This window comes from Emys orbicularis, chromosome 22, assembly GCF_028017835.1.
Source record: "Emys orbicularis isolate rEmyOrb1 chromosome 22, rEmyOrb1.hap1, whole genome shotgun sequence".
Taxonomy (NCBI): domain Eukaryota; kingdom Metazoa; phylum Chordata; order Testudines; family Emydidae; genus Emys; species Emys orbicularis.
In genome coordinates this window covers 2,886,539-2,956,112 of record NC_088704.1, presented here as the reverse complement: position 1 = coordinate 2,956,112, position 69,574 = coordinate 2,886,539, and the positions used below count along the sequence as shown (strand labels likewise).

Here is a 69,574-nt window from a genome sequence, read left to right as displayed (position 1 = left end):
CTATCCCAGCCCCAGGCTCCCCACACACATCTCTGCCAGTGTCCCTCAATCCCAGCTTGCAGCCCCCCATCCCAGCGCTGGGCTCCCCACATAGCGCTGCCAATACCTCTCAGTCCGGACCTACAGCCCCCTGCTATCTCAGCTCTGGGCTTTCCCTGCCGTTCTGCCTGTGCCCCCACTCCCGACCTGCAGTCCCCAGTATTCCAGCCCTGGTTCTCTCTTGTCCCCCGGGTGATGCATTGGTGACATGGAAATCAGACTGGAGGAACCCAGGAGCTGCCATTGCAGTCAGTCTGGTGAGAGCTGGTTCTGGAACACCAACCAAACCTGCTCTGTTTTGCCCAGGCCATGGGTGGAACCTGTGTGCCAGGCAGGCTGCGGCACCTAGGCCAGGTTGCCCCAGAGAAAGCTGGTCTGGGAGATCACAGCCAGCACTTAACCACTCTTGGCTGTGATTAAATAAAATGAGAACAGATGCCCTAGCCCCTGGCATGAAGGAGGGATGGGTGGGGGGTCCTTCCAGGGCGGGAGCCTTTTATCCAGGGCTGCTCGCCAGGTGCTGCCCGTCCGACCCGAAGCCTCTTGTTCTGACATTCCCGGGCAGTAAGAAATGCAAATGTTATTGCTGCTCGCCCCATCCTGGCGGGCGTGTTTCCTGGCCAGGTCCCCCAGCCGGCCAGGCCCCCCTCCCCCTGCCCCATCCCCACCAGGAAACGGGACCCAGACCCCGGCTGCCTTTGAAGTGTGTTTGTGTAAGGAAGGCAGCAGGCCTGTGCCCCTTGTTCGGGGGAGGAGCCGGGCCGTGGCTGGGGAGGTGTGAGGAGAAGGGTCGGAGATGGGGAGAGACGGAGCCGGGTGGGCGCTGGCGGCAGGGATCAGGGCTCCGGTGAGTGTCGTCCCGCGCGGTTTGCACGGTGCTCAGGGAGATGTCCTGGGGTCTCGGAGCAGAGCTGGAGCCAGGGGACCGTGAGAAGGACAGACCGAAGAGAGGGGACTGTGGGGGACCAGGCCTGGGAAGGTCTGCAATAACGTGGGGAGAAGGGGGCTGGGATGTTAGAAGGCGGCGGGGGGAGAGCTTGCAACAACTGCGTGGATTCTGGGAGGAGGGGGCAGGGAGCTTGTCCCAGTCACCCGCGACTATGGGGAAAGGCACACTTCGAGGCAGCTACTAGACAGGCCTGGTTTTCACATGTGGGGGCCATAGTGCGGCTCCTGGATCCACACTGGGGCACCCACATCACTGCGTGGCATGTACGCCAGCTGCTTGCGCCCCCAAGGATCGAGGTGGGCATCCAAACGCAGGGTTAGAACAGGCCTGAGCAGGGACGCTGGAACAATGTGTGTAGTGGGGGTGCTGAGAGTCATTCAACCAAACTGTAAACCCTGGATATGATGGAAACCACTTCAAGCCAGGGGGTGTGTCAGCCCCCCCAACATCCCTCGTTCCAGCACCTGTGGCCCTGAGAGGTGCCCACTTGTGAAAGGACGAGGGGGGGGCAGGGCTGGCTTTAGGCCGATTCCCCCGATTCCCCGGAATCAGGCCCCGCGGGTAAGAGGGCCCCGCACCTTAGGCTTACCCGGCGGCGGTCCGCTCTGGCGGTATTTCGGCGGTGGGGGGGGAGTCCACTCCGGGGTCCTCGGCGGCATTTCGGCGGCGGGGGGGGGGGGGGTCCGCTCCAGGGTCCTCGGCAGCATTTTGGCGGTGGGGGGTCCTTCAGTGCCGCGGAAGACGTGGAGCGGACCCCGTGCCACCGAAGACCCGGACCGCCGCCGGGTATTGGAATTGGGCCCCACAGGTCCTAAAGCCGGCCCCGGGGTGGGGGGGGGGATTTGAGCAAGTGTGTTTCTGTATATTTGTCTGTGTGTGGACGTGTTGTGCACATCCTTTGAATAGAGATGAGCCTCTCAGAACCTGGAGAAAGTCTGGAGAACCGGCCTGGCTCTGACACTGAACTGGGACCCAGGGAATCTCGGAGCTGCCCTGTGAGACTAGAGCCCTGTGGCAAGACAAACCCATACAAACCGCACAGCACGCTCATCCCCAAACACAACGCATGCCCACACACTCACAAACACACACACACACATGCACGCAAATACTCACCCCAAACACAAACCACACACACACACAGCTGCACTCACCCCCCAAAACAACATGTGCACACACACTCACAAACACACACACATGCACGCAAATACTCACCCCAAATACAAATCACACAGACACACCCTCACACACACACATGCTCACGTATCAGCACGCACAAACCACACACGCACACATGCCCATTTGCTTGGGGTCCTTGCTCCAATGTTGCTGGCTGCAGGTACACTCTCAGGGAGTGAGTATTTACCTGCCCAGCTCCTCACCTGGAAAGGGTGGGAAGGGGCACTGGAGAGAGCAGGCCATGCAATGGGATGGGAACACATGGAGACGGTGAGAGGGATTGGTTTTCCAATGGACGTGAGGCTTGTTATTGCATTAGAGACACTCGCGAACACACCAGCACCTTCCCAGGGGACTGCCAGGTCAGCCATGGGCACAACAGGTAAATGGGGGCAAGGGGAGGGGGCTGGGTGATGGGGAGCAGGTGGGGCTGTGCAATGGGGAGCTGGAGAGGACGTGTCTCTCACTAGGCCAAGACTAGATCCCTGTGTCAGACACTGCTGCCTGGCCGGGTCCAGATTGGCCCATCACGGGACTGTTTCTTTTCCCGCCATCAGGCAGTGTCAGCTGCAGTGAGCCCTGTCCCAGCTCCCAGCCACAGAGCCCCTGGAGTGAAGGGAGCCCTGCCCTTGTGCACTGGTGAATTCACAGCGCGGCAAAGATGTTTCACAGGACAGCAATCAATGAGGGGTGGTGGTGGTCAGTTGGCACCAGGCTGGGAGCTCTGCCGGGCTGCAGTAAGAGAGGGATGGAGGCGCCATCCGGGCTGGGCCAGCAGAACCCTCGTGAGAGGCAGATCCACGGTACACAATGATCCACTGCCCCCCATGAAGCTCCCATGGCAGATCTGCGGGACCTTCGTGGGGGCCAGGAACAGAAATCCACACTCAGGAGCCAGCCTCCCTCCCTGCCAGGAAGGGGTTAATGCTGGGGCTGGTGCGCCCTGGCAGGCGCTGGTAACCCTACACTAATTCCACTCCCCTGAAGAGAGTCCGGCAAGGTGTCTCTGAAGGGAGCAAAGGTCATGTGTCAAGAGGGCTCCAGCAGAAGTTTCCTTTACCCTCCTCCATGGCCCTCTTCCTAGCCCCCAGTCTGTCTATGGGACAGCGCCCACCTGCTGATCTAACTGCTCCCACCTTGCTGGAGTGCTGGGGGGCCACACTTCGGGTACCCCTGGAAGGAAAGGGTTAATGGAATGAACTCCTCTTCCTCCTTCTGCTTTCCCCTCTTCTCCCCAGTGGGGCAGTGTCTGCCGCCTTCGCTCAACCCCCCACTGGTGGGAGCTGGGCTCAGCCCCCAGGTTGTGGGGTGGGGAAGTGTTGGAATGAAGTGGGGCACGGGGCTTGTGCAGGGGCCCCTCTCCCCGGATGAATGCCAGGGCTGTGCGTGCTGCAGGTCCGTTGGAGGTGTGCCCATCCAGTCACAGGCGGGGTGTTCCCTGGGCTGATGCCGGGGCTGTGCGCGCTGTAGGTCCTGGGGGGGGGGGGGGTGTTCCGGTCCAGTCACAGGCGGGGTGTAAATCAGTGTCGCGCCGTTGGATTAATGGGCCAGATCCCCAGTGGGTGTGTAAATCAGCACAGCTCCAGTGAAGCCAATGGAATTAAACTGGTTCACACCAGCTGGGTCTGGCCTGATGACACTGAACTCAAAGGCCATCTGGATTTCGGGAGAGAGAACCCTCGTGCTGGTCGTGGTGAATTGTTTGGGCTATTGCACATCTCCCATTGCCAGGGTGTGTGGATCAACCCTCCTTCCTGCTGTGCCTGCCCTTCTTTGGGGGGCTGGGAGGGGACCAGAGCAGGTTGGGGGTTGGGAGGGGACCAGAGCATTCACCCCACTTTGGAGTTAGCAGCAGAGCAGCCAAACCATTCGAGCCCGTGCGGATACAAAAATATGGATCCGCATCCTCCAGGATCAACGTCTGATCTGGCCCGCGATCCGCTAGCTGTCTTTTACCTGTACCTGCACGCGCAGCAGCAAGCCCTCTCACAAGGGCTAAGCGGGGTGTGGGGGAGTCTTGCAGGGAAAAGGCAGCGTGAGGGTGGGGACTGGGGGTAAGGGGCAGTGCGGGGGCGTGGTCTTGAGGAGAAGGGGCAGCACGGGGGGGGGGCAGCTGTGGTGGAAGGGGCATCCCATCGCATGCTGCTCCTGGCCTCGCCAGCTACAGCACACGGCAGCGGCAGTGCGTGTTGCATCACAGTGGGGCAGAGGGGTGGGGCGCTGGGGCCCCACCCACTCCCAATCCCTGTGGCCGGGGGTGGGCCCTGCTGCCCAGGAGCTGGCGGGCTGGGCCAGGCCATGGTGGGGATGCTGGCGCTGCCCAAGGGGCCCGAGCTGCTGGATAGGAAGTGGCGCGGCGAGCGGGTTCTAGATAGTCCCAACTCCAACCTGCTGCCCAGCCCCAGCCACTGGCTGCTGCCACCGGCCCTGAGTGTGCTGCACCCCCGGGCTGCCCTAGCTGGACACTGCGGGCCAGGCACCGCCGGTGAATAGAGCCCTCCGCGTTGTAGCCACATCTGATCCACTATCTGCAAAAATGGTCCACGGATGTCTGCGGATTTGCAGGGCTCTACAAACCGTTGCTCTGGAAGTCTCTCAGCTGGGTTTAGTCACTTCCTCTGTTTGATATTTATGAGTGCCTGGGTATTTGTAGCTGGGTGCTGGCACTCATGGAACTGTTCAGTCTGTACTATCTGAGGTGTGTGATTGGTTGCCCAAGTCACATGACAGTTTCTGCTCCATCATTGGATGGCTGAAACTTTTTAAGTAGGAGCGTGAGGCTGGCGGATGAAAATTGGGTGCTAGCACGGAGGGCAGAGCCATTGTCAACTTGCCAGTGCGAGAGCAGTGAATGAGGAGAGGCAGGCACACGAGGGGAACAGCTGATCAACAGCCGCACGGACACAAGTGCCGACTTTGTCATTTCCAGGGGGGTGTTGGACCCCACTCCTCCCCTTCCCCCAAGGCCCCAGCGCGCCCTGCTCTCGCTCTGCCCCACCCCCTCAGCGCCTCCTGCACGCCATGGAACAGCTGATCGTGGCGGGTGGAAGACGCTGGGAGGAAGGGGAGGAGCTGATCGGCAGGGCCGCCAGTGGGTGCTGAGCACCCACTATTTTTTTCTCGTGGTTGCTCCAGCCCCAGAGCCTTTGCAGGATTGGCCCAGATTTGGCACTGATTGTGTTTGAGTTGAGATGGACAAAGAGGGAGGTGGAAAAGGGCAAGTGGGGAGGCCTCTGCTGGGTCGGTTAATTCACTTTGGCCCCTGCTCTGGTGCAGACAGTGTGATTCTGCAGCAGCGAGCATGGTGTGAGATCCCTGCCTGGGCTGCCAGACCCGCAAAGAGAGCAGCAAGGTGGGGGCCTCTTGCACTTCTCCTGAGGGGTCAGGAGATACCCAGGTACAGAGTCAGTACGGGTCCAAGATCACATATCCCAGCACATTTGAGGTGCACAGGCAGGAGAAGAAAGAGCAGGTTAATGCATCTCTCCAGCTGCTCCTGCAGCCCATGTCCCCATGGTGTCTGAGCACCTTGCAGTCCCCAGGGGGTCAATTCTTGCTGCGCCCTACATGTGGGAAAGGATTGTCCCTATTGCACAGTTGGGGAATTGAGGCCCAGAAAGGCTAAGTGAGTTGCCCAAGAGCCCACAGCTCCATGGCAGATCTGAACCCAGAGCCCCTGGGTCCAAGCCCACTGCCTTTACCGTGGGGGCCCCTGGGATGAGAAAGGCCCATTAAGTCATCATGTCCACCCCCTCCACCGAGGCTAGCTCATCCCCAGGGCTGTCTCCAGCCTAGCTTTATATGTCCTAATTAGGGGGGCTCCCAGCCCTCCCCTTGGAGGCAATCCTGCTGGATCTATCTGGAAGTCCTCCCTGAGATTCAGCCTCGAACATTCTCTCCCTCCCTTTCCAGGGCTTATAGCAAGTCCCATGTATCTGGGGTGCCCCCTGCAGAGACTTCAGGACTCAGTGCTCCATGTTCCAACACAATCCACTGGCTGGAAGTTGAAGCTGGACCAAGTCAGACTGGAAGTAAGGCATACATTTTTTAACAATGACAGTAATTAACCATTGGAACTATTTGCCAAGGATCGTGGTGGATTCTCCATCACTGACCATTTTTAAATCAAGGCTGGATGTTTCTGTAAAAGCTCTGCCCTAGGAATTATTGTGGGGCAGGTCTGTGGCCTGGGTTGTACAGAGGTCACAATGGTCCCTTCTGGTCTTGGAATCTATGAATGTTCACCCACGTGACCTCTGTGTGGTCCAGTAGCTAAAGCACATGGCTGGGCGTAAGAACACCTGTCTTCCCTTGCACTGGCTCACCGTGTCACTCTGTCGTGGGATAAGAGGGAAGGTCCTCTCAGGATCGGTAACTAGCTAAAAGATAGAAAACAAAGGGTAGGAATAAATGGTCAGTTTTTAGAATGGAGAGAGGTAAATAGTGGTGTCCCCCAGGGTCTGTACTGGGCCCAGTCCTATTCAACATATTCATAAATGATCTGGAAAAAGGAGTAAACAGTGAGGTGGCAAAATTTGCAGATGACACAAAACTACTCAAGATAGTTAATTCCCAGGCAGACTCAAAGAGCTACAAAAGGATCTCACAAAACTGACAGGTCTTCACTATAGGGGGGGGTCGATTTAAGATACGCAAATTCAGCTACGCGAATAGCGTAGCTGAATTCGACGTATCGCAGCCGACTTACCCCGCTGTAAGGACGGTGGCAAAATCGACCTCCGCGGCTTCCCGTCGACGGCGCTTACTCCCACCTCTACTGGTGGAGTAAGAGCATCGATTCGGGGATCGATTGTCGCGTCCCGACGAGACGCGATAATTCGATCCCCGAGAGGTCGATTTCTACCCGCCGATTCAGTCACAAAACTGACAGGTCGTGACTGGGCAACAAAATGGCAGATGAAATTCAATGTTGATAAATGCAAAGTGATGCACATCAGAAAAAATTATCCCAAGTATATGTACAAAATGATGGGGTCTAAATTAGCTGTTACCACTCAAGAAAGAGATCTTGGAGTCATTGTGGATAGTCTCTGAAAACTCTGCTCAGTGGGCAGCGGCAGTCAAAAAAGCCAACAGAATGTTAAGAACCATTAAGGGATAGATAATAAGATGGAAAATATCATAATGCCACTCTATAAATCCATGGTACGCCCACACCTTGAATACTGCCTGCAGATCTGATGGCCCATCTCAAAAAGGATATATTAGAAGTGGAAAAGGTACACAGCAAAGGGCAACAAAAATTATTAGGGTATTGAACAGCTTCCATATGAGGAGAGATTAAAAAGACTGGGACTGTTCAGTTTATAAAAGAGGCCACTAAGGGGGATATGATTGAGATCTATAAAATTGTGACTGGAGTGGAGAAAATGAATAGGGAAGTGTTACTTATCCCTTCACATAACACAAGAACCAGCAGTCACCCAATGAAATTAATAGGCAGCAGGTTAAAAGCAAATATAAGGAAGTATTATTCCACACAATGCATGGTCACCCTGTGGAACTCATTGCCAGGGAATTTGGTGAAGGCCAAAAGTATAAGTGGGTTCAAAAAAGAATGAGAGAAGTTCATGGAGGTTAGGTCCCTCAATGGCTATTAGCCAAGATGGTCAGGGATGCAACCCCATGCTCTGGGTGTTCCTAAACCTCTGACTGCCAGAAGCTGATACTGGACAACAGGGGATGGATCACTTCATTATTGCCCTGTTCTGTTCATTCCCTCTGAAGCACCTGGCATCGGCCACTGTCGAAAGACAGGACACTGGGCTAGATGGACCATTGGTCTGATCCAATGTGGCCATTCTTATGTCTTACATTCCTACACAAGTGCTAAGTATTATTATTTCATTCTGCCTCTGCTTACATCAGGCTGGAGCATGGTGTGCTGGGCCCTGTCATCTCCAGGGGCTGCACATGCCATGGGCTCAAGCTGCAACATTCAGACCCAGACTGGAAAGACCCAAGGTCCCCAGAGGTGTAGTTTGACTTCTATATTGGGGTGGGTGGGGGGGACAGCTCCAGTCAGGCCAATGGGGCCACACATGGGGTGGGGTGGGGTGGGGTGGGGTGGGGTGGGGTGGGGGGGAATTCCGTGCCTGCCACAGGGGTGCCATTTCAGATTGTGGGGGGACTGTAACCATGATTCCAAGGGCTACTTAGGGAACTGAAATCTCTGGTGTTTTTGTAGATAATTACTTGGAAATTATCTGACAGGAGCACGGTATCTATTTCCTATATCAAGAAAGGAAATTAAATATTAGACCCACTCAGCTCTAATGCTAACATGCTCTGACACCTTGTGGCAAGTCACTTATGGGACACTGGCTAGGTTTAAAATGGTCATGTATATTCTCACTCAGATACGCTTACTGAAGTCAGAAGTGACCATCATGATCATCTAGTCTGATCATGCACCTCGCAGGCCACAGAACCTCACCCACCCACTCCTGTAATAGATCCCTAAGCTCTGGCTGGGTTACTGACATCCTCAAATCATGGTTTAAAGATTTCAAGTTACAGAGAATTCACCATTTACACTAGTTTAAACCTGCAAATGACCCATGCCCCATGCTGCAGAGGAAGGCAAAAAAAAACCCCAGGGTCTCTGCCAACTTTATCTCGGGGAAAATTCCTTCCCGACCCCAAATATGGTGATCAGTTAGACCCTGAGCAAGTGGGCAAGACCCATGAGGAAGATACCTGAGAAAGAATTCTCTGTAGTAACTCAAAGCCCTCCCCAGCTAGTGTCCCATCTCGAGCCATTGGGGATTTATGCTACAGGCAGTCAACAATGGGCCACATGCCATTGTAGGCAGTCCTGTCATACCATCTCCTCCATAAACTTATCAAGCTCAGTTTTGAAGCCAGTCAGGTTTTTTGTCCTCACTACTCCTCTTGGGAGGCTGCTCCAGAACTTCACTCTTCTGATGGTTAGAAACCTTCGCCTATTTTCAAGCCTAAACTTGTTGATGGCCAGTTTATATACATTTGTTCTGGGGTCCACTTTGGTGCTTACCTTAAATAACTCCTCTCCCTCCCTGGTATTTATCCCTCTGATGTATTTATAGAGAGCAATCACATCTCCCCTCAGCCTTCTATTGGTTAGGCTAAACAAGCCAAACTCTTTGAGTCTCCTCTCCTAAGGTAGGTTTTCCATTCCTCAGATCATCCTAGTAGCCCTTCTCTGCACCTGTTCAGTTTGAATTCATCTTTCTTAAACATGGGAGACCAGAATTGCACACAATACTCCAGATGAGGTCTCACCAGTGCCTTGTATAATAGTACTAACACTTCCCTGTCTCTACTGGAAATACCTCACCTGATGCACCCCAGGACTGTGTTAGCCTTTTCATGGTCACATCACATTGACAGCTCATAGTCATCCTGTAATCAACCAATATGCCCAGGTCTTTCTCCTCCTCTGTCGCTTCCAACTGATAAGTCCCCAGCACATAGCAAAAATTCTTGTTGTTAGTCCCTAAATGCATGACCTTGCACTTTGCACTATTAAATACCATCCCATTTCTATTACTCCAGTTTACAAGGTCATCCAGATCTTGTATGATATTCCGGTCCTCCTCCATATTGGCTATACCTCCCCGCTTTGTGCCATCTGCAAATTTTATTAGCACACTCCCACTTGTTGTGCCAAGGTCATTAATAAAAAATGTTAAATCCGATTGGTCCCAAGACTGATCCCTGAGGAACTCCACTAGTAACCTCCCTCCAGCCTGACAGTTCACCTTTCAGTATGACCTGTTGCAGTCTCCCCTTTAACCAGTTCCTTTTCTACCTTTCAGTTCTCTTATTAATTCCTATCTTCTTCAGTTTAACTAATAATTTCTCATGTGGAACTGTATCAAATGCCTTCCTGACATCCAGGTAGATTAGATTTACTGCATTTCCTTTGTCTAAAAAATCAGTTCTCTTCTCAAAGAAAGATAGTAGTAATTTGTTACCACCTCTTGAATACAACAATTGAAACAATTGTAGAAAAATCTACAATTACTTTCTATCATTTAGGCTACTTACTTTTTGCAGTTCACCAAGCTTAGAACAGATCATTTAACTTTAGGAAACCTCCTAACAGCCCTTTCTTAACTTAATCACCCATTAATCACTCTGTTCTAAACAAAATTCTGAGGACAACGCAAATGCCGCTCGTTGGGGGTGGAAACAGCAGCTACACTGCGCGACTTTTAGCGGCACGGCTGTAGTGACACTGCCATGTCCCTAAAAGCTGTGCAGTGTAGACATAGCCTAAGGCTGCCTGTCTGAGGCTTGCATTGGGGGGCAACGCCCCCCATACCCCACCCATAATCTGCCCATGAAGGCCCCAGAGGCATTTGGATCTCTGCAGACCATGACTCTGGTCTGAAAATGAGGGTGGCTGCAATCTGCTCCCTTTGGTTCAATTCAGCCTGGCCCACAGGTGCCCAGTGAGATGCCAGAGCAGCCCTCACTTGGGCATCATTTGGATGCTGTGGAGGTGTGGGGCCTGGAGAGTTTCCTGTCAGTCATTCAGAGACCTCCACCCTGCTGAGCCGATGGGGCCAAAGGCCGCCGGCCGCCCTCAGAGGAACAACGCTCTGGTGCCCAGCGGAACAGTTTAAAGGTACATGGCGTGGAGCGAGGTCTGCAAGGGAGGAAGAGATTTACAGCCATGCCATATATCAAAGGGGAGCTCATGGGTCTCTACTTGCCTTGGTCTGCTAGCAGCAGAGCAGTTCCTGGAGCCGTAAAACCCCCTATCCCCAGGCCCTCCTGCCAGAAACTGCATCTCCACGGCCATTTCCACTGCTGTACCCATCGCAGCAGGATTGCCCATAAAAAAACAACAACATTTGTCTGCTCAAGCCCATAAAAGCCTTGAGGGAGCCAGGGCCGGGCTGTGGGGTAAATAAACTGGCTTCAGTTTCAGCCAGGCTCAGCAGGGCCCTGGGGACTGCGTAGCCTAGTGGAGAAAGTGTCTGCTTCAGTGAAGGGGAAAGGAGCAGCTAATGAGGCTCCATGAGAGACTGGCTCAGAGATGTGAGGCAGGAAGACTGAAGAAGGAGAAAGAGGCAACCCAAGGAGGATCTATGAGGCCAGATCCTCAGCTGGCGTAAACCTGTGCAGCTTCATGGACTTCAATAGCCCCTTATTGGATCTCTGCCAGTTTACACCAGCTGGGAATCTGGCTCATGAGTCAGTGAAGGGATCCACTGGAAAAAGAAGGTGGCTGGAGCTGCCCTGTATTCTCAGGCCAAACCCTGACCGAGTCCAAGGGAGTTTTGCCTGAGTAAGAGCTGCAGGGCAGAAGGAGACAGGGCTTGCCCCAGGGCTAAGCAGCAGAAGAAGGGCTTTGGGGGATAGCTGTGAGCAGAGAGAGGGGCTGGGGGAGTAGGAGACGGGAAGTGGTTGACAAACAGCAGGGAAGAGAATACACGGCCTGGAACTAAACAGGTCTGGATCAGCATGGCTGGGTGATGCACATCTCCAGGAACTGAGTTTCGAATCAGTGTGGAATAGTGATCAGAGCACAGGACTGGGACTCAGGAGATCAGGGCTCTCCTGGCTCTGCCACTGGCCTGCTACGTGACCTAGGAAAAATAACTTCCCCAACCTGTGCCTCAGTTTCCCCATCTGTAAAATGATGATGATACTGCCCTTCTGTGTAAAGCTCTTTGAGGTCTGCTGATGAAAAGCACATGATAAAAGCTAGGTATTATTAGGCTTATAGAAGCTCTGGGGAATGGGAGAGCTCCCAGTGGACTGGCAAAGGCAGGTGTGATGCCCAGCTTCCAAAAGGGAAAACAGAGTGATCCTGGCAATTCATCCCTCCCAAGGCCAGAAGGGACCATTATGATCCTGTAGTCTGACCTCTGTTTAGCACAGGCCAGAGACCTGCCCCCAAATAATCCCTAGAGCAGAGGTTTTAGAAAACCAGTCAGTTTTGAGTTAAAAATGGCCAGTGATGGAGAATCCACCACAACCCTGGTCAATTGTTCCAGTGGTTACTTACCCTGCCTGATAATAACAATTTACACCTTATTTCTGGTCTGAATTTGTCTAGCTTCAGCTTCCAGCCGTTGGATCATGTTAGACCTTTCACTGCCAGACGCCTGGGGGAGAGCAGCATCCGCAGGGCTGCTACATCCTCTCCTCGTGCAAGTGGGGGAAGTGGGCAGAATCTGGCTCCACCCCCTCCCATACACAGGAGAGCAGTGCCAGTGCTGGAGGGAAGTATGCTGTGCCAGGCCTGGGCACTTCCCACACAGAGCAGGGGGAACCAGAATGGAGGTTGGCACAACATGTCCATCCTCTGGAACTCCCCATGGTGGGAAATGCGTCCATCCGTGCTGGTGAACAAGGGGGAATCAGGAAGCCCAGTCCCCACCCGCCATGCACCGCAGGCTGCTCTGGCCCCATTCTCACCAAATGCATTTCCTGCGGCAAAACTGCTGTTTGTTTTCTTCAAAATCAGCAAAATATTTGAGACCCAGGTGCCCCATTTGGGGCAAAGCTTGCCTGGAGCCGGCCAGTTTGGGCCGGGCCCTGCTGTGCCGTGCAGCATGGAGGCAGAGGACCAACCACTAGTCCTGCTAGCCAAGGCCTGGGTTAGGCTAGAGTGCAAAGACACTGCAGGCTGAGAGCTGCACAATGAACTGGGCTTCTGCCTGGCATCAGTGACAAAAGGCAAGCGAGCAAATGTCATGACCCTGCTCCCCGGGATGGCCTGGAGCCCGGAGTCCCCACCGCTCCCTGGCCAAGTGACACAGAACAAGGGAAGGAAAACAGATGTTGTTGGGAAAAGTACAAGGACCTGTAGATCTGGGCCTGAGCCTGCCGCCAACACAGCAGAGTCAATAGCCCAGCCTGGGGAGAGGTGGGCAAGGTGTAGGGCTGGCCCCTGGCAGCTACTCACAGCCGGAGGGGAACTGAATGAACGAGGGCAGGGAAAACTCCCACATGCCAAGGGGGTGCCTGGCCAGCGGCACTTGCTTAGTCCCAGGCTCGCCACATCCCAGAGCCCAGGGAAATCAGACAGACACTCGGCCTGGGACACTGGTCTGGGGGAGCAGTAAATGGCCTTAGCCCATTGGAGCAAGGGGAGGCTCCTAGTCCCCGAATCACAGTCACTGCAGGGTCCCGCTGCTCACTCCGGACTCCACAGTGGAGCTGGTTTTCATGATATTAAGAGGAACGTTTGTCTGTCCACCTGGCGTACACGCCCTGGGCACCAACTGTCTGCCTGGCTGGCACCGTCTGTCCAGCTGGTGCCCGCTCCCTGGATACTGTCTGTCTGTCCAGCTGGCACACACTCCCTGGGCACCGTCTGTCTACCAGGCTGGTGCCCTCTCCCTGGGAACTGTCTGTCTGCACGCCTGGTGCACACTCCCAGGCACCATCTGTCTGCCCAGCTGGTGCCCACTCCCTGGACACCATCTGTATGCCCTGCTGGTGCACAATCCCTGGGCACTGTCTGTCTGCCTGGCTGGCGCACGCTCCCTTGGCACCGTCTGTCTGTCCAGCTGGTGCTTGCTCCCTGGGCACCATCTGTCTGTCCGCCTGGCACACATTCCCTTGGCACACTCTGTCTGCCTGGCTGGCGCATGCTACCTGGGCACCATCTGTCTACCCGGCTGGCTGGCTGCCAAACTGGCACACACTCCCTGGGCACAGTCTGTCTGCCCAGCTGGTGCCCGCTCCCTGGGCACCGCCTGTCTGTCCGGCAGGTGCTTGCTCCCTGGACACCGTCAGCCTGGTGAAAATGAGCGAGTGAGTGAAGGTGGGGGAGAATGAGAGACAGAGCGAGGGGGAATGGAATGAGTGGGGGGCGGTGCCTCGGAGAAGGGGTGTGGCAGGGGCGGGGCCTCAGAGGAGGGGCAGTGCAGGGGCGGGGCAAGGGTGTTCGGTTTTGTGCGAGTAGAAAGTTGGCAACTCTAGCCAGGAGAGAGGCCACAAGGTCAGGCCATGGGTCCAAGCACCTGTGAGAGTCTCGCTCTTCTCTTCTTTTCTGGAGCTGCTCTTGGATGTGTAAAGCAGGAACTCTGGCGGAGACGTAGGAGGTTATATTACCCCTCTGTTTGGCACTGGTCAGACCTACTCGGGAACCTGGGATACTATTCTGGTCACCCATGTTCAAGAAAGATGAATTCAAACTGGATCAGGGCAGAGAAGAGCTGCCAGGATGATCGGCAGCTTGGAAAGCTGGTCTGGAGCCTGGAGAACTGGGCTTGGTCAGCCTCATCGAACACAGCTGAGTGGGGCTCTGGTTGGTCTCTATAAATACAGCAGGGGGTGAACACCAGGGAGGTGAAGAGCTATTGAAGCTGAAGGATAATGTTGGCACAAGAACAAATGGGGATAAACTGGCCAGGAATCAATCTAGGCTGGACATTAGAAGGTTTCTAACGATCAGAGGAGGGAGGTTCTGGAGCAGGGTGGGCAGAGAACCTCGCTGGCTTTAACATGGAGCCTGAGAAATGTCTGAATGGGATTATATGCTGTTTGATTGCTGCTCTAGCAGGGGACTGGACTCAGTCACTCAGTGCCAGATCCCACTGAAATCCGAGGGGAGCAAAGGAGAGCGTTCTTGTGGCTGTGCTTTGTGTTCGGACAAACATGCCTGAGTGGGGCCCTGGCTGGCTCTTGTGTTGCCTCGGCTTGTTCTCCCAACTCAGCCCATAAGCCCCTGTCTTGGCAGCAGGGCTGGCAAGGGACTTAACTCTGTTTACCAGAAAGCTGGAGTTTTATTTAATCTGATCCATTCTCCAGTATCATCCTGCAGGGGTATAAAGCAGCCAGTCATTTCATCTCTAAGGGATGGGCTCCAGCTGGATTCATCTCTCGGCACTGGAAGGCAACGGTGCCAACCTTCCCGATTGGATTGGGAGTCTCTGATAGCTGGTGCTTTGCTGGAAGCCCAAGCACCTGGGATTAGGGGATATCCCTGGCTTCCCTTCTGGTTAAAAGGTAACTATCTAGAGCAGAGGAGGGCAAACTACAGCCTGCAGGCCACATCCGGCCCGCGGGACCCTCCAGCCCAGCCCCGGAGCTCCTGGCCCGGGAGGCTCGCCCCCGGCCCCTCCCCTGCCAAGGCCTGTGTGGCTGCCAAGCTAATTTTCTGGGGCAACCCCTAGGGTTAAGTAGGGGCACTTGGCCAATCAGAGGCCCCAGGGTCTCTTGGGCAGTACGTCCTGCGGCACCTATTCTCCACAGTACTCCCCGGCTGCGTGGCTGCAGGACCTTCTGGTGGCACTGTGGGAATAGCGGCTGCCCCAGGCTCTGCAGACAGGGTCCTTACAGTTAGTAGAGGAACCAGTGACAGGATCAAGCTAACACAGGTTTAATTAGGGATCTGGGTCCCATGACGCCTCCCCTGCTGGAAGGCCCATGACTCCACCCTCTTGGGGAGGAGATGCCCTTCCAGTGGGTGGATGAAACACAGACTCCAGGGAGGATTCATTCAGGGCACAGGGTCTCTTCCCCAAGACCTGGGTAAGAAGCGCTGCCTGGTTGGATTCTGTGCCCAGCTACATAAGTGCACGTTCACAGGAGCCGAACTCCACTGCAGGCAATTGAATTTCCACTGGTGTATCCAACAGTAGCATAAGGCCCAGGGCTGGCACCTGCCCCCAGTTCCTCAGGATTGCTAATAACCCTACCCTATGCCCCTACCAGGAGGCAACTGCAGTGCCCTCCAGCCAGCCAAGCTAAACTCCCACAGGCTTCTCTTCACCCAAGCCACTGGTAACAGCACTCCTGGCTGGGCTGTCTGCAGTAATTGAACGCCAGTCCTCTGCATCTAGAAGAGTGACCCTCTATTGCCTGAGCTAAGGGGACAAACTAAGCTAGTCAAAGCCCGTAGCAGCCTCATGAACTAGCCACTTAAAGGGTGACAAAGAGCCAGATTGTGTTAGCATGGTTACACAAGCATTTACAGAAGGATGGGCTTGTGGTCAAGGCACATGATTGGGTAACAAGACAGCACAGTTCTATGCAACCCTTGGGAGCTAAAAATTAATGGTAGCTCAAGTATAAACCATCATGATCACACTGATAATATGTAAGCAGAATAAAGACCAGACCAATAATATGCAGTAACTCCTCACTTAACGTTGTAGTTCTGTTCCTGAAAAATGCAACTTTAAGTGAAATGATGTTAAGCAAATCCAATTTCCCCATAAGAATTAATGTAAATAGGGGGGATTAGGTTCCACGGAAATTATTTTTTTTTGCCAGACAAAAGGCATTATATACATTTTAAACAAGCAATTTAATACAGGTACTGTACTATAGTTGGGAGGTGCCCCTGCCTTACCCCACACAGGCACAGCCCACTGGCACTGGAGATGAGGCAGGCAAGGAGGCTGAAGGAGCAGTAGGCTAGGAGAAGCACGTTGCGCAGCAGCGGCAGCTTCCCCTACTCTGCAAGCACCAGGGGCGGGGGGCTCAACCCTTAGCCCACCCACTCCCGCCCTTCCCCCAAGCCTTCCCCATCCTTGACCTGCCTCTTCTCCCCCCGACCTCCTCCCCCTTTACTTCCCATGCTACGTCCTCGCTCCTCCCCCCTCCCTCCCCTCCCTTCTAAACACCGCAAGCCAGCTGGTTGCCCTGGGCAGGAGGCAGGGGAGGGATGGAGGGGGAGCCTGCACCCGGAGTCCTCATTCCTCCCCCCTCCCTCCTGCCTGGGGCAATCAGCTGGCTTGCTGCATTCGGGAGGCAGGGGAGGGAGAGGGAGCCTGCACGCCGAGTCCTCGCTCCTCCCCCCTCAATCCTGCCCCCAAAACACCGCAAGCCAGCTGATTGCCGCGGGCAGGAGGCAGGGGAGGGAGGGGGGAGGTGCGCCGAGTCCTCGCTCCTCCCCCCTCCCTCCTACCTGGGGCAATCAGCTGGCTTGCGGCGTTTAGGGGGCAGGAGGGAGGGGGGAGGAGTGAGGACTTGGCGTGCAGGCTCCCCCCCGCCCACCTCCTGCTCGGGGCAATCAGCTGGCTTGCAGCATTTAGAAGGGAGGGGAGGGAGGGGGAGCCTGCGCCCCGAGTCCTCACTCCTCCCCCCTCCCTCCTGCCCCCAAAACGCCGCAAGCCAGCTGATTGCCGCGGGCAGGAGGCGGGGGAAGAGGGGGAAGGCTCTGATCCACAGGGTCTGCTGGCGGGCCGGAGGCGCTGTGGGGAGGGGGAGCGTAGGGAGGCTGCCAGCTGTGAAGAAAGCAGGCAGCCAAACAACATACGAGTGGAGCATTGCACAACTTTAAATGAGCATGTTCCCTACTTGATCAGCAACGTAACAACGTTAACCGGGACAACTTAAAGTGAGGAGTTACTGTATATACTTGGTGCCTTAATAAGGCCAATTTCACAAAGCTGAAAACAATTATGAGCCAGTCCATCTGAGATTAAGAATTTAATCAGCAAAATGTGAGTGATAACTGGGAATCTTTTAAGAACACTTTACAAGATGCCCCAAAAGCCACAATCAAGGCCATACTGGTTAAAAAACCAACCTGGAGTAGAGGAGAAGTGAAGGCAGCTGTAAAAAATAAAAATATAACAAATCCCATAAAGGGGAAATTGATAGTAATGAATATAAATCAGAAGTTAGGAACTGTAGAAAATTGATAAGGGAAGCAAAGGGACACAAGGTGAACTCTATGGCCTGCAGAGTTAAGGACAATAAGAAGGAGTTTTTAAAATATATTAGGAACAAAAAGGATCCTGACAATGGTATTGGTCCATTGCTATATGGAAATGGTATAGTTATCAATAATAATGCAGAAAAGGCAGAATTGTTTCATAAATGTTTCTGTTCTGTATTTGGGGAAAAACAGATGACATAGTCTCAACATATGGTGATGATAGGACTCTTTCTGTTCCACTAGTATCTCTGGAGGATGTTAAACAGAAGCTACTCAAGTTAGACATTTTTAAATCAGCAGGTCAAGATAGTTGCATCCAAAAGTTTTAAAAGAGCTGGCAGAGGAGCTTGCTGGACTGTTAATGTTGCTTTTCAATAAGTCTTGGAACACTGGGGAAATTTCAGAAAACTGGAAGAAAGCTAATGTTGTGCCAACTTTTAAAAAGGGTAAATGGGATGAACAAGAAATTGTCACCCTGACATCAATCCCAGACTGGATAATGGAGTGGCCGATGCAGGATTCAGTTAATAAAGAATTAAGTAATTAATGCAAATTAACATGGGTTTGTGGAAAATAGATTCTGTCAAACTAATTTGATCTCTTTTTTTGATGAGATGATGAGTTTGGCTGATAAAGGTCATAGTGTAGAAGTAATAGATTTCTGTAAGGTGTTTGACTTGGTACTGCACAACATTTTGATTACAAAACGAGAATGATATAAAATTAACATGGCACACATTAAATGGATTACAAACGGATAGGTCTCAAAGTGTAACTGTAACCTGGGAATCATCATTGAGCGGGTGTGTTTCCAGTGGGGTCCCTCGGGGATTGGTTCTTGGCTCTGCGCTATTTAACATTTTTATCAATGACTTAGAAGAAAAGATACAATCATCACTGATAAAGTTTGAAGATGACAAAAATTGGGTGAGTGGTAAATAAGAAGAGGCCAGGTCACTGATTCAGAGCAGTCTGGATCGCTTGGTACATTGAGTGCAAGGAAACAACATGCATTTTAATCTGGCTAAATGTAAATGTATTCATCTGGGAACAATGAATGTCGGCCCTACTTACAGGATGGGGGACTCTATCCTGGGGAGCAGGGACTCTGAAAAAGCTTGGTGGGGGGTGGATAAACAGCTGAACATGAGCTCCCAGTGTGATCGTGGGTTGCATAAACAGGGAAATCTCAAGTAGGAGCAGAGAGGTTATTTTGATCTCTCTATTTGGCACTGGTGCGACCACTGCTGGAATCCTGTGTCCAGTTCTAGTGCCCACAACTCAAGAAGGATGTTGATACATTGGAAGGTGTTCAGAGAAGAGCCACAAGATTGACTGAAGTATTAGAAAACCTGCCTTATAGTGGTAGGCTCAAGAAGCTCAATCTATTTAGCTTCACAAAGGGAAGGTTAAGGGGTGACTTGATCACAGTCTGTAAGTATCTACATACTTAATAACAGGCTCTTCCATCTAGCAGAGGAAGGTCTAACACAACCCAATGGCTGGGAGTTGAAGCTGGACACATTCAGAATAGAAATAAGGTACCATTTTAACAATGAGAGTAATTAACCATTGGAGCAATATACCAAGGATCGTGGTGGATTCTCCATCACTGGTTATTTTTAACACAAGACTGGCTGTTTTCTCAAAGCTCTGCTCTAGGGGTTGCTGTGGGGCAGGAGGGCAGACTGGGTGATCACAGTGGTCCCTCTGGCATTGGAATTGATGTGCCTTAGTTTCCGCCTCTGTTTAAAGGGGCGAATTATCCTCACAGCTCACCCCAGAGAGCTGGTGAGGCTGGATTCATTCCTCTTTGCAAAGTGCTTTGAGATCCTCGGGTCCCTAGCCGTCAAGGAGCCAGCAGAATCAGCTCCTACAAGCACCTTCCTTACGGCCGCCCTGTATGTGCCTCATGGGGCTGGGGACGTGTCAAGGGAAAGAGACTGACTGGAACAGGCTGGTTCCTTGGGGACTGCAGCCAGCTGGCACAGTTTAGAGCAGCCCCAAGGCTGTTCTTACCTGCATCCAGAGATAGCCCATACCTGGCTCCCTGACAGCATCCCCGCTGTATGCAGCAGAGAATGTGGCCCCAGAATTCCTCATGGCTGCAGCATCTTATCAGCTGTCAGCCGTAAGAGGGGTCAGTGCCCCAGCTGGGGTATGAGGGGTTGGGACTGCTCCATGCCCCAAGCCTGACTGCCTACTTTTGTCTCCTTCCAGCTCTAACCTGACCAGAATCCCCTTTTCCACCACCTCGGCCTTGGTATTTCCTTCTTCCAATCGGTGCCCAAGACTGTTACCATGGAGAATGAGCAGCTGCAGGTCCCGCCTCCCTCCAGCAGCACCAGCAGCACCAGCACTGCCAGCAGCAGCAGCAGCAGTAACGGGCGCCAGCCGGGGCCCCAGATCTCTGTGTACAGCGGGATCCCAGACCGCCAGACCGTCCAGGTAAGGACCTGCAGGGTGGGGGAGGAAGCCAGGCTGTGCTGCTGCAGAGGTGCCAAGGAATGGGCAGGATCCGGGGGGCCCTAGAACTGAGTGTAACTCTTGGGTGGCTGGGATGGGAGAAAATACCAGGCAACCTCCATGCTCCCCATTCACATCCTCTTGGAGACCCTGCTCCGCGCACTGAGACCCCGGAGCCCCGGGCGCCGACGGGGCGAGCTCCGCGCACTGAGACCCCGGAGCCCGGGCGCCGACGGGGCGAGCTCCGCGCACTGAGACCCCGGAGCCCCGGGCGCCGACGGGGCGAGCTCCGCGCACTGAGACCCCGGAGCCCCGGGCGCCGACGGGGCAAGCTCCGCGCACTGAGACCCCGGAGCCCCGGGCGCCGACGGGGCGAGCTCCGCGCACTGAGACCCCGGAGCCGACGGGACAAGCTCCATGCACTGAGACCCCGGAGCCCCGGCGCTGACGGGGGGAGCTCCGCGCACTGAGACCCCGGAGCGCGGGCGCCGACGGGGCGAGCTCCGCGCACCGAGACCCCGGAGCGCGGGCGCTGACGGGGCGAGCTTCGCGCATTGAGACCCCGGAGCCCGGGCGCTGACGGGGCGAGCTCCGCGCACTGAGACCCCGGAGCCGACGGGACAAGCTCCGTGCACTGAGACCCCGGAGCCCCGGCGCTGACGGGGGGAGCTCCGCGCACTGAGACCCCAGAGCGCGGGCGCCGACGGGGCGAGCTCCGCGCACCGAGACCCCGGAGCGCGGGCGCTGACGGGGGGAGCTCCGCGCACTGAGACCCCAGCGGATACAGACTAACACGGCTGCTACTCTGAAAAATTTGTTAGTCTCTAAGGTGCCACAAGTACTCCTGTTATTTTTGAGAAATGACTCTGCGACTCTGTAGGTTTGTCAGTGAGTGAGCTCCCTCCGCTACGCTCCATGGCTGGGGCGCCCAGGGGCAGCTTCTCTGTGAGAGCCAGTGGGACTTTTCCACTCACAAACCCTGGGTCTCTTTCCTTCCGGTGCACTTGGAATTTCTCCCTGCTTGCCTAGGGAGCCATTGCCAGTCAGGGGACAATCAGCATCCAGAGCCCTGAGCCAGGGGTTGGGGGAACCGGCTCCTCTGCCTGGGAGGCAGACACAGAGTGTTCCAGGCCCTGCACGTGCAAACAGGCTCACTCAGAGAACACACACACGAGCATGTGTGCGCACACACACACACACACACAGAGGACAATGTGCACTGCGCACACATGCACAATCCATGTGCATGCACGCACACAGAGCACGTGCATATGCCCACACGCTGCACACAACACCCACGCTGGACACACACAATCTCAGGGAGTTCCTGGTTTTGGCGAAGGCCCTGGGCTCCCAGTTCCCCCTGCTTCCCGCCACAGCTTCAGACACTCTGGGGTTCCCTGGTTTTGCAGCCAGAGCAGGGCCAGGCCCCTCTGACCGGCTCGGCTCCGTACAGCAGCCCCCTCGCCAGCACCTCCCCAGGCTGTAGGGGCTGTGGTCAAGCAGCGCCCTCTACTGGACTCCAGGCCTCTGACCAGGAGAGCTGACTGCCATGGGCCCCTAGTGCATGTACTCCGATGGCTGGGTGCCCGGCGGCACCGCACTGGACATTTGAGAGGAGCTCAGCAGTGGTGGGGCCAGGTTTTGCAACCAGGGGCGATGGATATCAGCAGTGCCTCCCTGTTCAGTGGGTGCAGGCCACCTCCACCGCCCCCCTCCGTGACACCCACGCCGCACGCACCACAAGCCTAATCCCGGCCTGGTGCGGAGGGAAGGTCTGGGAGGGGGTGGCTAGAGAGCGAGCCCATCTTACGCTCACCTGGCACCTGCATGTACAAGAGTTCCTCAGCGGGGGAGTCCCCCCATAACAGATTGGGGGATGGGTATTCCCCAGTCCACCCATCCTTGGCCCCCCTCACACTGTGCCCTGGCACAGAATAGGTGCTGCCATCTCTCCTTTTCTTTCCTCTCTTCTGCGGTCTCCTTCCCTTTCACTCAGGAGCCCCAGTTCTGCAAAGTGCTGAGTAGCTTCAAATCTCACATGACCAAGGGAAACTCAGCACTGTAATATTATTTAAAGTCACCAGGTGGCACTTATCAGAGGGGTAGCCGTGTTAGTCTGGATCTGTAAAAGCAGCAAAGAGTCCTGTGGCACCTTATAGACTAAGGCCTGGTCCCCACTACCCCCCCACTTCGGACTAAGGTACGCAAATTCAGCTACGTTAATAACGTAGCTGAATTCGAAGTACCTTAGTCCAAACTTACCGCGGGTCCAGACGCGGCAGGCAGGCTCCCCCGTCGATGCCGCGTACTCCTCTCGCCGAGCTGGAGTACCGGCGTCGACGGCGAGCACTTCCGGGATCGATCCGGGATCGATTTATCGCGTCTAGACAAGATGCGATAAATCGATCCCAGAACATCGATTGCCTGCCGTCAGACCCGGAGGTAAGTGTAGACGTACCCTAACAGATGTATTGGAGCATAAGCTTTTGTGGGTGAATGGCAAGTAGATCTTGGAGACATGCTTATTGTTAATTGTGGTGCAATTCTCTCTAACAGCTGAGTGTATGGGACAGTAATGTTCACTCTACCTTAGTCTGTCTCTGACTGAATCATTTCTTAATTTCAGAGCTGCTGCCCACAGGTCATGCAAACAAAAATAATGCCTGTTGTTAAAGCATTACAAGCATCTTGTAGGACTGGGTTCTAGAACAGCAAAGGGTGGTAAGCAAAGAGGAGAGGCAGATCTAGCAGGGTAAGGGCGACACGGAACGGAATGTAACACATCAGGAACCAGACATTTAAAGGCCTCCTGTGAAGCAGTCGGTCACAAAGAGAAGTTGTGCAAAGTTCCACACTGACTGCGGTATGGGGTACAAGGTGTCATCTGCATGGAGGAAGTGCTCAGGGAGGTATTTGGGAGTAGAGATTCTTCCCTAGGGGGAAAGTCTTACACTAATTGTGCTCAAATGATCCAAACCGCTCTGGCTCACAACCGCAGCACTGCAGGGTCTGGGGTGGTTACTGCAGAATTGCTCTGTAAGAGAAAGAAATAGTGGGATGGGATGAAACGGAGGGAAGGGAAATGTTTATCTCAGGAAAGCTCCCGAGGGTGAGATTTCTTAACGGGGGGGAGGGGTGTCCACGCTAGAAAGTTGTATAGCTTTAACAATATCAGTATAGTTCAAGCAGCACAATCCCCCAGTGTGGATATAATTATACTGACATACCAGTGCTGATACCATGAGAGCTTCTGCCAGGAGTTGCACCAGTACAGCTAGATTGGTAAACCCCCCCCAACTGAAAAAGCTACACCTGTGTCTAGAGCAGGCCAGGCTGTGTCCCACGGGGGGGGGGCGGGACCCTGCACCACCCGAGGGCTTGGGAAGGGACTAGCTGACTCACTGGATCTCCTCCAACTCCAGGGGTGGAAAACAACCGGCCAGCGCAGGAGTGTAGCTGGGGGGGAGGCAGGTCCCAGTCTAGGCCAGGAGCTCGCAGCCTCGCTAGTTTCACCCCCTGCTCCGCCGCCGAGCAGCAGCGCCCGGCCACGCTCTGCTCCGGGGGAGGCGGCCGAATCTGGACCCGCCTGCGGGGTCAGGGGGCAGCTCTTTGTCCCGCCGGCCGGGCGGAGCAGCGCGGGCAGCGCCCCGCCATTCGCCCGGCGGCTCCGGGGCCTCCCGCCTGGCTCCCTCCTGCCGAGGCGGCCGCTTTTGTTGTTGGCCGGGGCTGGAGCCGGGCGCTCCCGGGGGCTCGCTCCGGCGCGGGGAGCGGCCGGCAGCTGGAGCGCCCGCGGGACCCGGCAGCGCGCCCAGCCTGGGGCCGGAGCCCGCTTGTGCCGCCCCCGGAAGGAGGATCCGCGGCGCAGCCAGAAGCGAAGTGAGTGCCCGGTGCTCAGTCTGTGCGAGGGGCCGTGCAAAAGGGGGTCAGGTGGAGGGCGCCGCGGGGATATGGGGGTCGGGTGGAGGGCGCCGCGGGGATATGGGGGTTGGGTGGAGGGCGCTGGAGGTATTTGGGGGTCGGGTGGAGGGCGCCGCGGGGATATGGGGGTCGGGTGGAGGGCGCCGCGGGGATATGGGGGTTGGGTGGAGGGCGCTGGAGGTATTTGGGGGTCGGGTGGAGGGCGCCGCGGGGATATGGGGGTCGGGTGGAGGGCGCCGCGGGGATATGGGGGTCGGGTGGAGGGCGCTGGGGGTATTTGGGGGTCGAGTGGAGGGCGCCGCGGGGATATGGGGGTCGGGTGGAGGGCGCTGGGGGTATTTGGGGGTCGGGTGGAGGGCGCCGCGGGGATATGGGGGGGCGGGGATATGGGGGGGTATTTGGGGAGGAAGGATATGGGGGAGGAGCTGGGAGGGGATATTGGGGGGGGGTTATGTGGAAGGAGCTTTTCTTTCTGATTTGGGGCCTCAGCAAAGTCAGGGACCTGATTGTGGAACCTGCCGCTCTCTGTCGCTGTTCGTTCCCTCTTCTGTGGAGCCCACGGGCCCTCGGAGCTTCCTGGGACAAGGCTGCTGCAAGAAGCCACTGAGCAGGGAATAATGATGGGAAATCATAGCTTTGATTGCCTCCCGCTCCCCTTTTTGGCTGTTTATGGGGATCCAGGCAGCCCCGTCTCCCCCCACTCCCCTAGGCAGTCTGCATCTGCTGCTTGTGGTGTCAGTCAGAACATAAGAGCTGCAGCTCTGGGCCAGGCCAATCGTCCATCTAGCCCAGTGTCCTCCAGTGGCCAGGACTAGCGCTTTGGGGAGAGTGTATAGAACAGGCCAGTTCTGGAGTGATACACCCCGTCTTCCACTCCTGGCTTCTGGCAGTCAGAGGTTTAGGGTTGCCCCGAGCACAGGGTTACGTCCCTGCCCATCCTGGCTAATAGCCATTGATGGACCCATCCTCCGTGAATTTATCTATTCTTTGTTGAACCCAGTTTTACTTTTGGCCTTCACAACATCCCATGGCAGTGGGTTCCCCAAGTTAGCTGAGCATTGTGTGAAGAAGTACATCCTCTTGTTTGTGTTAAACCTGCTGCCTGTTCATTTCATTGGGTGACCCCTGGTTTGTGTGTTGTGGGAATAGTGCAGCTGCTGGTGCTGCAGGAAACTTGGGGCCAGGTTATCAATGGGGCCGGACGTCCAGGAACGCTCAGCACCCAGCCTGCCCCTGACCTGCCCAGCCTCTTTGCACACCTGGCCTTGGCTCATGGGAACCTGGTTTGGGGTCCGTCTGAGGGGGCTGCACCCTGAAGGCCTTGAGCTGCGATGGGAGTGTCACCAGCTCCGGCCCCTGCTCTTTGCTTTAGAGATGGGGGTGGCGCCCCAGGCTCACTTGGCAACTCAGGGACCCTCCTGGGCTCCTGCTGACGCCAGAGGGGCTCTGGAGATTGGGCTGGTAACAAACTCCACGGACACTTTCTCCTCTCTGGGTTGGCCTCCCTGAGTTCTGTGTGCGACATAAAACCAACCCTTCCACATATACAACAGATACTGCTCCCTGGGCTCCAGGGACACCCTGACATTGGGGGACTGGTACTAGCAACCCCCTGAACTCTCTGCACCCCCGTGCATGATACAAGAACGAGGTCCCCCACTCCTGCCAACTGGTCCCCAGCCTCCGTGCAGCTCAGCAGCCGGAGCTTTGGGCCTGGAGCAACCTTTGGGAATCAGCCCCCTGAGGAGAAACACATGCGTGGTCTTCTGGGGCGTGGCTCGGCATGGGCTGAGCTCGCGTGGTGCCCCGTGTGCACTGAGGCCTGGCTGTGGTACCATTCCTAGAGGGGCAGTGCCCAGAGGATGGGTGTGCGCACACACACGCACTTCCTGCCCCAAAGAGCTTACCGCCTGAGGCCCTGAGCCCTGCACCTTGTGTGGCCATCTGCCCCGGGCGGGGAAGTGGCAGACCCTTCTGGGGTCGGCACAGCAGTGCTTTGTACCCACTGTGCACAGAGAACGGGCGACACGCCGTGGGTGCCATGGGCCAGACACAATGGAGGAGCATGTGGTTTGCAGACACCCCCACCTATGTTCCTGTGTCCTTGGGGGGTCTGTCAAGTCTCCTCTGCCCCTCCATTGGCTGATCCCCATTAAAGGCCCTACACTGGGAGGGGTGGAAAGAGGAGAGGGCAGTGGGCTCACAGATCAGTTCAGGGAGGGCGTGCTGCCCTGAGGAGACGGGGGGGCTGCCAAGGCTGGTGTCCCGCCGGGGTGGGCAGAAGTAGCCCAAGGTGGGTGAGTTGGGGGAGCAGAGCCGTGAAGGGCGGACGGGGGTGATGGACTTTGCAGCAGGATCTAGAGAGGCGGTGACATGGTCTGAACAACGGCCCCCGGGGGGATGAGTTCAGCAGTGTTTGGAATGAGCTGTGGGGGAGGGGTGTGCCAGGGAGGCTGCAGCGGGGGAGGGGGCTGGCTCGGCGCATACTGATAAGCCTTTGATTTTAGCCATTGGCTGAACTTTGTGGTGTTGCGTAGAAGGGGCAGAGGATCTCTGCGAAGGGGCGGGGGATGAAATGGAGTCTGATCGCTGCTCAGAGGTCCAGCTCGAACTGGCCCATGGCAGCTGGGCCCGCGGGGGCGGGCTTGCGATCTTTCCCAAGCAGTCGTGCAAGTGAGAGGGGCGATCCGGGATCACTGTGCCATGGGGTCCGGTGCGTCCGACACCTGCCGCCAGGTTGCAGCCGGAGGTGTGAGCTCAGGATGCCCGTGGTAGCAGGGGGGCAGTGGAGCTATGCTGAAGCTCGCCTGGCGCTGCCCTTGCTCCGTTGTCGAGGTGCAGAGGGGAGCAGCGATTTGCCCAGTGCTTTCTTACTTCTGGTTTCAGAGTAGCAGCCGTGTTAGTCTGTATCCGCAAAAAGAACAGGAGTACTTGTGGCACCTTAGAGACTAACAAATTTATTAGAGCATAAGCTTTCGTGGGCTACAGCCCACTTCTTCGGATGCATGTAGAGTGGAACATATATTGAGGAGATATATATACACACATACAGAGAGCATGAACAGGTGGGAGTTGTCTTACCAACTCTGAGAGGCCAATGAAATAAGTGGGGAAAAAAACTTTTGAAGTGATAATCAAGATAGCCCAGTACAGACAGTTTGATAAGAAGTGTGAGAATACTTACAAGGGGAGATAGATTCAATGTTTGTAATGGCTCAGCCATTCCCAGTCCTTATTCAATCCTGAGTTGATTGTGTCTAGTTTGCATATCAATTCCAGCTCAGCAGTCTCTCGTTGGAGTCTGTTTTTGAAGTTTTTCTGTTTTAAGATAGCCACCCGCAGGTCTGTCATAGAATGGCCAGACAGGTTAAAGTGTTCTCCCACTGGTTTTTGAGTATTATGATTCCTGATGTCAGATTTGTGTCCATTAATTCTTTTGCGTAGAGACTGTCCAGTTTGGCCAATGTACATGGCAGAGGGGCATTGCTGGCACATGATGGCATATATCACATTGGTAGATGTGCAGGTGAACGAGCCCCTGATGGTATGGCTGATGTGATTAGGTCCTATGATGATGTCACTTGAATAGATATGTGGACAGAGTTGGCATCGGGCTTTGTTACAAGGATAGGTTCCTGGGTCAGTGTTTTTGTTCAGTGATGTGTGGTTGCTGGTGAGTATTTGCTTTAGGTTGGGGGGTTGTCTGTAAGCGAGGACAGGTCTGTCTCCCAAGATCTGTGAGAGTGAGGGATCATCTTTCAGGATAGGTTGTAGATCTTTGATGATGCGCTGAAGGTGACAGCTAGTGTGTTTGTCGTTTCTTAGCCTGTACACGCAGGGCCCGATCCTGTGCAGTGCTGAGTCACCTGGAGTTGGAAGGACACAGGGCCTCCCAGAAGGCTCTTGGCAGGAGCCTGCGACTGGGCTGGGAGTGCTGGAGAACCGCAACAAAGACTGGCTCCAGCCCGGCGCTCGGACGCCGCGGGGATCAGGGCTGTAGAGAGAAGCACCCGCTACTTAGCTCTAAGCCTGGGGGTCTCTGTGGCTTTGCGGGTGCTGGTCCGCCGTGTAAGTGAAGCATGGTGTAAACGCTCTGGGGCAGGGCCATTGGCCAGTCCACTCCCAGATGCCTCCTGTTACCGGACTCCCCTGGCTGAAACCACTTGGCCAAAGCCCCATCATTCACCATAAGTTCCCTGCATTCCCCGGGCTGGCCTCCCTTCCGGCCTGGGTCAGATGCCAGACAGGCTGGCCAGAGAAGAGCTGTCAGCCTGCTTTGTGTGGGGTGATGGATCGCCGGGGGGCGGGGGAAGGGAGCTGAGCAGGGTGGGCGGACCCCGGGCTGTGATGGATGGGGGAGCCCTGGGCATCGTGGCCCCAAGCAGATTGAAAACCTCTGCAAGAGATTAACGCCCCATGATCTCTCTGACCTGCCCTTAGCAAAGCTCCAGGCAGGGCTGCTCGTGGGGTGGGGGGGGGGGGTCCTTGTTTTCCACTTGGCCCAGGGGGCTGCCCCAGATCTGGCCCAGGGGTTCTCTCAGAGCAAAATGCAGCCTTGGCTGGAGGGGCCCAGCCACAGGCCAAGGCACTGACGTGGGGCAGGTCTGGGGCTGTGCGGGGCCCGTGTTTGCTGAGGGACTCAAGCCTCCGCCCCCTCTTGCCAGGTGATCCAGCAGGCCCTGCACCGGCAGCCCAGCACCGCGGCACAGTACCTGCAGCAGATGTACGCGGCACAGCAGCAGCACCTCATGCTGCAGACGGCCGCCCTGCAGCAGCAGCACCTCAGCAGCGCCCAGCTCCAGAGCCTGGCGGCCGTGCAACAGGTACGGGGGGATCGCGGGTTACAAACGCTGTGGGGCGCAGCTGCAGAGGGTGAGTGCTTATCTCCTCTGGATGCCCGAGTCACCCTTCCTGCTGTTTACATTGCCCCAATCCTGCTGGCTTCAGACTGGCACTGGGCTCGGGGCCCAGAATCAGGCCCCCACTAGTTGTACTGTGGTGATGGGCACGGGGCAGGGACTTAGATCTCTCTTTTATGTGCTGAATCTGTCTGTTCCCCACTCACCCGGCATCCGTCCCCAGGCACCCATCACCATGGTATCTAGGTACCACCCATGGGTTCCAAAGGGCCGTCCCATAGGTGGGCACCGTGACCCTCTGGCAGGCGAGGAGGAGCCCATGGGTGATGAGGGTGGACCGCGCAGGCACCCCCAGGCTCTGTGCCCTTCAGGGTGGGTCACTGGGCTGTTGCCCCCTGGGGCGAGAGGCAGCTGGAGGGGAGGAGTTGGGACTGCTCCAGTGCTGGCGATAGGCAGAGGTCTGCGCTACCTACCCCGAGTTGGGGACCCAGATGAGCGTTTTAAACACTGGCTCTGTTTGTGCCCCAGTGCAGCTGGGTGAACAGGAGCAGCCGAGCCCCTGCAGCCACCTGGGTGTGACGCCAGCCGTCGGGATGGAGGACAAGTGCCCGGCTCTGGGCACGAGTCCTGCCCAGCGGGGTGTGAGCCTGTGTCTGGCTGCGCAGCTGATGCCAGCGGGCACCACGCGGACGGGGTCGTGGCCCGAATGAACTCTGCTGAACGTCAGGGTTTCGTTCTAATTTCATTTGGGAATTCGGTGGGGCTGGGTTTTAATGGGGCTGGGGTTTGCAGGGAAGAGCTCTGTGAACCCCTGGCCCCGTGTTGAAGGGTCGGGAGGGACCAGGGGGCTGTTGGTGCAGGACTCCCCGCCTGGGCTGGGCTCCGGGGTGGGGGTGACCTGCCTTTTCTCGCTCTTCCAGGCGAGTCTGGCTGCTAACAGGCAGGGCGGCTCCTCCGGCAGCAATGCTCCCGCACAGACACCATCCCAGCAGCCCACGGTAAGTCCCGCCCCAGGGCAGTGCCCCTCGGCCCACGGGCTGAGTAACCCCCGGGGGGACCCCGGACTGCTCCAGCTCTTCCTGGGCAGTGACGCCCATGTATTAACCCACACATACCCCGCACGCCGTGGTTCCGGCTCCGCTGGAGCTCCAGGACAGCTCCCTCCAGCAGCCCTGGAGCTCTGAGTCCAGCCACCAGAGGGCGCCCCCCAGGACCCAGCATGCCGTGCACTGTGCTGCAGGGCACTGGGCAAGGCTGGCCTGGGAATTCCCGGGGGCAGGGTGGGCTGTGCAGCTGTCCAGTGAGAGGGTGAGGGGCACGGGGCCAAGCCCTCTGGCAGAAGGGCATTGGGGGAGGAGCTGCGGAGGACGAGAGTCTCAGCCCCTGTAGGAGCTGAGCTTACTTCAGAGCCCCAGTGTCCACAGCACCCCATCTCCACCCCCTCCCTACTGGGCTGGCATCCGGACCCAGGGAGCCTGACTGCGGCTGCCCCCTCCCCTCCTGGCCAGAGGCTATGGGGCTCCCCTCCCCCACGACACGGCCTCCGGCCTCCTTGGCTCTCGGGAGGGCACTTGGTGGGAGGGGCTCTGAGCCCGCAGTGGGTCTGAATGGCAGCATGCCCCATCCCATGGCTCCTTCTCTCTCCCCAGATAAACCTGGCCACGTCCCCTGCTGCCGCCCAGCTGATCAACCGAGCTCAGAGCGTGAACTCTGCAGCCGCCTCAGGCATCACCCAGCAGGCTGTACTCCTGGGGAATGCCACCTCCCCCGCCCTGACGGCCAGCCAGGCCCAGATGTACCTCCGGGCCCAGATGGTAAGAGGCAGGCGCGGAATGTGCCACACGTGGGCACCACCTGCCCTCCCTCCCTCTCCCACTGCTTTTAAAGAGACACCAGTGAGGGTGGGGGCCTTAGTGTGAACTCCCCCTTGCTCTCTTCCCCCCCCCCCCCCGTCCAAGTTCAAAGGTCCTGGGCCTGCCACTCCTGCCACGGCGCTGGAAGTGGCAGAGTCCCTGGGGCTGGAATAGCACCCCTGCCCCATACCCATGTGCAGCTCGGACTCCTACCAGCAGAGGGCAGTGGTGAGGCACATGCACATTCACACCTGTGATCAGTTCTGCTTTTCTCCACCAGAGGGCAGCAGTGACCCTTAGAAGAGCCACCTGCTCTGGTCCTAGCCCCACATGCTGGCACATCAGAGCTCCATGGCCACCCTGGTGACAGGCTGGCACAGGGCTCAGGGCTGGGAGGTCGTATCGCTCACTCCCACCCCTCGCCAGCCCTGAGCCCTGCCTAGGCAGCCCGCGTGTCTCATGCCTCTGGGGTCCCCTTGCTCTGCCGCTGTCCCCTGTCAGGCCCCTGACACTCATGCTGGCGCCTCCCCATGGTGCCGTGCTGCTGGAGAAGCAGGATGGCCGGTGAGGAGCCAGCCCTACAGCTGTCGAGGGAACTTGCTCCCGGCCGGAAGCACTGTGGGGCTGGACGCGTGCTGGGGAAAGCAGGGGAAACGGACAGCCCCATGGAGTTCCTCAGCACTTTAAGAACATAAGAGCGGCCATACTGGGTCAGACCAAAGGCCCATCTAGCCCAGTATCCTGTCTACCGACAGTGGCCAATGCCAGGTGCCCCAGAGGGAATGAACAGAACAGGGAATCATCCAGTGATCCATCCCGTCGCCCATTCCCAGCTTCTGTAAACAGAGGCTAGGGACACCATCCCTGCTCATCCTGGCTGATAGCCATTGATGGACCTATCCTCCATGAACTTATCTAGTTCTTTCCTGAACCTTTCCCCCCCCCCCCCCCCATGGCAGTTAGTCAGGGTGGGAGTGGGTCTGGCTGTCTGTGCATCTACCCACGTCTGCGGGTCTGTCTGCCTGCCTGAGCTGCGGAGATCGGGGAAAACTGAAGGAAAAGCCACTGGGGCTTCTTAGGTACAGAAAGGGGGGAACTTGGTGCTCATGGAAATGAATGAATGAATGAGGCTGAAACTCTGGCTAGCACAAGGCATAGGACAGGCTTCTCCCCCAGCTGTGCCAGTGCCCCTCAATCCCGACACGCAGCCCCCGGCTCTTCCCGTCAGCTGGCTTCGCCCTGTGCCGAAGCAGCCAGCGGCGCGGGTTTCCTGCCTGGGTACTCAACAGGCTCCATCGAGCTGGTGGTGCAGCCCCCTACTGTTCCCAGCCCCCTGCAGCCCTTGCTGCTCCAGCAGCTGCCCTGGGCCCAGGTGTCTCTTTAGCAGCAGTGCATGGGGAGCCCTGGTTCCCCCGTGTTTGTGCCATAGTTTGGGTACATGGCCTGGCCTTGCTTGTGCTCTCCCTGCTCCCCTGCGCAGTGTTTGTACCTGAGACTCTGTTTCCTCCCTTTTGGGCTCCAGCTGGAAGTGAGCGGGGGCCGAATGCAGAGGGGGAGGGGCCCCCAGCGTTGGCTCCAGAGCCCCTCCCGGGCCTCCCCGATACCCCAGCAGGAGCTGCTGTTGCCCCGGGGCACCCCCGCTCGGGTAGGCACAGGGGAACCGGGGTGCCTGCCGGTCTAGCGGGGTGGGGGTGGCGCCCGGGGCTGGGCGCTTTGCACAGACACCTGGGAGGGGAGCTCTGCTTTCTGGCCTCTGTGCTTTCTGCTGGGGTCTGTGGGGAGCCTGGGGCCGAGCCTGGATTGTGCCACAGTCCCCAGGCTGGAGCTGGGAGGGCACCTTCAGGGCTCGGGGGGCAGGGGTTGTCAGGGACCCCAGTCATCCCTTACTAGAATGTTTCTTCTCAATGGCTGGGCCACACAAGAGGATAACAGCCTATTGCTGTTGCTAGGTAGTGGAGCTACTCCTGTATCTTCCGTGCTAGAGGGTCATGGCACTGAATGCTCTGGGTCCATCCCCCCAGACAGCCCACAGGGAGGATGCTGGGAAGCAGGTGACAAGTTTTATCTCTAGTCTCTTGGGGAGCTTGGTTCAAATCCCAGCAGCAGTGTCCCAGGGAGCTCCATGCATTTCACACTCGGGGGAGGCAGGGCTCTCAGCTCCACCTGTTCAGCCTGGTTGCAGGACCCCTTTATGTCAGGGCTGCGCCCCCAGGGCTGCATGATTTGCAGAAATCAGTCATCTGGCAAGGGTGGCCCTGCAGCCATGCGGCGCTCACAGCTGCCCTGCTGCCCGCGCACAGAGGAGGGGCCGGGAGGGGGCACGAGTGAGTGCTGATTCCAAGGTGGGCGAGGGCGCAGTCTGGGGAGTGCTGCCTGTCAAAGCCCCAGGCCAAGTGGCACCATCCAGGCTGCAGTAGGGGGTGGATCAGGCTGCCTGCTGGCTCCCCGGCTCACAGTGGGTCTGTCAGGGGCACTTCTGATTAGTTATTGATGGCAGCCGCCGTTGTGATTGGCTGAGGATGTGGCTCCTCCCAGAGCCAGCCGGCTGTGAAGAAAAAATATTTCCTGGGGCCAGATCGCCCCTCTCCTCCCCCCGCCACCAATGTCCCCTGTGCACCCTTGCCCCCTCCCCCCCGCCACCACTATCCCCTGTGCACCCCACCATCCAGTGTCCCCTGTGCACCCACACACAGAGCTGGTCACACACCCCAGAGTCAGGGACGCGCGTGCACACAGCTGATGTCGCACGCTCACAGTCAGGGTCACCTCCCCCAGAGTTAGGGGCACATGCGTGCATACCCACGCACACACACAGCTGATGTTGCACACTCACAGTCAGGGTCACCCCCCAAGAGTTAGGCCACTAGAGCAGTGGTTTTCAAACTTTTTTTTCTGGTGACCAAGTTGAAAAAAATTGTTGATGCCCATGACCCAACGGAGCTGGGGAGGAGGGGTTTGGGGTGTGGGAGGGGTTCAGGGCTGGGGCAGAGGCTTGGAATGCTGGGGTGTGGGCTGCGGGGTGGGACAGGGAATGAGGGGTTCAGGGTGTGGGAGGGGGCTCTAGGCTGGGGCAGGGGGTTGGGGTGCAGGAGGGGGTCAGGGCTCTGGGCTGGGGGTGCAAGCTCTAGGGTGGGGCCGGGAATGAGGGGTTTGGGGTGCAGGAAGGGGATCTAGGTTTGAGGGGGGCTCAGGGTTGGGGCAGGGGATTGGGGCATGGGCTTACCTCGAGTGGCTCCTGGTCAGCGGCGCAGCACAGGGGCTAAGGCAGGCTGCCTGCCTGTCCTGACATCGCGGACCGCGCTGCGCCCTGGAAGCGGCCAGCAGCAGGTCCAGCTCCTAGGCGGAGGCGCGCAAGTGGCTCCGTGCGGCTCTCGCCCGCAGGCACCACCCCCACCAGCTCCCATTGGCTGGAAACCAGCCAATGGGAGTGCGGAGCCGGTGCTTGGGGCGGGGGCAGAGCGCAGAGCCCTGTGGTTCCCCGCCTAGCAGCCAGACCTGCTGCTGGCCGCTTCCTGGGTGCAGTGCGGGGTCAGCACAGGTAGGGACTAGTCTGCCTTACCCGGGCTGCTCTGCCGACGGGACTTTTAACAGCCCGGTTGGTGGTGCTGACCAGAGCCGCCGCAGCCCAGCGCCTGACTTTCTGCGACCCAGTTCTGGGTTGCAACCCGCAGTTTGAAAACCACTGGCCTAGAGCAGGTGTGACAGACGGACCGGGGGGGGGAATCCCACCTCGGGGGTCAGACCCGTTCAGCCCGAGAACGCTCTCTCACATTTCTCCAGCTCGTCCTGCCATAAGATCCCAATGACCTGACCTGAGCGTCGGGTTCCCACGTGTGGGGCTGCAGCCGCGTGGGGCCAGGATATTAGTGCTCTTACAGAGACTGCGCAGCAGCTCCGTGGAGTTCGACTGCTTCATCCGTCACCACCACCATTCGATCCAATGGCAGAAATTCCCTCCCCCATGCCGGTTCCCAGACGCACAATCATCATCCAGTCACTGCCTCAATCAGGCGCTCACACCCCGCCCCGCTACACACACACACCCCCGATTCTGTCATGGGTGTTGTTAGTAACAGTCAGGGACAGGTCACAGGCCATAAAAATTCACCGACGCCTGTGACCTGTCCCTGACTTTTACTAAAAATACCCGGGTGCGGGGTAAACAGTCCGATCGCTGCCGGGCACTTGCAGCTGCTCCAGCCCCGTCATTGCTCCTGCACAGGGGCTGACCCGCTCCGTTGGCTCCTGGGCTGACCCACCCCGGCCGCTGCTCCTGCTCTGGCAGCACCGGGACTGACCACTGACAGCTACTCCAGCCCCAGGGTTGCTGACCCAGCCCCAGCTGCTGCTGCAGTCCCACTGCAGCTCCAGCCCTACCCCAGAAGACGTCCCAGAATCGGTGACAGAACTGTTATCCTTTGTCGTAGGGACCCACTCCCCCATTACACATCCTCACACCCAGTCTCTCTCACCCCCCACACACACTTCCGTCTCTGCAGTGCCCCACCTCCCCTGGCCTCGCCTTTGCCCAAGCTGCCTCTGTGCCCCCAAGGCCTGTCCCGTGGCCGACCCCAGCCCTGGGGGACGTGGGGCTGCTGGTTTTGCTTTCTCGGCCTGAGCCGGCAGCAGGTGACGTAAAAGGCAACACATTTCATGTAATTTCCAGGCCCAGCAAAGTAACCTTGTGCAAGTAGCTAGGAGCCTAGGCCGTGCTGTTCCTTTATCCCCCCAGCTCATCTTCACTCCTACGGCCACAGTCACCGCGGTGCAGCCCGAGGGCAGCGCAGCCCCCACCTCCCAGCCATCCACCACCACTGCTCAGGTGAGAGACAGCCCCCCTCGCCTGCCGCCCCTGCTGGGGGAGGGGAGAGGGTTAGGAGAGCCTAGCCCTTGGAGTGCCCAGCGTTGGCCCCCACACTCCCACCGGGGGGGCCGAGGTACCTTCCCCGTGACTGAGTTTGTGGTGGGGAGGTCAGTGCTGCGATGCAAGGCACTGGCCGGAGAGATGGGGCATGGGCAGGAGGGGCCATTGGTGGGAGGGGGCGGGTGCCACAGGGAAGGCCTTAGCGACTGAGTGGCTCAGAGGGGCTTTTCCACTCTAGCCCACTCCAATCCAGCTGTGCCCAGGGGTGTCTGAGCTGGTGCTGCCAGAGACTTGTGGGGCCATTTCCCGGTGGCTAGGTGCCCACCCCGTCAGTCGCTCTCTGCCCCCCCAGGGGCTGTGCAAAGGGTCCGATCCTGCCAGCCCAGCCCCATCCCTGGGATGCGCGTCTTGGGGGCTGTGTCTGGGCCCCATGCTGAGGCCTTGGGCCCTCCTGCCCCTCTGCTCCAGGTCCAGAATTTGGCCATAAGAGCCCAGCAGACAGTAGCACAAGGAGTGGCTTCCTCCCAAGCCCAGCAGCTCCCCACCCTGGCCATGAAGCCAGCTCCAAGCAGCAGCCAGCCGGCCTGCAACACTTCTCAGGGCAAGGCCGTGGGGCCAGCTCCCTCTGCGGGCACCAAGGGCAGCCAGGCTGAGCAGGGAGCAGAGCACCTTAAAAAGGGAGACGGCGGCGTGCCCACCAGCATGGACAGCCGAGGGCACCCCATGAGCCGGACGGTGACACCGGTGACCACCCACCCACTCATCGCCCCAGGTAAGGCCCCCAGCGTCCTGGGTGAGCGGGGCTGGTGGGCGGGAGCCATGCTGTGCACAGGGTGCCGAGTGGCAGAACCTCTGACAAATGTGGCTGTGCTGGGTGCCGGTGCCCCACAGCGGTGCCGGTGCCCCACAGCGGTGTGCAGTGCCGGTGCCCCACAGCGGTGCCGGGTGCCGGTGCCCCACAGCAGTGCGTGGTGGCAGGTGCTGGTGCTCTATAGAGATGCTGCAGTGCCACATGCAAGTACTTGGTGGCGGTGACACATGCTTGTACGCTGTGGTGAAGCCACCGTGTTATGGGCCCACACTCTGCGGTGGTCCTGCATGCTGGTGCTCTGTGGCCCAGCCGCAGTGCCGCGTGCCAGGGCTGCGGTGGTGGGTGCTGGTCCCCTGGGGTCAGACACATCATGATGCCACAGTGTGATGCGGCTCAGGGTTGTGCCAAAGTCCCTTGGTTGTTTATTGCTGCACGTGCCACACTCTGGCTGGTGGTGCCTGCTGAGGGATGGAGTAGAAGGCTCCAAGGGCTGGGAAGGGCGAGTGCATTCTTGAGACTGAGGCAGAGGGGATGAATCGGGTGTGGGTGAGATGCTGGGTCCCTGGGCTCAGCCCAGTTGCCAGTCAATCAGAAGGTACAGGCCAGAGCGTGAAGCTGATCTGTAGCCACGTGTGTTCATGTGTCTGCGTGTGTGTTCACATGTACATGTGTTGCATGTGATGACTGCTCAGACCCTCCAGCTGGGCTGGATGGGCAGCCCTCAGCAGTGCTGGCTGCCTGCTCTTTGTCCCACAGCTCAAGCACGTGGACCTGTTGCTGCCCACTAGGGGTTGCTTGGTCGTCCCTCCCTGCTGTGTGCCAGGGCACTGGCCAATGGCAGGGCCCAGTGAAGTCTGTCAGGATCTGCCTCTTGCTGGAGGATCAGGCCCCGGAATCTTAGCTTTCCCTCCAGATAGATGGTTGAACTTGGGAAATAGGAGCTGTAACTGGCACAGGAACGTCTGCCTGAGTCTGCAGAAAGCCTGAAACAGTGGGTCAGCTGCTCAGCCCAGGGTTCTCTAAACTCAGCCAACAGGAGGGGAGAGCTGCAAAGGAAACCACTGCAGCTCCCTGATTCCAGGGCTGGTTCTATGCCTGCCCTGACCCTAGTACACGTTACAGGAGCCAGGGGGCTGCACTAACCTACACCAACAGCCCCCTGGGTATGTCTGCCAGCTAGGGATTGCTGGAGCGCAGTAGTGCTGACACAGCTCCTATGCTGGGGACTGCAGGGCAGGGGCAATCCCCAGCGGGGGAGATTGTGCCACTTTCCAAGCACAAAAGGTTCCAGGTCACAATATGGGATGAGGCTTAATAATTTGGAGCTGTTCATCTAAAAGGTGTGTTGACTCTGAAACCTAATGATGGCAATTTAACTCTTTCACTGCTGAAACTTCCAGTGGATGTATTTATCCCACAGTCCCATGCCACCTCCCAGGTGCCAAAACCTCCCACTTCCCTTCTGGCCCCTAGGGTACAGTAACGCCTGGTCAGTGCAAACATCTGAGGCAGATGGAAAACGGATGCTGTGGGACAGCCAAGAATGAATTACATTTAATACCAAAATAAACTGCCCAGGGCTTCTGCACTGACTGTCTCATATCCCTGTCACGTTGATTACTGTCCTCCCACCATTAATGCCAGAGATGCGGCCGCACCATTGCCAACCAGAGAGCTGCCAAATCTTGGCTGAGCTCACTGCGGAGAACATGCTCCCTTGGCACTTGAGAGTGTGCTGTGTGGTTGGTGCCCTGCACTCTGTGACCCTGTCCCAGCATGCCCCCCACCCCCTCCTACCCTGGGAGATCCATAGTGACTGTTTCCCAGACAAACCCTGCATCCACACACGGGGCCAGCCCCACGTGGAACCAGAAGCTGTTTAGCACTGCATGGCGTGCAGGCCATGTGTTCATGGGGGGGGGGGGGGTGTTTGGGGCAGGGGAGTGTGTGGTAGTGACTTGTGAAGGGAGAGGGGCAAGGGTACTGGGGGGACTTTCTGGGTAACCCCCACCCCAGAGAGCCCTTCAGAGGAGAGCAAGGGTTGGCCACGGGTCATTCTGGGAGGAATGGGGCCTAGAGCGGCATCTAGCCAGTCGAAGACACTGAGTGAGCCAGAGTGGCACCTGGGGGCAGGAGACAGGGAGTGGGCCAATGTGTGCCTGGAGCAGGCTGCAGACAGGAGCTGGCTGCAGGGGGAAGCCCCAGATGGAGCAGGGGCCGGGCTGGGAGAGGGAGAGCAGCTGAACAGGGCAGGGAGGCAGTTGGTGGGGCTGGGACAGGTCCAGGCAGTGAGTGCTATAACCAGCCAAGCTGAAGGAAGAGCAGCCTGAGCCAGGAGCTGGGCCAGCAGCAGCCTGGAGAAAAGCAGAGAACAAGATGCAGGAGGAACCTCACACAGAGACACTTGGGTGGGGCCAGGCCAGCCAGACTGCGGCCCTCGTGGTTAGAGAGACTCTTAACACCCTGCCAGGGGAGGAACTCTAGTGACCTGGCCCAGAGCCAAGGCACAAAGAGGAAGTGCTGTGCGAGATTGGGAAAAGGGGGCTGAGAAACCCCCCGAGGTGAGTGAGCCCCAGATGAGCCCCAAGGAGGTGCCAGCCCAGCTTGTGGCGCAAACCCCGTGACACGGCTCCAGACTGAGCATTGCCTGGGCACGTAGAATAGCGCCGCCGCGGTGCCCTGCCTGACGAGCTGGGATGTGAGTGCCCTGGATGCGAAGGGGAGGATGAGAAGGAAGGAGGATGGCTGCTGAACCAGGACCCCTTGGAGGAGCTAAGGGAATTCTACGGCTTCCCCTGTGGGAGCACGGACAGAGCCAAAGCGTCCCAAAGAGCTCGGCCTGAGTTGCCTCCGCAAAGGGGTCGGCTAGCGTGTCAGGCACAAGGGAGGGCGGGTGGGCAGGGGCCTTCGTAGTCAGTGCTTCCTCCGGAGTCTGACAGCTCTTCCGCAACACAAAGATGAGGAGCCACCTGGGAGCTGACTAGGGTTACCATACATCCGGATTTTCCTGGACATGTCCGGCTTTTTGGTCCTCAAATCCCCGTCCGGGGGGAATTGCCAAAAAGCCGAACATGTCCAGGAAACATGCTTTGCCGGCATCCCTGTCCCCTGCTTACCTCAGAGTGGCTCCGGCTGCTGCTCCCCCGACACCTCAGCTCTGTGTAGCTGAAGAGCGGAGCTGCCCGAGCGCTACCGGCTTCATGGTTTGCCGGGCAGCCCCCAGCCCTCCAGACCCTGCACCCCCAGCCGGGTGTTTCCCCAGCGCAGCCGGAGCCCGGGAGGGGAAACACCCGGCTGGGGGCGCAGGGTCTGGAGGGCTGGGGGCTGCCCGTCAAACCGTGAAGCCGGTAGCGCTCGGGCAGCTGTTTCGCATGGCTGGGAGGGAGGAGGAGGGGCAATGCGGGGCGCTTAGGGGAGAGAGCGGAGTTGGGGCGGGGACTTTGGGGAAGGGGTTGGAATGGGGGCAGAGTTGGGGCAGGGGAGGGGGCAGAGTTGGGGCAGGGGAGGGGGCGGAGTTGGGGCGGGGAAGGGGCGGGAGCGGGGCCCCGTGGAGTGTCCTCTTTTTTAAATGTTTTAATATGGTAACCCTAGAGCTGACCCACTCACCCCCAAACCTGCAGTCGCTGTTTCTAGCCAGGCTGGTGTCTGCGTGTACCCCTGGGGGGTGCCTGGGGAGGGGATGGTGTGACCGGGGAATTTTCTGGGGAATTAAGATGCGTTAGGCCTGAATTTTGTGGGCTACTCAAAAGCTATTGCCCAGGCTGCCTGTGCCACCACTGACCCATGTCTCCAGCTGCCACGGCTTCTCTTCCCCTGCCACCCGGTGCCCACTGGCCTCTCCCCTGCCAGCCGTGGGCCCAGAAGTCATTACCCACTGGCCTCCCGTCCTTCAAGTGCTCTCCGTGGGGGCATTCTGGGCTGGGCCTTTCAGTGGTTCAGCCTCCAGGCAGGCCCCCCTGTCAGTTCCTGGGTCGAGGCTCCCCTCTTTGGGCCCACATGGCCTGTCTGAGCTCTGCCCAGCTCCCTGGGTATATTGGGCCCTTAACTAGACTCCCCAGGGACTCCAGCAGCTGCCTCATGGGAGGCACCTTTTCCTCATGCCCCCCTGTGGGCTGGATCCTCAGCCCCGCCTTGCCCAGAGCTGCCCAGTGCCAGCCTAGCGCCAGCTCTGCCTCATGCCAGCTCCTGCTCTGTTTGGGGCTCCCTCATTACCCCCCTCCCAGAACAATCGGATGGGTGGGGAGGGGCCCAGCTGTCCTAAGGGGGAAGATGAGAGCGCACATGCTACTGCTTGAAGTGGGCTGACGCCCGGCACTTGCCTTACGCCGGCGCTCAACCCCATTCACCCAGTACTCTGCCCATGCTAGCCCCTGTGCTCTCCCTAGGACTCCCTCCCCCTTCCCCTTCCCCTTCCCCCTCCTGCCTCCCCCCACACCTGCCATCATTGGCTTCTGGCTGCTATTCTTCCCACGTGGTTGTTGGTTGCTGTGGAAACAGTAGCTTTGCTGTGGGGTATAAATAAATAACAGCCTCAGCAGGAAGGGAGCTGGCAAAGTGGGCGGGGGGGGGGGGCAGCAACCAGCCCTGTGTGAGCCCCTCTGACCCCCCCCCCATTGTGCTCTTATAGGCCTGGGGGAGCTGGGGCCCCTCCCGCTCTTCCCACTGGGGGGCATCCCCTCTCCAGAGCCCGGGGGGTTGTGTCTCTCTGGCCCCAGCCCCGATGGGGCTTTCACAGGCCTTGGCTAGTAGCCAGAGCAGAGACAATGGAATCCGGGCCCTGGTGACTGGTGACGAGTGGGATTTGGCCTCAGCATCTGCCGGGCCCGGAGATAAGATGCTCGCCTCCTGCTGCGGCGGCAGCTGGGCTGCAGCTCCTCCAGACAATGACTGCAAACCTGAGCGAGTGGTCCCAGCAGATACCCTGCAGGGGCCTTGCATTTGGAGGTCTGACTCAAAGCAGACCTGTTAAAGGGGGCAACACAATCGGGGCTGAGAGTGCCAAAAGCAGCAGATGTGCTCAGGTGGGCAGAGGGGCTCCCTGAGCAACAGATGGCACTTGGCTGCCCGGAGCAATCCCTCGTTGCTTGGAGCTGCCTGCGAGGCTCATGCTGTCTCCCAGACCTGTGGGCCTTGCTGCTTGCAGCCAGAGGCACCTGGCTGGGGTGATCGTTAGGGGATACCATTACTGCGCTCGTTAATTCTGTGCACTAACAACCTTGAATCATGTTACAAAGATGGGGAAACTGAAAAATTGGGGCAGGTTCAGAGAAGAGCTGCTAGAATGACTAAAGGATTGGAAAATATGCCGTGTAGTTACAGACTCAAGAAGTGCAGTCTATTTCGCTTGTCCAGGAGAAGGCTAACGGGTGACTAGATCACAATCCATAGTGCCTACCTGGGGAACCGAAATTTGACAATAGGATTCTCTTCCATCTAGCAGACAAAGGTCTAACATGATCCAGTGGCTAGAAGTTGAAGCCTGACAAATTCAGATTGAAAATAAGGCCAGATTTTAACAGGGAGGGTAATTAACCATTGGAACAACTTACCAAGGGTTGTGGTGGACTCTCCATCACTGGAAATCTGGAAATTGAGATTGTATGTTTTTCTAAAAGCTACACCCTAGTTCAAACGGACATGAAGTCAGAGCAGTCCTATGGCCGGTAGTATACAGGCAGGCAGAGTGATGATTGCAATGGTCCCATCCAGTCTTATGAACGGCCCCATCCATAGCTAAGAGGGGCATAGAATCCAGGACCCTTGATTACCTGGCTGCTGCACTCACCACACAGTCTAGGCCGTACGGCATCTTTCTGGACCTTTGGTTAGGAGCAAGAGCTGTGGCTAATAACACTCTGAGCCTGAATCCTGCAAAATAAATGGCTCAAAACTGTCTGGGTTCTGGGCTGGCGCACCTCTACTACGCTTACGTTAACCCCATGATATTATGGGGCAGCTTTAAACATGGTGAGACAATGCTGCAGGCTAAAATGGGTTTGGCATATATTTGATCTAAACGGGCGAAGTGCTGCGGAACTGCTAATTATATTCTAATGAAGAGTGTGTGTGTGTCACTGCCCTCTACTGGAACAGATCAGCATTGCTTGTGTGTCATACACCCTGTAAGGCTAACGGAGAGCTTTTTAGGGCTGGAGGTTGTGAGCTCCACCCCAGCTGTAGCCATGAAGTTGTGTGCACTGGCTGTGTGTAGCACAGGGAAAGTCGGAGGAGCTTGTGGATTGGCTACATTGCTGTTATTACCCAGCCAGGTGGGACCCACTCTAACAGTGTGTGAGCGCCCTGGCGCTGTCCAGCAGCGAGGGGTTTGGTGCAGTGTGCCCCCTCCCCCCCCACAGTGGGGGGTGAAAGTGTCTTTAACAAAGTGTCAGGGCCCAGCGGGCTGGGGGGGCTGGCCTGGCCTGGGGGTAGGGGGCTGTGTGCAGTGAGGCCCATGCCCTGGTCCATGGAGTGCTGAAGCTCCTGCCCTAGAGGCATGTGTTGTGGCTGGGGTAGGGGTGCTGCGTTCTGGAGCTACCCAGGGTCTCCCCAGCTCTCTCGCTCGCACTAGTAAATAGCAGCTGGTTTCGCTCCCTGGCACTGGCCCCACTTTGTCCCCATCTGTGCTTGGCCAACAAGACCTGGCCCCGCCTGCCCTGATCACTGACCTGGCAGCTTTGGAAACGCCACCATCCCCCCTCCTGCGCTGGGGTTGCCATGGCAACTCCTCTTTTTTGTAGGCATTTCACAAGCAGAAAGGCCAAATCTGCATTTAAAAAGCTGAGGGTCGGTGTGAGGGGAGCAGAGCGAAAGGGCCTAAGCCAGCCCAGTCCTAACCCCTGCCCTCCGGGCACCTGCACCTGCCTGCCCTGGGGCTGGGCCCTGGGGCGTTGGGAGCAGCAGGAGGCGACTGAGGCCTTCCTGGATGTCTAGCCTGGTGAAGGAAGAAGGGGTTGAGTTTGAGCTCCTGGCACTGCAGCTCCCCCGATCCAGGCCCAGAAAGGACTTTGGCCAGGTCCACACCAGCGATGTGCTGGTTAGCTCTGCCGGCAAACCCTCTTCACCGAGCCGCAGCTTAGCCAGCCAGGGAGCACGTTGGCTGGTCCAGCTTAGACCAGTTCAGCCAATGAAATAACCCCCCGAGACAGGGACCCCGCCCCCCGGTCCCTGCCCCCTGCGTGGAGCCCAGGCAGGGCCCCTGCCCCCCGGTCCCTGCCCCCCGCGTGCAGCCCAGGCAGGGCCCCTGCCCCCAGTCCCTGCCCCCCGCATGGTGCCCAGACAGGGACCCCTCCCTGGGCCCACACTTCCAGCTGTTGTAGGTTGCTGGACTGGTTTGTCTAATTCACAAAGTGGAGAGACACCTTTAAAACCAGCTTGGCTAGTGCGAGCCTGTGATCTGTCACCGATGGCACAAAATGCAGCCAGCCCCCCGGGGTCCCCTGGGGCCTGCATGACGGCTGGGAGGGGTGACTAGGAGACAATAGCCTTGCCCTACAATAGCGTGGGGGCATCCCTCTCCCTTAGCTGCTCGAGTCAGATCATGTGGCAGGGGGGTGGGTCTGGGTTCCCTGCCAGGCTCTAAGCCAATCTCACGTGCTCTGGGGCTTCCCCAGCTGGGGGGGCAGGGGCAGCTGAGCGCACTGGGGAGGGCTGAGCGACTTGGCTGCAGGTTCAACTCCCAGGCTGTTGTGTGAGAACTGGATGTAGGCCCCTGCCCTGCACCGTTGTTACACCAAATCCAAAATCTCCTGCCCCTTCTTCCCCCAACCCCATCCCCCAGCTCAGGCCTGAAGGGCTCCCCAGAGCTGCCGTGGCTGTGGTGTAGCCTGCGGTCAGGTCTTGACACCCCTTGTATCCCCCTGCCAGGCCGAGGCACGGAATGGCCCCCGCTAAGTGCTGGCGCCTGGAGCTCCAGCTCTGAGGGAACCATCTGCCACAGTGGCACAGACTTAGTTCCTGGCTGCTGGATAATTGTGCAGTGGGCGGGCAGGCAGCTTGCAGCCGGAGGGAAAAGGCCAGAGCAGCAGAGTCTACCCTGAAACGAGGGCAAGCCCCTGCCTGGCCAGAGGCGGCTGCTTTAACCACTATGCTGCTGAGGATGTGTAAGCTCAGCCTCAGCTCCTTCTCTGGGCCCTCCGCCCATGGGGAGGGGCTGAACTGGGGTTTGCAAAGCTCCATCTCATGCTCAGACGGGGGGCCCATGGATTCCCAACGCACAACGTCCAGGGGCCAGTTCTGGCCACATCTCCAGCTCCAGCCCCTGGGCCCTTCTCGAAGAAGCTGTGGCCCTTCCCAGCTCCCCCAACCCACTCCAGCCCCCGTGCCCCCCCCCCCAAGCCCACAGACCCATTCCAAGAGGTCAGTTTGGGAGTGGGTCTCACTGCCAGGGAGGCTGGGCTGGCTGAGAATCACCCCATGCCAGAGCTCTCCCAGCACCAGGCCCCTACCGGCCCCTCAGCCCCCTGTAAAACCAGTCTCCAGGTGTCACCCATCTGGCAAGCTGTCCCTTCCTGTGCGTAAAACCATAGAATCATAGAATGTCAGGGTTGGAAGGGACCTCAGGAGGTCATCTAGTCCAACCCCCTGCTCAAAGCAGGACCAATCCCCAACTAAATCATCCCAGCCAGGGCTTTGTCAAGCCTGACCTTAAAAACCAATAAGGAAGGAGATTCCACCACCTCCCTAGGTAACCCATTCCAGTGCTTCACCACCCTCCTAGTGAGGTACAGACCACAGCATTGACCCACCCAAGGATAGAGCTGAGGTTAGTACCCCATTCCCAGGCCTGTGCTAAATACCCTGCTCTCCTGACAGCTGTTACATTGGCCAGGTAGCCATGCAAACACCCAGTGCAATCCCCTGTTTTTCCCCCGCATGGCTACAGTTACAGTGGGCTCCGTTCCCAAGTCACTGGGGGATGTTTCTAGCTGCCCAGCATGGCTGGCTCTGCCTGGAGTCTTTGCAATTCCATCTTGGTCTATCCTGCATCTGTCCCTCACTGGGGATGGACTCTGGGGTCGGTACCTGATCCAGCAGCCCAGGTGATGGTGCAGAAGGCAGAATGGCCCAGCCAGCACCCCCATGGCTGCACCATCCCCTGCAGGGCTGGCAGGAATCACCGTGTCTGGGGGAGCCGGCCAATCGGGGAGCCGAGACGTGAGGGAAAAGGCACCGTTTTACCTTGTTGCTTTCTGAGTGCTTCCTCCCTGCCAGGAATGGGGCAGGGCCTCACCAACACACAGCACTTATCCCTACCCCAGAGAGACCTGTGCTTCTGACATGCAGAGAGATTTTAGGGGGGATGGGGAATTGTGCTCTACTGAAGCTCCACCCCAACACCCAAGCTCCGCCCACAATCCCAGGATGCCCACATATTTTGAAATGTTTTGTGGTTGACAGTGATAACATTAAGCACCGGAGTGAACATCCACTGAGTGGACCGGTTCCCATTCCTCGTGTTCCAGCCAGCAGGCTCAGGCACACATCACGCAGTGGGTCACAGCCCGAAGCTTTCCTTCCTGACCAGCTGGGCTAGAAACAACCAGCCCTGGTGGCAGCAGCGAGAATTCAAGCGAACGGCCTCTGTCCCCATGGGTGACACGGAGTCAAGAGGGGGCTCAGGGTCCCTGTTTGTGGGAGACCAAATGCCACAGCACCTGTGCTCTCCCCCTCATGCCCGTTCCCTGCCCGCCTGTCCCTTGCTAATGTGCCTGGGGGAGCAAGGGAGGGGCGCACCACTTAGGCAGACACAATAAAGCCGCCGGAGTCACGGTCCAGCGCCTCATGCATCTCCCCAAGGAGAGTCTGGCCCCGGCTGTGCACGGGGGGAGGGGAACAGAGCGGGCGAGGCGCCTCATGCCTGGGCACCTCAGAGGACGGGGGTGGCTATGCCCCCGGTGCAGCTGAAGGGGGCTGGCGGGCGTGGCCAGCCCAGGTGTCTCTGGAACAAAGAGGCTAATGTTCTGCGTGCGCGAGCAGGGGCTGCGCAGCTGGGCGGGTGAAGGCCTCGTGACGAACGGCTCTGTGCTGTGCTTCCCCCTCCAGCGTACGCCCAGCTGCAGCCCCACCAGCTCATTCAGCAGCAGAAGCAGATCCAGCACCAGTTTGTGATCCAGCAGCAGCAGCTCCAGCCCAGGCCCCAGCCTCAGCTCATCCAGGGCGGTGCCAACACCTCACCCCAGCTGCAGCCACTGCCCCCGCCCACACCCAGCCTGGCGGTGCAGCCCAGCCCGCAGGTGCAGGGCCAGAGCCACACCGCCCCACAGGGCCCAGCCCCCCTGTGCCACCCGCCGCCGTGCCAAGCTTCCAGTCAACACAAACCTAGTGCCAACCAGCCATACCAGCCCACTCTGCACGCCCCTGGGCTCCAAGCTGTGGGCCCAGCCCAGCCAGCGCCTGAGGGCGGGCCTCAGAATGGACACCCCGGGTGCCTGAACCATGCCACGCAGCGCAAGTTCCAGCATGCCTCAGCCGTGATCCTGCAGCTCCAGCCAGCCATCGGGACGGTGAGTGTGGCATGGCCGGGGAATGCGGTGCCAGCCACTGGGGGACGTTGGGAGATTTGGTCCCGGGTTTGGGTTTGGTTGTGACTTGGAGGAGGAAACGTAGGGATCTTACTGTAAATCTTTGATTGTTAACAGTGTCCCCTCAGCTGGATACAGGATTCTTCTTCACTTCCTGGCCTCCACTCTTGTGGGATTTTTCTGTGCGCTGTTAAACAGCCACCACGTTCCACCCCAGAGGTGCTCATGTTTCATGCTGGGCGACGTGTTGCCTGTGTGTGGGGGAGCCCTGGGATCACTCCAGGCACTGGCTGCTGTTACACTCTCCTTCTTGCCTGCCTCTCTGACAGCCTCCGCTCAGCATCCAGGAGAATGCCAGGAAAGACATCCTTCCTGCTGAGAAGCACCCGGAAAGCCTGCCAGCTCAGCAGCCGCAGCCGCCACAGGCTGCCCTGATGCCCCCAACTGCACCCCCAGACCCAGAGGTCTCTGAGGGCAACAGGCCCCCTACTCATGGTAAGGAGCCTTGGCTGTGTAGTGGGCTGTTACCAGGAGCGGCTGCCTTGCCCACCCCCTGCTCTGAGACATGGGGACGGGCAGGCCCCTGCTTAGGGAATGGGGCAGAGCTGGATTGCTGGGGAGTGTTCAGGGGGAAGCTGGGGCATGGGGGAAAGTTCCTGAGTGTATTCTGGGCAGCACCTTGGAAATAAACCACACCCCAAGGGGCTTTGCAGCCTCACTCCCCCATTGGATCCCCATGTGCACACCAGCAGTGCACAGGGCCCATCGGAGAGGCAGAACAAGGGAGAATGCCCTGGATGCAAAGATACTGCAAGTGGGCCCCCCGTGCCCAGCACAACAGGCAAGGCCCCAGAGCGTGCCACCACCGGGATCTACACTGCACTGCGCTGCGCTGCGTCCACAGGCTGCCCAGCCTGCTCTGACTCACACTGGGGGAGCTGCTCCCCGGCCGAGCTCCAGGTGGAGAGAGCAGTGCCAGCACAGGGGGTAAGAGGTGCAGGGAGGACGAGGTGAAGAGCTACCGGAGGCTGCTGCCATTGGCAGGAGCTGCAGAGGAGAAGGCTCTCACGGTGTGTGTGGGGCAGATAGGGGCAGGTGTCAACACAGGCATCAGACCTGGCAGTGGGTGGGTCCTTCGGGCTGGCTCCCGAGCAGTGGTGCTTTGGTGCAAAGCAGGTTCTTAGATGAGGGGTTACTCCTCCTGCCACCCCCCAAACACCATCAGCAGTCAGTGCCTGCCTGGCTAGGAGACAGCACCATGGCTCTGGGCGTCCTGGGGTGACTAGCATTAATGGGTGGTGGTGCGGTCGGTTCCCCAGTCAGTGACTCAGTCATGCAGGGGCTTGCCTGTGTGGTGATGCCAGCAGCATGGCGTGTGCCCTGGGCAGTGACACCAGCGGTGTGGGGGGCACACTCACATGGGAATCCCAATGCTGTGGCTGGCCTGCCTGGGCAGTAATGCTGGCAATGTAGCAGGCTGCATGGGTGGTGGCATCAGCCCCATCACCAGGCAATGCCAAGGGTGCAGCAGGTTCCCTGACTGGTGATGCTGATCCTGCCTTTACAGGGGAGCTGCGCTGGTGCAGGTGCACCTGAGAGCTGGCTGCTCCCATCTGGGGGATCCTTGGCCCTGTTCACCCTGCAGCACAGGTCCCGTGCTGATGGGTGCTGTGGAAGTGCCTTGGAGGGGTGGATTCCAGCAGCATGTTTCCCAACACAAGAGATGGGAGTGAGGTGCTATTGCCACATCTCGTCAAGCTCTCGCCTTCCCCACCGCACTGAGCACTGCTGCTCTGAACACGCAGTTGTGGGGCAGCTCAGAAAGTTCCCCTGGTTTCCAGCCTTGGGCTGTTTTAGGACTGCTGGCTGGGATGGGACCAGCCTGGGGAACCTGTGCTAGGCCCAACTCAACCCCAGGCCTCCTGCATCCTGGCTGTGGGTGTCTGGGATCTGTGATGAATCCCTTGCTCCCGACCCTGAGCTGGGCCCGGTTTGACATGGAGCATCTCTCTGTAGGGCAGGAAGGCCGGGCAGAGACATGCCCAGGGCACATCATTGCAGGGTGCTGCCGCGCTCATTAGGCCCCACGTTTCGATCTGGCTGGTTTTATAAAGCCAGAGCCTTTCCAGGATTTTACTTTGTTTGAATTCCAATGCAAACAGGTTGGGGGTCAGATTCCGCATTCCCAGCCCTTGCAGCACTGTTCCTGGGCACGGGAGCCGGGGGGAACTGACCGGTTGGCCCATGGGCAGTGACAGCACAAATGGCAGGGATGTGGCAGGGGACTTCAGCCACCCTCTGTGCTGCAGTGAGGTCAGAGGACGTGACCAACACAGGGCAGGAAATGGCCAGAACCACAGCTGTCTGACCACCCCCGTCAGTGGGGGGCTGCCCCATGCCGGGGGCAGGAGGGCTCCTCTCCCCACACCCAGACATTCTTGTTATTCCGGTGTCTGATTGTCCCCAGCCTTGGCTTGTCTTGAACAATCTGACTTGCAGCCAGTCAGCAGACGAGCTGGGGGTGGAAACGTCATGGTCCCCCAGACAGTCAGCCCCCGAATGCCAAGTGCCGGGGGCATAGTCAGCATGGGGCCAGCCTCATTAATGCCATCTGCCCGCTAAGTGGAGCCAGGCTCCCCTGAGACGCCAAGCCTCTGGGATATTCTGGACTGGAAAAGCCACAGCACGGCATGGACCCATCTGTCAGGGTCATTGGGCTGTATCCATCCCCATAGCCTCCCCTGGCAGAGCGTCTTCCTGCTCCCATGGGGAGGCGTGGGGAAAGGGGAAGGGGCTTCAGAGCTGCAAATGCTCCTGGGGAGGGGCCTGTGTGGGATGTACCGTGAGTGTGTGTGTCGGGGGGGTTGTGCGCTGGGAGTGTGTTGGGTTGTGCAGGGGTATGTCTTGGAGGGGTGGGGTTGTGTGCAGGGGTGGGGGGTGTTGTGGGGCTGTGTACTGTATGTTGGGGTGTGCAGAGCTCTTGTGTGCAGAGGTGGTTTGATCATTTATTCAACAAACTAATGTTTTCCACGTCATTTTCCCATGTTGGACCATAACCGCCCCAGTGACTCCATCTCCCATTCTTTGCCCGCTGTAGTGGGCATGGGGGATTGTGCATGTGGGGTGCAAGGGTGTTGGGGCAGTGTGCAGGCATGAGCCCAGCAGGAATCATACCGGGCAAAGCTGGCACAGCCTGGGGCAGAGTGCCCCCTGGGAGAGGATCTGCGATGGAGGAGAACTCCAGTGTTTCCCTGTGGCCCTGCAGCTTGGCCCGTCCCTTACACCGATGCAAAGTGGAGGGAGACATTGCCCAGTTAAGCTGGTGGCCTTGCACCCCCACTGTGCACTGGTGTAAATGGTGGCACGAGGCTCGGGCCATGGCATCCGGACAGGCAGGAGAGCTTGCTTCTCAGCTGGGCCTGGGTAGCGAAGAGCAGGTGAGAGCGAGCTGCGGTGAGGTCGGGTCGCAGTCACCACCTCTGTGAAAGACGCACACCCAGTCTCCCTCATCCCCCCTCCATGCTCTAGGAGCTTGGTCTAGGCCTGTGCCTTGTCCTTGGTCTCACCAGACTCATGAACCACCATGGAGCAACCACTCCCTTTATTCTTGGCAACAGCTTTTTTCCCGTCCCTGCCCAGCAGAGACCAGAGAGCTGCGCTGGCTGGAATCCGCGCTGGATGCACCGTTCCAGGAAAGCAGGAGGCCCTTGTCTCCCTACGGTTCCTCCCTGGTCTTAGTGCAGCCGGCACATCAGTGAAGCCCGGGGTTAGTGCTGCTCAGGTTGGAGCCCAGGGATGGGACAATTGTGGGCTCCACATGCATCCCCAGCTAGCCTGGTATTCCCCAGCATGGGCTCCTGCCTGCGACGCCTGTCCCCATTGGAAATAATGTAGGAGCCCCGGAGTGTGGAAAGTCCGCACTCTTTGTTGGCAGCAACTTCAAAGGCTGCAGGCTTCCCATGCTCGGGCAGGGCCCTGGGCACCCATTCACCTTGCTTTTCTACTGCACCCTGCAGGATCCCAAAGCACTGCAAGGTAGGGAAATAGGCTTAGCCACATTCTCTAGATGGGGAAACTGAGGCATGGAGCAGGGACGTGACTTGATTGAGACCAGATAGTGAATCCATGGAAGGCTAGGGAAGAGAACCCAAGACTCATGACTTCAGTCCCTAACTCCAGTCACTCCTTTACATCTGTACAGGAACCCTTCCAGTGAGCACTGAAATGCAGCCACATCTGGGGTGGGATGTGTCAGCTCACAGGAGTCCTTCCACAATAGTTTAGAACAGGAAGCAAAGTAGAAGAGAGCAGTGAATTGAAACTTCACCTGGAGATGTAGGGAGGCAGGCTATAGCTAGTCATGTGGAATTCAGCCAGGACACCCGGGCTAATGTAATGCTCATGCAAAGTGCCATGGGACCTGCACTGACGAGTGGCCTGAGTCTCTTGTTTGAAAGAGCCCAGCCCCTGCAAGGTCCTACTGGGGCACTGGCTCAGTCAGCTCTACCACTTCCCACCGCCTCGGGCCATTCTTTGAAGGGCTCCCACATCCTGATGAGAATCCACCCAAACGAACTCCAAACCGCAGGCCCAAAATAGCAGACTGGGGCTGAATATTGTGTGACTCCAGCAACCAGCGAGCACGTTCGGAGTAGCTACCCTTTGAGACAACACCCCCCTTCCCCGGGGAGCTGCCCAGCCTGCAGCCATGTGCTGCATAGCCCAGCTGGGAGAGTCCAGGGCCTAGGAGGCCCATGGACGGGGCAGCTGTGCTCACAAATCCCCCTGGGTTCCAAAGGACAGCCCAGTGCGTAGTGGCTGCAGGGAATTCTCATCTGCCCGCACCTGGGGCCTCTGGGAAATGCGTTTGGTGGGTCTACTCTCGCTGGCAGCCTCAGTAGAAGGCTGAGGACTGAGCTCCCCTCTGGCCCCCGGGCTGAGGCACCTTGGTGGGGGCAATGCATGGGGGGAGGTTGCCTGCACTGGGGTTGAAGGGCAACAGGCTCCTGGTGCAGCCGCTGGGCCTTCAAACAAATGAAATGGAGCAACCCCTCCCCCACCCGCCTGGCTCTGCTCACAGCTGAATTCAGGTGCAGCCTATGCAGGGACTGATCCCTTGCAGCACTGTGCAAATCTGCCTTCTGATCCCACTGACGGCCCCTTCCCCGGCACCACTTGCTGCTGGGGGGGCCTGTCAGTAGGGGCTCAGCCCACACACTGCGCACCCTTACAGCGCTTCCAGGGTCCCCTCCCCCACACACCAGCCCTAGCTCCCTTCTGCCTGACTCAGTTTGCTCGGGGGCCTGTCTGGCCTGGAGGGGGACGCAGTGTGCAGTTAAAGCCAGTGGGGGCAGATCAGGCTCAGATGGACCTGGGGAGAGCAGAGGTCGCAGTGCTGTCTCTTCAGCCCCCCAATGTGCTCCAGCCTGGCCCAGGAGGGGCCACCACGAGTGCTGGGGGGGAAAGTCGTGTTACCCCATTCCTCTGCACAGGACGGGCGGGGGCATCGGTGGCTTTAAGCCACGTTCCTGCTTCTCAACCCCCTGGGCATGCCTGGCCCCTGGTGTAATTTAGAGCAGCCTTGGGGCCGCTCTGACTTACTCTCATTTCCCCGTGTCGGCCACGGGCAGCAGAGAACGGTTGGAGCGCTCCGGGTGCCTGCACGGCACAGGCTGGGAAAGGAGCTGGCCTAGAGTCCTGACGGGCATTCCACTCTGCTGGAGGGAGGTGGGAGCTGTGCAGGAGGGTTTCCCTGGGGCACCTTCAGGCCCCCTTTTGCCTCCAAAAAAGGAGCTGGGAGCAACAGACGCAAGCCCAGAGAATCCAGAGGATTTTTCAGGTCACAAACTGATGCTCTTAAGGGTCAAGTGGGAGCCTAAAACTCTGGAAGGTGCCCTTCCCTTAGGAGCCTGGTATGGACTCAGCAGTCCAGCGTGGTTTGGAAATGGGTTGGCATGGATGTGAGAGAGAGACAGAGAGCTCCTGCAGCTCCACACTGTCCCTCTGCAGGGCGGGAGCAGAAAGGACAGGAGAGTTTGATACATTAGCCCATTATAACCTGTCATGGCCATTTAAGGTCATCTGACTCCTTTTGCAACAGAGGGAGTCTGGGCCCCACTCCAGCCTGGGTGGCTCTATTCTGCCTGTATAGATCTCCTCGAGGTACCAGCTAGAGAAGCTGTTTTTCACAGAAGTCATGGAGAATGGGAGAGATGCTGGTGGAGTGGAGAGAAGCAAATGTGGTACCCAAAAGCGAGGAGTGATATTGGCAGTTACCAGCTGGGAACTGAGTTTCCAGGCTGTCCTGCATTGCTGGAGTGGGACAGAATGTGGCCCATGATTTCTGGGTAGACACTATCCTCATGTATTCCATGTCTTCCCACCAGTAGTTACAGCATAAAGAATTAATTCCTTACACTGCTGTAGTGCTTCCCGTCCTGAAGGACCCAAAAGCACAGGACACACAATAGCCTGATCCGGTTCCCTTATGCCAGTGTAACTCCATAGACTTCATGGGAGTTAGTCCTGATTTACACAGGTGTACGTGAACTCAGAATCAGGCCCTTCACTGAAATTCACACACCTCTCTGATGGAACTATGCCACCCCCAGCTTTTCCCCTGGCATAAGTGAGAGACCAGCTGTGGGCAAGGGGGTGTGGGCAAACTGCCTGTGTACTCCGGCTACTCCTGGCTGCTGGAATGGCCCTTTGGCGCCAGTGGGCAGCTGGGTGTCAATTAGAGACGCCTGTGAGCTGTTCTGATTTACATAGGGGGCCGGCTGCAGGGCTGGGCAGTCACCAAGGTTGGGTCAAGGTATGCTTATTTGCCCTCCACCTCAGGTCCTTCACCAAGTACAACTCAGACAGACCTTATCTATCTAATCTAATCCAGCCCCTTGTCTACACTACGGAAAAGTTTTGCCAATGTATCTGGATCTTTAGTTAAGCCACCAAAACCTGCTTAGTGTAGGTGTGTTCTATCAGTATAAAGTGCTTACACACTATATCGGGGACCTGGCATCAACTCGACTGGTATAGTCACTTCTGTACCAATAGAACTGTCTATACCAGAGCTTTTAATGGCATAATTATGCTGATAAAACCTTTAAGTGTAGACCAACCCTTAGGATGTTCTCCAGCTGCCCATCACCATAGTCTCTGGGCACCCTCCACATAAAACCAAGATCAATAGCTAAATCCCTGGTGGATTTCATGGTATCGCTGGCACCCTGTGTATTGCACACAGCTGTTTCTGTATGTGTGTTGCTAAAAACCACATGAAGTCTTTACAAGGGAAAGTGCTTGTAAAATCTCTGATTTGTCCTTATTTCAGTGTCACTGCGTAGGCAATAACAAACATTAGCATCCGGTGTTGCCCTTTGGTTTCTTCTCAGTTTCACTTTGAGGTTCTCAGCTCTGCAGCCTTTTGGCTGAAAACTCTGCAGGGGAAGTTTACAAAACATTGTTTCCACTGGACTTAATATTTATTGTTTTTAAGCCATGGAAACTTATTTCTGTTTGTGTTATGGTTTGCTTTATACAATCCAAATTGTGCAGTGAATAGGAACAGCAGAGGCCTTTTAACCAGGTAACGCCTGACCCAGAGGTCATTATTGTTCATCTAAAATAACAACCTCTTTATGTAGGGAACACTGCAGTTTAACTGCACATTGTCACAGAGACAGTGTCTGCTTGCCAGAATGGGTTGTTTCCTAGCAGTCAGGTTGGTGCAGGAACCAATAGAAAGGCAGGATTCCAAGGACAGGGCTCCTTTACATTTATAATACACAAATATCCTCACTCAGTATATTTACAAAGGCCAGAGCACTCTGCCAACATTTGCTTTGACAGGTGGGGAAACTGAGGCACAGAGCAGCAGCAGGCTTTGCTCTTGTACAAGGAGCCAGTGTTAGGGCCGGGTTGAGAAATCAGCGGTACCTGGCCCCCAGCCTTGTGCTCAGGCCATCAGACTTGTACCTCACAACATGACACCCACACAGGATAGGATATAATGGAATTGTAAAGTATGTACTTGCTGTCTGTGGAAGTGCCTGATTTAACATCCAGGGTGTGTGCAATGTGTTTGAGAATGGTGCATGGGAGTGTGTCTGTGCATAGTGTGTGTGGGGACTATTATGGTGTGCATGTGTGTGAGTGTGAAGAGAGCACATGTGGGGGTCTGGGTATTGTGTGCATTATGATAGTTTATTAATGTTTACAAGCTATAATACAATTTTAAACAAAATAAATAGTAATACAGTCGACAATCCTTTTAATAGTCCCCATCCTCACAACAACAAGGAGTCCAGTGGCACCTTAAAGCAGTGGGTCTCAAACTTTTGTACTGGTGACCCCTTTCACATCACAAGCCTCTGAGTGCGACCCCCCCTAATAATATTTAAAAGCGTGTTTAATTATTTAACACCATTATAAATGCCGGAGGTAAGCGGAGTTTGGGGTGGAGGCTGACAGCTCATGACCCTCCATGTAATGACCTCGTGACCCCCTAAGTGGTCCCAACCCCCAGTTTGAGAACCCCTGCCTTAAAGGCTAACAGATTTATTTAGCCATAAGCTTTTGTGGATTAAAAACCCACTTCTTCAGATGCATGGAGTGAAAATTACAGATGCAGGCATTATTGTCCTCACAACCTCACTAATAGCATCAAATTGTGCATCTCCTCCTCAGCGGGCTAAACTGCCATGGAGACATACCAGCCCCCCCCAATCTATGGCAGCCCATCTGCGCGGTGCTGCCTGGACACAAGCCACTTCCATGCACCCCCCAGCCGCTGCCTCTTTCTCCCATGCCCGGCCTTGCACACGCACGGGAGCCTTTCCTGGCCCTAGAGCTAGGGCAGGGGCCCCGGGCTACCGTCTGTGTGCGCCCTCCCTTCTCCTCCCGGGGCTCTCAGCGTGCAGGGCCCGGGCGAAGGGGCGCGCTCCGTGCAGCGCGGGGCCTGCTTTATTCGGCCCCCGCCCGCTCTGGGACCGGCCTTTGCTCCTAGCGGCGCCTCCCGGGCCTTGCTGCGCGGAGCGGCTTCCCTCCCGGCGGGGCCAGCTGGGCCTTTCCCCAGCAGCAGCTGCTGCCGCTCGCCCCCCTCGCGGCGCGGGGATTGGAGGCGGGCCCGGGCCGGGCGGCCAATGGCAGCGCTCGCCTGCGTGGCTCGGGCGGCCTTACAAAGAGGCCGACGCGCCCTGCCCGCTCCCCCCGCGCAGGCTGCGCGCACTCGCATTGTCTGCGCCGCCCGCGACCGCCTTGCCCAGCGTCGGAGCGACTAAGCGCGGCCAACCCGGCTGGGCGGCCCGGGGGATGCGGCCGGTTGCGCCCGCTGCCTGACGCCGCCCGGGAGCCGGAGCGGAGACGCGAGGGGCCGGTGCCATCGCAGAGCTAGAGCGCAGCGCTCCGCGCGCAGCCCGGGCCGGGGCCGCTCCCGCTCCCGCCTGCCCGAGGCCGGGCACAGCCTGACCCCGGGGCCGGGCGGGGCATTTCTCCGCCGCCCCCTTTGTCTCGACCTCCTCCGATGCCCCGGCGCGGGAGGCCGGAGGCTGCGCTGGGTGCTCCAGGCCGGAGCTGGCTCCCCTCCCAGCCGTAGCGCCCGGGCGCAGGGAGCGGCAGCTGGGCTGGCCCTTTGTTTGTGCCGAGAGCTCGTTCCAGAGATGGGGCTCCGGGGGGGCCGCCCCCGGGCGGGATCGCGGGACCGGCCGCTGCGCCTTTGATTCGCTCAGGTTAGTGCTCGCGGCCGGGCTCCGGATACACAGAGCTCAGCGCAGCTCCCGGGTTCAGCGGAGGACACGAGGGGCGGGGGAGTGGGAGTGGGAGGGGAGGCAGGGAGCCCAGCTGCCGGGGGCGCTGGAGCCATGGAAGTTTCAGCCCAGCAGACCCCTGGCAGCCCAGTGGGGTGTCTCCTTGGCACACGAGGAGGAGGGGTTGGTGGGGGAGGCTGCAGCGTGTGGACAATGGGGGGAGGGGGATTGTGCCCTGCGGCTTACGTGGGTCGTGTGACCAGGCTGGTGGATAGATTGTGTGTTGCATCTTTGCTAGATGGAAGCTGTAGCTGCCCCCGGCAGGCTGGAAAAATCCAGATCCTGCTGGAGCAGGTTCTGAGGCGAGGCTCAGCTCTAGATCCTGCTGGAACCCGTGTGCATGCACATTCCTGACCTGGCTTTCAAAGGTGCTGCGCGTCTATCGCTCCCAGTGACTTCACCTGGCGCTGTGGGCACCAGCACCATCAGGCACTGGGCCCCAGAAGTATTCAGCATTCAGTGCTGATGCAGCGTGAGCCACAAAGGCCTGGACATAAGTAGGTGGATGAAAACTCAAGAGCCAGCTCCTCACACCAGCCTCCACGTAGAGTGTGAATCAGCCACTAGGCTGAGGCTGCCGAAGGATGGTTGGAGCTGCATTGTAACCCATGCCGGGGAAGGAGGGTGTGGGGGGTAGGATAGGCCTGGTCCATAGGATGTGCCGGGCCCCCTTCTTCCCTCTGCTCTCAGCCTGGCATGGCCAGGTGGCGTGTGGTCAGAGTACATTTTGCAGTGCTGCTGCGGGATGGTGATGGGGGAGGCAGTGAGCGTGGGGTTTTCTGGTGAGGATTTCCCAGGCTCCAAAGGATCCCTGTTCTGTGTTTCTTCTGCTTCTGATCTCAGAGGGGCTGGTGGGTTCCCTGGAATACTCACTGCGTGGCAGGAAGGGGGCTGGCTGCTTCAGGGGGTTAAGAGTCTTGACTCTAGCTCAGGCTGGTAGTGACAGGGAGTGCTGCTCTCAAATAGCTTCAGGAGCCTCTAGGTGCAACGAGTTGAGGGGTCTCAGCTGACAGGTGTCCACATGACAAGGAATCCACCCTCGCAGCTGTCACTGTTGGGGCCGCTTGTCTGGCAGCCTCTGTAGAAAAGAAAAGGATGATTGAGCCATGGAGACTGAGCTCCCCTCTCGCTCCTGGGGGGGGGGGGGTGCTAGCTCAGGGAGGAATGATGCTGCTCCCCCTGCGGTGCATGGAGGCCTCTGGCAACTTTTGCAAAGTGACACTGATGTTAAAGGGGTCCCAGGGTATGCAGCGCCGCCCCCCCAGCACCGACCAGCCTGAGCTGTCTGCAGCCACCTGTAGATCGCCTATCTGCTCGGATTGCAAATGCTGCTTTCCCTGGGGGAGTGTTGCAGAGAGACCCCATCTCAGCACAGAGGGTTACCCACAGCCACAGCGCCCTTTGCACAGCAGGAGTCTCCTCTCTCCCCCAGAGCATGGCTCCCCAGCACCGGGACTGCACTTCCTGGGTGGCCAGAGCCTTTGATCTCATCACACCAGCACTACTCCCAGCTGGGCTTTTGATGCAATTGATCTCCCTGGGCTGGAGCAGCTAGAGTCTCAAGTCTGGTCTGCTTCTGGACTTGCTAATACTTCATCCTTTGTTCCTGGAGATGCCTGCCCCAGGCTCTGGGCTCCCTGTCCCTGGGGTGCCCTATTGCTTGCTTTGACCTGGATCATCTCCTTGTCCAGCAGCTCCTGGGACTTGCTCCCGAATCTCTCCGTCCCCATCTGCCATCTCCTTTGGCCTTTGCTCCAGGAACTCCCTGAAGCGTGTGGACTCCCTCCTCCTCGGCCTGGCTCCTCGGGGCCATGGTTCTCCTTAACTCAGGCTCCTGCTTTGCTCCCAGTCCCAGGAACCTCAAGGCAATCTGTGCCCCTCTCTCTCTGTTGTCTGTCTGTGGCCCTGTCAATGGCACCACCCCGTGGTCTGGAGGGGCCCTGTTGGGGCTGGACTCCATGGTCTCCTTGTGATGCAGAGTGCTGCACCCAACCTCACAGGCTTTCCAGCTGCTTCCAGCTCAGTCCAGTCCCCCTTCTGGCATCTCCAGTCACCCCACCTGCCGACCTCCGATCGCATAGGCCCTTCTCTGGGCGGAGACCGGGTTCTGGGGTCCCCATTCTACTGCCCCTTCCCAGCCACCCTCAGCTGGCTTCCCTGTCAATCTGCCTTTTCATTCTGGGGCTGAGTGTCGTTCCTCCTCCTTGGCAATGGGCAGAGACCCTGACCCTCGCATTGTTAGTCCCGTTCTCCTGTTTGCCCCCATGGGGGAAGAGGGCAGGATCTCGGTGTTTGAGAGGAGCCTCCCTGGGTCCCCCCTCCCCCCGATTGTGGCTGAGCTGTAGGGAGCACAGAGGGTCCTAGCCTGTGCTCAGACTCCTCTTCAGAGCCGTGGGTGTGTCCTGGTTCCTGTGCCGCTCTCATCTCATCACCCTGAACGCCCCATCCTGCCCACTGCGCTGTAATGGGGGGGGGGAGGGAGGGCTGTGGGGCTGCAGCTACATGGGGGAGGAGCCTCAATTCCAGCCATTGGGGGGGGGGGGTTCTCTAATGGCGGACTCTGCACAGGTGGTGTTTTCTTGGTCCTGTCCTGACTAGATGATCTCTTGAGGCCCCTTCCAGCCCTGCTTTTCTAGGATTATCAGCCCCCTCCTGCTGCCCCATCTCGTCTGCCCACCCCATTCCCATCTGCTCCCCTCATTTGCACAGTCTGTGCACTACACTGCCTGCACGCGCCCCCACAGTCTGCACCTACGCGCACGCTGTCAGTGCATTGCGTGTGCAGACTACTCGGCCCGCAGCCATGCCCAGCAGCCAGCTTCCACCCCTTCCCTGGCCTAAACTCACCAGGGGCAGTAAGTTAAACCGCAGCCTGCTTGCCCTGCCCTGGCCTAGCCTAGCCTAGCCACATTGTTCTCCTAATAGGAGCCAATGAGACTCCAGCAGGGGTTGGGCCCAGCCAGCGCATGCCGGTTCTGGGAACATCCTGCTCCCAGCCACACTGGGCCCCTGCCCGCTGCATGTGTTTAATGTTTAATGACTGCTGCACTGATGTTTGCTGGGAAGGCGGGGGCTGAGATGGGAGGAGGTGCTAGCGCTGTGCGGCAAAGGGACCTGCTTTAGAGTCCAGGGGGTGAAACCACAAGCCCTGCAAGAGTCTCCCCAGCTCAGGTCAGTGAATCCCTTTCTGCCCTACAAAGGAGGGAGAAGAAAACTCTGCCCTCTGGGGAGGGAAAAGGTGCATGGCTGGGAGGACGGGAGGGGCGGCGATTCCCCCTGCCATGGACGTAAGGTGCACTGATGTCACAGTGATGGGGGTGAGAGAGGCCCATTTGGGCTCCTTTGCAGGGGCTTGGGGGGGTGGCACACCCATGGGACTCGGCTCTGCTGGGAACCAGGCCTGCCCTTGCCTGTGCCACTCTCTGGACATGTAGGGGGTTAGGCTGTACAGACCCACTGCGACCACAAGGTTTGCAGCCAGCAAATCACCGGGCTGCTGCATTGGCTGTCTCTGAGTCCTCACGCTGCTTCCCGTGAGGGATTCTGGGTAGTGTAGTCCAAGGCAGATTTCCTGCAGTGAGAACTACTTGGATACGCACTGACACCGCATGCCCGTGGAGCTGCCTTGCAGTGCTCTCAGCCCTGGCTCTGCCCCAGGTGTTACTTTGCACAGTCATACTGAGAAGAGGCGCCGTGGCAGGGTGCCGGGGTAACCTGGGGGATGGCACAGATTTGCCATGAGAGGCTCCTTGCTGCTAAGACAGAGGCACATGCCTCCAGGGCTCTGCGGTGCTCCGGTGCCATAAATCCCCTGGCTGTGCCCTGCTAGCTCTGTTCTCATGGCCTAGCCCCTGCCCAGGTGGCCGGAGCAGCACCTCAGGGGCAAAGGGTCTGGTGGTGGGACAGGCATCCCACACATGTGGCCTCTTCTGGTTATGTTTTAGCCCTGAGCCAGCGGGGATGCTGTCATGGGGGAGGGAGGGGCCTGGACGTCACGGGCCCCAGCTCCATAAGGGCTCTGTGCCCAGTGTGCCTGTTCTGAGAGTCTGGCCTTATGGCCCCCCCATGCTGTGGCAGAGACGGCTGAGGAGGGAGTGCTAGTGGTCCCTGTGATGGCGTTTATTGGACACCTGTCCACATGGAGCTAGGCTGAGACCTGCCAAACTTGGTTTATGTGGGGCCAGAGAGCAGCCACGGTGAACAGGGGGCACTGGCGCACTCCCCCACTGCCAGCCGGGGCTTGACTTCGATGCATTCTCTAGCCTCCAAAGGCTCCATAGCCGGTTTGTGGGCCCTGCACTCCAATTGCTCTTCCTTGTGTCGGGCAACCAGGGCTGAGGCTCTGCTGATGGCCAGGCAGCCCTTCCTGTTCTGCAGATTCTTATACTGCTCTCCGCACCTTGGTATCCGGGCTGGCCTTAGCATAACCTAGAGTAGCCCTGGAAAGCTTTGCAATCTGGATCAATCCAGGATCTCTGTGCTGCTGGCCCCTCCTGTGCCGGGGGAGCAGGCAGCACTTAGGACAGCGTCCAGGGGCTGCAGCAGAGGGGGAATCGCTCCCCTACTTGGCAGGGATCCCCTTGGCACCAGATTGTATGCGGGAGCCTCCTCGGAGCACCCAGAGCCTCTCACCCCCCATCCCAGCTGGCTCCGCTCCCTGCCCTCCTGTAGCAGAGTGTCCGATGGGGCTGGAGAGGCCTGCTGCCTGGCACTGTGGGTAGGGCTCCGGTGTCTGTCTAGGCCCCTAGCAGCTCAGAAGGACAGTCAGTATGGTCCCATGGGGGATGGGGTCCCCATGCTTCATTGCTTGACTACCCCGGCTTAAGTGCCAGGAGTGATGGAGTATGTGTGTGTGGGGGGGGTGCTGTGCACAGGATCTGCTGTATTTTAGTGTATCCCCTGTAGAGATTGGGCCCCTCTAATTCCAGATCCTCTGGGCACAGTGGAGTCAGCTGCCCACAGACCTCCTGGTGCTCCCCTCTGTTCATTGTGCCTGGGAGAGTCGCAGCTGGAGGGGAGTGTGCTCTGTCCATTGACTCTGCCCATGGGGGTTCTTGGAGAGCATTCAGCTCCATACAATCCAGCCTGTGTGCGCCAGCTGGCGGGGGGAGAGTGCCATGTGACTGGCTGCGCTGGGCCATTCATCCGTCCCGGGGGGACAGCTGGGGAGTCAGCTGTATGGTAATGGCTGCCCCATTGAACGGTGCGGGGGCAGATCCCACACAGGCTGCTAATCCTGCTAAGATCAACCGCCTTGCCACATGCCCGCCCCACCTGGGGGGAGCAAGGGGATGGGAGGCCTGGCCCACCCTGCCTCTCCTAGCCGTGTGTGCGCATGCTTGTTGCACTCTGTGTGTGCTGTCACTGCTCGAGCTGGCTGCGTTCTGCTCTGTGGCGGTGTGCGCACATTGCTGTGTCACCAGTTGTGGATGTATTTGTGTCTCTGTGCAAGCCCCACCCCTGCAGCTCAATCTCGTCTCCCCCCCTGCAGAGCCGGGACAGGACCGTGTTCATGTGCAGAACGACCCCAGCAGCCCCGGCATGACATCAGGGAACGGAAACTCTGCCTCTACTGTCGCTGGCACTGCCCCCCAGAATGGTGAGAATAAACCACCACAGGCCATTGTGAAACCCCAAGTCCTGACGCATGTTATCGAAGGGTTTGTGATCCAGGAGGGGGCAGAGCCGTTCCCGGTACGCACCTTCTTCTTTTCCCCTCTTTACGCTGTTCGCTTTTTGTGTTCTCGCTTTGGCGCACGCGCAGGTCTCGCTCCCGCTCTGTTTCCCTGACGATAGCAGGAGCCAGCTGAACATAGGCCTCCAGTCTTTGCCGTGCCACGGCTCAGCCTGAGGGGGGCGCTCACCTCTGCTGTGAGAGATGCAGACCCTGCCCCTGCAGTGGGGTGCTATTCTGGGTCAGATGGTCTAATGGTTAGAGCACGGGACTGGGAGTCAGGACTCCTGAGTTCCAGTCCTAGCTCTGCCACTGACAGGTGTGATCCTGGGTAAGGCTCCTTTTCAAAAGCGGCCTCTGAATTTGTGTGCCCAGTTTTAGACACTTTGGGCCTTGTTTGGGATTGTGCACGCCCACGGAGGGTGCTCAGCGCTTCAGGAAATCAGGCCCTAGGTGTGTCCACTGGAGCACCTGGGACCTGAGACCCCCCAAATCCAAGGCCGCTTTTGAAAAATGGGGGCCTTAGTTGCTCTGCCTCAGTTTCCCCACGCGAGCCATGGGGATAATGAGACTTTAGGAAGCACTGTGGGAGGCGCGGGTGAAAAGCACTAACCCAAGGGTTATGATTCAGACTTGTCGCTGTTTTCAAATGTGCTTTGAAACCCTTGGCTTCACCGTGCGCGAAGGTGAACATGCGAATGGAATTACTGCCTTTGAAAGGGGCGGGGACGCTTCTGGGCGTCGGTTTCAGTTTTATTGTTAACTTTATTTACAAGAACCTTTAAATAAATATTGGGCTGTTAGCCTGTCTGTGCAGCCGCCTAGCAGAGCAAAGTGCTCAGGACCTGGGGGTGGGGGGCCTGCAGCCCCGTCAGAGCTGCAGCCTGAGGATAGAGACCCCCCCAAAGCACTTGGGTCGGTACAGACAGTGACGCCCAGCCGCGCATTGCGTCAAGCGCTCCTGAGGAAGGAGCAGCAGCTGCTGTGCTTAAAGGGGTCCATTCCAGCCGTCTCATCTCCGCCTGGTCTCTGCCCAAAGGGGAATATTCCACTTGGCGCGAAAATGGTCGAGCTGCTTTAGAGCTAGAGAAAAAGCTCCACGGTCCTCAGAACAAAAACAAAAACCTCCTTCGACACCGTCTTCCCCGGGTGAGCTGGCAGGGCAGGAAACAGCCCTCCCTGGGGAGAGAGCCCTGGGGAAAATAAGCAGACAGGTGACTGAGCTGTGAGACTCTGCAAATTTCAGTGGATGAAATTCACCCCCACGCAGAGGCCCAGCATGAGATACGTGCCCTTCCTAAACCTGCGGGATATCAGTGGTGCCGAGGCCTTCTGCTGCCCAGGGTGGATTTCACCACTGCTTGTGCGGTTCACATGGCCCTTTGACTCAGGCCGTGATGGGACTGCTCGCAGCAGGTGGGTAATGCAGGATTGGGGCCTGCGTGCGTCTGCTGCATGACTGAGGGAGGTTGCACTGAGCATGCGAGCTGGGTGCTGAATTGGGGAGATGGGGATGAGGCAAAGATCGCAGCACTCTGTGTGGAGGAGAAATGCACCTTAGAGGCACAGGAGAGGGGCGGCTTTCCCCAGCGTGTGGGGCTGAGCAAGTCGTTTCAGCCTCTGGACCTGGCACCCTCTAATACCAGTTTGCTGCAAGCTGGCAGAGCTGGGTTGCCGGCTGGCCTCATGCTTGCAAGTGGTAAGCTGGGAGTTCAGACGGGGCACGGGGAGTGGAGCAGAGCGGTATGGTGGGGTACCTGGACACATGAACTTCCAGCTCCACCTCCAAACCCAAGCGGGGCTTCCGCTGCGTCAGAATGAACAAGGGCGTGCCCCTGAGTAACTCCACTCCATGCAGGCCAGGAGCTCCGCTGGTGCAGCAGGGAGCATGGCAGAGCAGTGTGAAGCAGGAGCCTTGCTTTGCTCTGCATCCCCCTGCCCCCTAGCTGGCCCACCAGAGCGGCCTGGCTTGGTGGGTCACTGCTGTTGCCCTTCAGTGGCTGCGTCACAGAGCCGCTAACAGACCTACCGCTGCTGCCAGCTGGGGGAGCTCTCCTCCAACTCCCAACAGCAAAGGTCTGTGGTTTTGGAGCTGAGTTCTGGGGCAGGCACCTGCAGGGAGAAGCCCCCTCCTTTCCGCCCACCGCAGGGTTTCTGGAGGCCTGCCGAGAGCCGGCCCGAGGCTGCAGGCAGAGCAGCCCTCTAACCTGTCTCGCCCTGTGTCTCCGGCTCTCCAGGTGGGGCGCTCTTCACTGCTCGTGGGGAATCTCAAGAAGAAGTATGCCCAGGGCCTCTTGGCTGAGAAACTCCCACAGCAGGACAATACAACCACCACTGACTCTGAAATGGAGGAGCCCTATCTGCAAGGTAGGCCCCGGCCAGCAGGGGCGCTAGAGAGCTGGGGCGCCTGCCGCTGATCCTCCCACGCCTCTAGTCAGGGGAGGGAGCAGCCGTCGCATTCGTTAGGAGCTGAGGTCGGGGGCTACCTGCTCCCTTGGGAACCCAGTGGGTACTGAGGGTCAAACCTTCCCACTGCCCCCACCAGAGGGGACACTATGGGATGACCAGGCAGAGCAGCCCTCGGCACTATTCCCACTGGGGAGCGGGGGAGGAAGAGACAGCAGGGAATAGGGCGGTGGGAGCATGGGCTAGTGGTTAGAGCTGGGAGTCAGGAGACCAGGGTTCTATTTCTGCCTCTGCCACTACCGTCCCAGGTGACTGTGAGAGAGTCACTTCCCCTTTTTGTGCCTCAGTTTCCCCAGCCATAAGGTTTGGGGGAGGGGATGATGATCCTGACTCCCCTCCCAGGGACTGTGAGGGCCCATTGAAGGCTGCAGAACACTTTGTGGGGTGAGAAAAGGGCGCTGAGGTTGGAGAACAAGGACAGTGTGGAAGGGGGGAGGGCAGATGAGCAGGGAGCTGAGAGGTAGCCGTGCTGGGGAGCTTCTGCTCTCGACCTCCAGCTTGTAGGCTTATGGGCTGGGGCCAGGCCTGTCCCCTGGGGCCTTTCCAGGGACCCTGGCCTGGCTTCCAGGTTCGGGGGGCAGCCTGGTGTCTGGCAGCAGGACCCATGGAGGGGGCTGGGGGGCCAGGATGCAAAGGGGGGTGAGTCATTCAGGCCGATTGTGTAGCAACCGTTTGCTAATGTGGGTAAAGTGTGGGGGGGAGACACGTAAAGGCTGAGATGCCTCCAACACCCAGATGTTGTTCAGTCTCCTCAGGGCTGCTGGGTTAAGAGGCAAGAACATCTCAGGGTCCCTGTGCTGCTCCCTCAAGCCCGTGGCTCCAGGAATAACACTCGTTTGCATACCCACTAAAGCAGGATCCCGTGGCACCCAGAGGCAGGCCAGCCTGCCTGTCTGGCACGGGAGAGCCAGAGCGTCTGCAGAGCGGCTGTATCCCCTCGTCTGGCCTTTGAGAGAGAGGGGGAACCTTCGGGGACAGTCACCCCCTCACCTAGAGCAACCCAGGCGCCTGCCAAGAGTGGCCTGCCGGGGGGCGCTGTGTGGCCAGGGGAAGCGGGGTAGCGTTCTTGCCTACGGTCGGTGACCTGTGTGTGGCGGGGGGATTGGCTGTGCTGGGAGAGGCACTGCTGGGGGCCAGTGCTGGCCTGTGCCAGGCGGCAGGGTTGCTCTGTCCAGGCAGTGGCTAAGGCCCTGCTGCATGCCAGGCTTGTGCGAGCCGTCACTAAGAGCCGGGTGTGTCTGTGTTGGTCCCTGTGTCCCGCTGTGTCCACAGAATCCAAAGAGGAGGGGAACCCCCCGAAGCTGAAGTGTGAGCTCTGTGGCCGCGTTGACTTCGCCTACAAGTTCAAGAGGTCCAAACGCTTCTGCTCCATGGCCTGTGCCAAGAGGTAACCACTGCTGAGTGGTGCCTGCCCACCCCCCCTCCCCACCACCCACCAAGGGGCGCCAGACCCCACTACCACCACAGCCGCCGAGCAGCATTCCCGGCTCTGCTGCTGGGCAAGGCCCCCTAGCATTGCCCAACCCCTTTGTGCATGTCAACCCCACCATAGGGCAAAGCCCCCGAGTCCCGCCCCATCCCTCTCAGCATCATCTGCCCCCAACATGCTGGCTCCAGGGGCCGGGGTGCTGCCTGGTGCAGGGCTCCCCCAGGCGCCATCTGCACCCATCCTGCCACTGTGGGGAGCGAGGCAGGGTTGTGAGGCCGCTGAACTGAGACCCCGTCACTGACCCGCTCCTGGCTCCCCTGGCAGGTACAACGTGGGGTGCACGAAGCGGGTGGGGCTCTTCCACCCTGACCGCAGCAAGCTCCAGAAACCGGGGGCGGCAACGCACGGGCGCCGTCGCACCTGCAAGGGAGCCTTACCCGTCCTCAGCAAGGACACCAAGAAACAGGTGAGCTGCCGTCTACCCCCCGGGGTGGTGATCCTAACCCCCTTCCCTCCCCCAGGAGCTAGTGTGTGAGCCTGGGCTGCCCCTTGGCAAATGGCTGCGCCTCTGTGGGCACCCCCTGCTCACCTCAGGGCTGAGGGGCAGGCGCTGCTGCAGGTTCTCGGGCAGATGGGGCTACAATGATAGTCGCCATCAGTTAGCCCCATTGCCTAGCTGGGAGGGAGGGGCAGTAACATGCAGAGAGGGCATGGGGGCAGGGGGTGAACAGAACCTAAGAACCTCTTGACAGACAATCAACTTTCTGCTGAAGCTGGGACTAGAACTCAGGACTTTGGGCTCCGTCCCCTGCCCTCTAACCACTAGACTGCACTCCCTTCAGCGCCAGCAATAGACCCAGGAGTCCTGCCCTGGTTCTGAGCATTACACTGCAGCCCTCCCAGAGGGAGCAATAGGACCTAGGCGTCCCGGCTCCCAGTTGCCTGCAGAGCAGAAGAGACTGGGGAGGTGGGTGTTGCACGGGGTGGGACTGGCCCCTCCACAGGCTGACCTCTCCGCTGCCCCGCAGACGCCGGTGTCCCTCTCCACGGGCTCGGTGCCACTCTCCGTCACAGCCTCACTCCAGCTCAACCGCAGCCAGGAGGATTCCAGCCGCTGCTCCGATAACTCGAGCTACGAGGAGCCGCTGTCGCCCCTCTCGGCCAGCTCGTCCACCTCACGCCGGCGGCAGGGCGAGCGCGACCTGGAGCTGCCCGACATGCACATGCGGGACCTGGTGGGCATTGGGCACCACTTCCTGCCCAGCGAGCCCACCAAGTGGAATGTGGAGGATGTCTATGAATTCATCCGCTCCTTGCCAGGTGAGGGACCCTCCCGGCCTTGCTCCCCTCCCTGCCACATGGGCCCTGGGCCAGCCAGGGCCTGCAGGATCTTTGAGGCCTGCATGTCTGGGGGGTTGCTTTGCCCACTGCTGACATGCAGCTAGCTCTGGGGTGGAGCCCAGCAGCTGTTCTGTGCTATCCAGCGGGATGGGCTGGAGTTAGCATGGCAAGGAGCAAAGAGCATGGGGGAGCCATGCTTTGACTTCCAGGGAGAAGCTAGTGAGCTAGGCAGCAGGTTTCAACTACAGCAAACCACTCTGCCCCCAAATCAGAGAGCTGGTGGCCAGGCTGGGAGGCCCCTCAACAACCACCCTGCCCTCCCTCTCGCCTGTGCTGACCCTGAGTGCCTGCCTCCAGCGCTGGGGCTTGGACAGGCCACTGCCCCCCCTCTGTCTGAGCTGTCAGTCTGTCCTGCAGGGGTTCCCCCAGGGGCATTCCTGCACCCCTTGACTGCTCCTGGCCTCTGCCGTCAGCATCCTGCTCCTTCGGCCCCACCTGTCACATCGCTGTGAGATGCCCCGACCTGCCCCTGCTGTTCTGCAGGCAGAGGGTTTGTCTGGGCCTCCCTGGGAGGGAGGAGTCTTCCCAACCCCCCTCCACCAGAAACAAGGCGCCCCGGAGCCGTGTGCTGACTGCCCTTCCAGTGGGGGCATCGGGTCGCGGAGCATCCCTGCTCCTGCCTTGGGAGCACTGCAGCCACCTGTGGGTGGGACACAGGAGCTATTTAACAGCTCACAGCAAGAGATTGGGCCAGGGACAAAAACACACCTGAGCTAGTTCTGGCCGTGGTGCCTGGGTGACGGGGTCAGGAGCTGTTCCGTTTTTCTGCCAAGAGGAAGGTTCCAGCACAACGGGCTGCGTGCGAGGGGACAGCACCCCCTGCCAGTCCTGTTCCCCCGCACTGGCTCAGGCTCCCCTCCAGCCCTGAGCCAGCACAGATCTGCTTGGCGTAGGGAGCCGGAGAGGGCAGAGCTGGCCTGGGGGGGAGCAGTGGATGGCTGGGCTGGCGCCCATGCTGATGGCCTCACTGGCTCCCTGCAGGGTGCCAGGAGATCGCGGAGGAGTTCCGCGCCCAGGAGATCGACGGGCAGGCCCTGCTGCTGCTGAAGGAGGATCACCTCATGAGCGCCATGAACATCAAGCTGGGCCCGGCGCTGAAAATCTATGCCCGCATCAGCATGCTCAAGGACTCCTAGAGGCGCCCGCATGCGTGGCATGGGCAGCCCCCCTGGACACTCCCGCGCAGGGCAGAGGCACCTGCCTACAGAAGCCCTTTGGGGACCGGCTGTAGCTGTCGCTAGGAGCTGGGGGGACGACATTGGGCCCATGAGCTCCTTGTGGCCTGGAGCACAAAGGGCCCCTGAATCCCAGAGCTGGGGTCTGCCTGGATCCCCGTCTTCCCACCTCCTGGCTGGGGCGGAGGCTGGGTCTTGCGGGGCTGTACATATTCTGTAGCATTAGCTTCCCCTCCTGCAGCCCCAGCCTGCCCCGTGGTGCACGGGGAGAGGGGGTCGTGGCTGCAGGGCAGGCTGGGGCTGTTCAAGGGGCAGGGTCCCCCCTGGCCAGGTGCTGGCTGGCAGTAGGCAGGGCTGGGCTGATTTCCCCTGTACCCGCCCAGCTGTGTGACCCACAGGAGCCCCACTTCCCTCTCCAGCTCCTCAGCTCCCCCTCCCCCCAAGAACTGCAGACTTGCCACCCCTGGGAGAGGCTGAGGGGCTCGTGCTGGACCCAACCCCCAACTCTCAATGCCAAACAGG

The 69,574-nt window shown here is 58.4% G+C and overlaps 1 protein-coding gene across 1 annotated transcript; it reads left to right on the top strand.

Moving 5' to 3' along the window:
- The first annotated feature begins 20,108 nt into the window (after positions 1-20,108).
- PHC2 (polyhomeotic homolog 2) lies at positions 20,109-69,048 on the top strand. The gene is made up of 15 exons (XM_065421280.1): positions 20,109-20,255; positions 28,859-29,017; positions 29,974-30,051; positions 30,703-30,867; positions 32,429-32,551; positions 35,573-35,728; positions 36,239-36,542; positions 46,623-47,083; positions 47,431-47,596; positions 62,399-62,601; positions 64,819-64,948; positions 66,320-66,434; positions 66,801-66,942; positions 67,505-67,796; positions 68,859-69,048. The coding sequence occupies exons 1-15, from the start codon at positions 20,109-20,111 to the stop codon at positions 69,011-69,013; spliced, it is 2,796 nt and encodes a 931-aa protein (XP_065277352.1). The 3' UTR covers positions 69,014-69,048.
- Positions 69,049-69,574: the final 526 nt, after the last annotated feature.

Bases quoted from the DNA above. Each gene is read 5' to 3' on its own strand.
- PHC2 (XM_065421280.1), top strand. From the start codon at position 20,109: ATGGAGAATGAGCAGCTGCAGGTCCCGCCTCCCTCCAGCAGCACCAGC. The intron at 32,552-35,572 runs GTAGGCACAGGG...TGTAATTTCCAG, and splicing joins CCCGGGGCACCCCCGCTCGG to GCCCAGCAAAGTAACCTTGT. The intron at 64,949-66,319 runs GTAGGCCCCGGC...CTGTGTCCACAG, and splicing joins GGAGGAGCCCTATCTGCAAG to AATCCAAAGAGGAGGGGAAC.